Genomic DNA, 72089 nt, shown 5'->3' with positions numbered 1-72089 from the left:
GAATGAGTAGCTCCTTGAAAATCCTGCAGAGGGCAATGATGCATATTCTGAGCACAACACAAGGCTGAAAATCGTCAGCATTACTCTCCATCTTAATCTGATTAATTTGTAGCTTGTCTTATGAGTAAGACAGATTTCCCAGAGCATTCCTTTTAAAATTAATAACAGACTGTGTGGCATGTGCCTCTATGATTTCATCCCCCCCCAAAAAAATATCCCAGAGTGGAAATCAGGAACTTACCTTGGCAAGTTCACACAGAAACAAAAACAAAAATGGAACTATTACTGAGGATTGAGGACATTGTAAATACTAGATTTGATGGTACAATTGTAGAGCACCAAAAATTACTTTGGTCAGCTCATAGAGAAAAAAATGATCAGAGGAGGAGAATTAGAATATATCGAAAATATTAAGTCACCTGATCGGTATGAAGACCAGTCTAATAGACAGAAGACACACTTCAGCTTATTACTAATCTTCTTGGCCCTGGCTCTTATATGAGCATCAGCGTATTCCACTGGATAAAAGAATCAAAGACTATTTCATGAAATGTCTCAACCAAAAATGTGTGTGTGCTTGTGTGCGTGTACCTTCGAATCAATATTGCTCTCTGGGGGCTGCCTGGATTACTTCCTGCAGTTTTCTTGGCAAGATTTCAGAAGTTTTCCATTGTCTTCTTCCTAGGGTTAAGAGAGAGCGACTGGCATACGGTTACTCAGCTGGCTTCATTTCTAAGGTGGAACCAGGATTCATAGTCTCCCAGTTTCTGGTCTAGTCTTAATTACTACACCAAACTGGATCTCAACTGAAAATATGCCTTGGGAATACTATTCATTTATACTATTATTTGTAAGGCAGTTACCTTCAAACCAACATTTTCCGTTCCAGCACAGATAATTTGCTGTACTATAAAGTGTTTCATAAACTCAGGAGATTTGTTCTTTATTTCAAAAGGAAACATCAAGCAAATTGGATCTTTTCTTAATTATTTGTCTTCTTATTGTGTTATTTGAAATTAAGGGAAGACTGAAGTTTTGTTTCTCCTGTTTAGCTTTATTTAAAAGAGAGAAAAATACTTTTATATGTTTTTTTTTATTATTGTTGTTTTTATAACACTCAGTACCCGTGGAATCTTAGAATCATGGAGTTGAAATGGAAGTCTTTTAGTCCGACCTCCTGCCTACAACAGGAATACTCAGACCATCTCAAACAAATGACTGACTAACCTTTGCATCGCAACTTCTAGTGATTTAGCTAGAGCGCAAATAGCTAGCACAATTGGATGGTGTTAGCACAACTCCAGAAGGCAGGCTGTTCCACTGCTTAATAGTCAGAAAATTCCCTCTTCTTTTGAGTTTCCATCCTTCTCTGTAGTGCTTTCCATCCATTGGTTCTTGCCCTAGCCTCAGGCACTCTGAAGAGTAGACCACATCCTCTTCCCTGCAACAGCCTTTCAAGTCCTAGAGGATTCCCATCCTGTCTCCCATAAGCCCTCCAGTAATGTACAGCAGCAACCAAAAAAGCTAATACAATCCTGGGCTGCATAAACAGAGGCATAGAATCAAGATCATGTGAAGTACTAGTACTGTTTTACAAAGCCCTAGTAAGACCACACCTGGAGTACTGCAGCCAATTTTGGTCACCATATCACAAAAAAGATGTTGAGAGTTTGGAAACAATTCAGAGACGAGCAACTAAGATGATTAAAGGCTGTGGGACTTGGGATTGGCTAGTCTAAAGAAAAGAAGAAATAGGGGAGACATGATAGCAGTGTTCCAAGATCTGAGGGGCTGCCACAAGGCAGAGGGGGCCAGGTTGTTCACCAGAACACCAGAGGGAAGGATGAGAAACAATTGTTGGAAACTGATCAAGGAGAGAAGCAAGGACAGTGAGGACAGTGAGGACAATCAACAGCTTGCCTCCAGAAATTATGGTGACTCCATCACTGGAAATTTTTAAGAAGAGACTAGACAATCACCTGTCTGAGATGGTATAGGTTTTCCTGCTTGAGCAGGGGCCTGGACTAGAAGACCTCCAAGGTCCCTTCCTGCTCTATTCTATTCTATTCTATTCTATTCTATTCTATTCTATTCTATTCTATTCTATTCTATTCTATTCTATTCTATTCTATTCTATTCTATTCTATTCTATAAAGGTAAAGGCTCCCCCGCACATGTGTGCTAGTCGTTTCCGACTCTAGGGGCCGGTGCTCATCTCCGTTTCAAAGCCGAAGAGCCAGCGCTTGTCCGAGGACGTCTCCGTGGTCATGTAGCCGGCATGACTAGACGCCAAAGGCGCATGGAACGCTATTCTTCCCTATTCCCTATTCTTCTACTTGCATTTTTTACGTGCTTTCGAACTACTAGGTTGGCAGAAGCTGGCACGAGTAACAGGCACTCACTCTGTTACGCGGCACTTGGGATTCGACCCGCCAAACTGCCAACCTTCTGATTGACAAGCTCAGTGTCCTAACCCACTGAGCCACCGCGTTCCTATATTCTATTCTATAGACTTCTTTCAATGATTCATTGTGTGTTTTAGTCTCTAAGCCCTTTGCCATCTTCGTTGATTTGCTGACCACCCTTTTTCAATTCCTCAATATCTTTTTTGTATTGTGCTAACCAAAACTAGATGCAGGGGGTGGTCTGACTGATGTAGTCTAAAGTCAAATTATTTTTCCCTGTGAAATCAACGTTATAACTCTGTTGGTGAGTCCAAGATTCATTGGGTTTTTTTGGCAGTTTGAAAGGAAGCTGTGAACATTGTTCAGTGTGTTTGTTGTTTGGGATGAAGTCTGAAATTGCATGAAATTTTGACAGAAGTCAGATCCAAAAGCTTTTATTCATTAAATCCAAAATCCGTAAACCTATATTTATTAAATTAAGAGATTACAGGAATGTCTTCATCCTTTGTAATAAAACATTACAGCTAGTCCTCATCGTATGACTGCAACTGAACCCAAAATTTCCATTACTAAGCAAGACAGTTGTTCTGCCCCATTTTGTGATTTTTCTTGTCACAGTTGTGAAGAGAATCATTTCGGTTGTTAAGTTAGTAACACGGTTGTTAAGTGAATTTGGCTTCCCCATTGCCTTTGCTTGTCAGAAAATGATCACATGACCCAGGGACACTGTAACTGTCGTAAGTAGATGCCAGTTGCCAAGACCCGAATTTTGATCACGTGATCATGGGGATGCTGCAATGGTCATAAGTGTGAAAAATGCTAAAAAAATTTTAGTGCCGTTGTAACTTCAAAAGGCCACTAAATGAATGATGTAAGTTTAGGACTACTTGTAACAAAGCGGCAGTTTTTCTTTTCAAGCCCTTTCCCAATTTCTGCCTCCTGTCATCCTCCTGCCATAGGCTTGCTGATATTTTTCTTTTCATTAAGAATCACTCAACATTAGATTGGTTCAACATCAGCGTATATGACATTGAAAGAAATAAAAAAATATAGGCATGTTTATATCACTGCATTTCATTTTTTTTTAATCCCATTTTATATCCCGCCCTTCTCCGAAGACTCAGGGCGGCTTACAATCAAAGAAGCACAAATCAATGTGCTTAGCAATAGCCTTCATTCTATGTATATGCCTGCTTATTAGGGTTTTCGGGGGGGGCAAGCGGCATTTTTACAAAGTCAGCTTAATTGCCCCCAACAATCTGGGTCCTCATTTTACCTACCTCGGAAGGATGGAAGGCTGAGTCAACCTTGAGCCTGGTGGGACTCGAACCTGTACTAATTGCAGGCAGCTGGTGTTACTTAAGGAGGCATTAGCCCACTGCTCCACGAAGGCTCCATTTGACATGTCATTGGCCAGTCATACAGTTTGCAGCAAACTTTTTTTAGTTGAGCAAGAAATACAGGTTGTCCTCAACTTACAATCACAATTAAGACCAGAACCTCTATCACTAAGCAAGTTGGTCATTGAGTTATGCCTGATTTTACAAACCCTTCATATCCACATTTTGTCCAAATTTTGATCACATGATCACAGAGATGCTGCAACAATTGTAAGTGCAAGGACTAATTGTTAGTCATGGTTTTCAGTGCCACAGTAACTTCAAATGGTCACTTAATGAATGCTTATAAGTCAAGGACTACCTACATGCAAAATATCAAAACAGTTAAAGTTGCAGCATCTGGTTCCAATCCTGCCAAATGTGTTTCAATCTCAAAACAGGAAGTTCTACTCCTTAAACAGAGGTTAGGACAGCCTGCTTTGAGGACGGGGATATTTTGCTCAACAGATCAATTTTTGATTATCAACAACCCAGTTCACCTCCTACAATATCTAAATGAGCCTAAACAGTTTTAGAATTATCAGAAGGGCAAATTACATAACATTTCTATTTGCATTTTAGGAAATTAGTGTTGCAAGCATCCATTCATTAGTCTGACAATGGCAGTGAAGGGTTCTGTAACTGGAATAAAAAGAAATTGTTTAGCCTAACTATTGCTATCTCGCTTTTGTAATTTGCATCAGGGACAAATTTCATGCAAGCGTGGGAAACATGTAGATGGATGGGATGTACTGAAGGAGGGAATAAGAGAGTGTACAGGAATGATTGATATCTTCCTTATGATGTAATGGCTCTGTTGTCTGATTTTCATTGGCTAGCAAAGTTTATAAAGCAATGCTACTAACTTTCTAAGGGGTGGCACTTCTGAACGCAACTCTGCAGTGTTCAGATTGTGTTCCCACCCAGGACTTATTTCGATCGTAAATGAAGTGCTGTTTCCTCAAAAAACCTCTGTTTGAGTTGCCCGATTAGACTTTCAATGGTATCTCAAGTTTAAGTAAGGGCCAGTGACCTTACAGCAGGGAAAAGTCTAAAATGCTGTTATGATAACTTAAAGATAATGAGACATCCACAATTGACAGAAGAGGAGAAACCACAAATATTTGTGGGCTGACCTATTGTAAAACAGAGGACTGCAATTTTTAGCCTGGCAAAGGTGCAACTTTTGCTTTATTTTACCTCCAATTGCAAAGGTCTTATAGTAGAGTCTAAATGATGCAGGGATGTCTGGTTTAGGCAGGGTTTAAATGTCCAGATCTAGATTTTTATGGTTGGTGGGAAGGTGTGTCAGTATCTTACCTCTGAGAGTACATTGGGCTGCTTGACTTGGTCAGTGACATTTAATTTAATAAGTAAACAAACAAATAAGGTTGCTAAAGATCAGCCATTTTACCACCACCTGGCATGATGTGGGAGCCACGAAAATAAGTTTGGGCACTAAAATATCTAGTAGTAGGAGCATTATGCCTGAAAATTTGGAATTTCAGCCAAATGTATGTATCTTTGGACTTTAAACATAGACAACTATTCCCAGTTCATTCTGGCACTATAAATCATATTATAGAATGTTTCAAGAGACATTTCTTAAATGTATGTATTTGTTCCATACACAGGGAACTTCTCCAAGCAGAAGGTGGCTCTGTTTAATCTGGATTGCATCAGAGCAGGGAATGACTGAAGAAGAAGAGAAATGTTGTTATGGAGAAAAATATGAAAAGAGTTCCTGAATAAAAGATGGAACATAAATCAAAGAAACAAATATTTCATTACAGCTTTGTCAGGTTAAGAAAAATGTAGTGTTCTTCCCATTTCCATATTCAAATAGCATATGAGTCTCCTCTCTGAGCACAAGGAATTGGTTCTTCTCCAAATGTGGTGAAGGACATTTGATTAGAGCAGTGTTTCTCAACCTCAACAACTTAAAGATGTGTGGACATCTACTCAAAAAATTCCCTAACAAACTCTGGCTGGGGAATTCTGGGAATAGATGTCCACATATCTTAAAGTTGCTGAGGTTAAGAAACAAAGAGAGTGCCGGACAGATTAGAGGCCTCTGTTCTCCTCTGTTATGGTTGCTTCTCTCCATATTTCACATCTGCTGCCTGAAGTAAGAACCATCAAAATATAAATTCCCAAGATGAAGCCCGCATCAGTGTGAAATGACCTCTGCCACATCCAGAATGGGGTGATCCAAGAATTGCAGTGGCTTCCAAAATGGTGCCTGCTTCTCGGATGGCACTATGCGGCATTTATATAGGAAGGCCACACAGCCGATTTGCTGGTTCACCTTTTCTGAGGCAATCTTCAGGAAAGGTAAGTAAAGAGAGATTTGACAGAGGCAGAAGTAAGCCCAAGGATGTGGGACTCAGTGGGGCAGGAAGGAAAAAGTATGGTGAGGACCAGGCCAGGTATTAGATAGGCCAAAGGGGCCCAGTGGAGTAGATGGGGGGGGATGATAAGCAGGAGGGGACAGCTGCAGTGTCCCTGCAGTCGGCCATAAGTGAGACATGCATTGCCAAGTGCCCAAATTTTGTTCACGTGACTGTAGAGATGCTGCAGCAGCCATAATTTTGGGTACAAGTTTTAAATCCCTAAGGGACGCGGTGGCTCAGTGGGTTAGGATGCTGAGCTTGTTGATCAGAAGGTTGGCAGTTTGGTGGGTCGAATCCCGAGTGCCGCGTAGCAGAGTGAGCGCCTGTTATTCATCCCAGCTTCTGCCAACCTAGCAGTTTGAAAGCATGTAAAAATGCAAGTAGAAAAATAGGGACCACTACGGTGGGAAGGTAACAGCGTTCCGTGCGCCTTTGGAATCTAGTCATGCCAGCCACATGACCATGGAGACGTCCTCGGACAAGCGCTGGCTCTTTGGCTTTGAAACGGAGATGAGCACCAGCCTCTAGAGGTCGAAACGACTAGCACGCCAGGGCGGGGGAACCTTTACCTTTTACCTTTAAATCCCTTCATTCATCATTATAATTTCAAAAGGTCGCTGAACAAATGGTTGTAAGTAGAGAACTACCTGTACACTACAATGTGTCTGGATGGTTGATCAATATAGCATTATTGGAAATAAAAACAGAAAGTTGATGGAAGCTGCCTGCATAAATTATAGTAGAGGTGCTTTCTAGCCAACAAGAGGACCAAGCTGGAGAACTGATGACATTCTGGCATTTAGGAGTTCTTCTTGCCACCACTTTCTTCATCTGGATTGAGGGAAGAGGCTAAGTCTTCTGTACCATCCTGCTCCCCCCCCCCCAATTGTGATGGGAATAATTTATGGAAGTTTTAACCTTCCCTATCAATGACCTTAATGAAGATTGCTGCTATGTGGTTTTGTAGAGAAATTTTAGAAGAAACTCTCCTCTCCACTATTGTGATTTACTGTTTCCTTGACCTGAGATTTTCGCCCCTTACTATTTGTTAAATTGTTGCTTCAGTTTGCATGTCTAGCAACAACAAGATGCAGAATCTGGGGAGTTAAACTTCATTGTGCTGAAATTACTTTGCAATTTCTCAGAAGCCTCCTCCTTTTGTTCCTTCTCCTTTTTTATAATATTTATGAATTTCTTTCGGTTGTATTTCTGAGCTTGCATTATCATTGGAAAAGGCAGGATGCTAAGCACATTGTTTTGTTCCCTTTTGCACATCAGTCACATCTTGAAAAAATGGACAATGAGCCATAATGACAGTCTCAAACTTCCTAAATCCATGACTACCTTACATTATAAATGATTTTTTACAACCCCTCTCCTACATAAATTAATAAAGCTAAAAGTTAGCATGTAAACTGAAATGAGAGTCACAATGTATGCTAATATCCAGAATCACCTCAGAGCCTCTTTCATCAATCAGCAGCCTATAGCCCGGCATAGCAGTTGTGTCAGAAGCACCAAAGTGCTTCCGGGTTGAAAGGATTATCCAGTGACATCTCCGTTGCCCGGGGAGACACCGAATAGTGGAGCTCCTTTAATATCCCCGACAGGAGCTGGAGCAAAGGACAGGAGCTCAACCTTACCCCACATTTGGGTCTCAAACACAGGCTTGCTAACCTCCAACCTAATGTATTAATCACACAAGCCACCACGCTCTTTAGCAGCCTATAATAACATACATAATAACACTAACAACAAGAAAGAATTGAGCCCTATGAAAAGTCATTAAAGCTCATCCCTATAAGGAATTCTTTACTCTTCCTGAGCAACTTATTATTAAAAAGGTTTTGGCTTACTACAAGTGTTGGCTAAATACAGTAAAAAGCAGAAAACAGAATTGCAAGAAAAGAATGGCATTGCAACACTTTAAGGAATAGACCACAGCCCACCAATTTCTTCACAACTGGCAGATGTCACAGGTCTTTGAAGCCAATATGAAATAATGAATACATTCATTATTTCTCAATTTCCTCTCACAGACTTTGTGAATGAAAGCTAGTCATGGTCATTAAAAAAAAACAACTAAAAACCACATCTCCAAATGGAATAAATTTAGTAAGTCACAGAAATATTTTCATCTTCATCCTTCTTTCCACATTCTTGCATGCTGCTTCCTGTTCTTATCTTTATCTCATGCTCTTGCATTTTACTTCCTTTTTTTACAATGTTATTTTATCTGTATGTTTAAAAATGCATCTACCTATTTTTCAAAGTCTCAAGGCCATGGGCTTTTTGGAATCCATTTAAAACAAAATGACGAAAACATTTCACCATATTTCATAGGTCAGAACTTTGACAAAAGTCGAAGGGAAAAAAATTTCAACACTGATTAATTTATGCCCTATTTTTTTTTCAGCAACCCAATACTTAAAACTCTACCTTCCACTACAAAAATCAGAGAATTTAGCTGAGCTGAAAACTAGTGTCTGGCTTAATGTCATCTTGAACTTGAGTTGAACTCTATTAGTAGCAAATGTCGCTATTAAACTAATAGTTGAATTCTATTAGTAGCAAAAGAAAATACAGGTAGTCCTTGACTTACAACCACAACTAAGACCAAAATTTCTGTTGCTAAATGAAACAGTTAAGTGAGTTTTGCCCCATTTTACAACCTTTCTTGACACAGTTGTTAAGTGAATCACTGCAGCTGGTAGTTTAGTAACACGGTTGTTAAATACATCTGGCTTCCCCCTTGACTTTGCTTGCCAGAAGGTCGCAAAAGGGGATGACATGACCCTAGGATACTGCAACAGTCATAAATATGAGTCAATTGCCAAGCATCTGAATTTTGAACTCATGACCATGGGAATGCTGCAATGGTCATAAGTGCGAGAAACCGTCTTAAGTCACTTTTTTCAGTGCCTGTGTAACTTCAAACGGTCACTAAAGCACCTGTTGTAAGTCAAGGACTACCTTTATTTGTGATTGGGTTTGCATATCATGCTAATCTGCACCCAGTTTTATGATTTAGCATGTCAGGGGAACCCTTCTTATCGAGATGCCTTTAAGAAAGAATGATTAAATAAACCATGGTTAATCACCAGGCATAGATCCAATCTATTTGTAACCTTGCTGTCTTGCTTTGGCCAATTCAGCAGGAGGGCTGCTCCTAAGCAGGGGTGAAGAATCAATGGTTACATAGAGATGGTTGAATTGAGCCTCAGGATCTCTCACCTTAGGATATCATAGGGCAGGAGGTAATTATTAAGGGGTGTTTTCCAGAAATTTGGGATTATAGTTCCCACAATTCTTTGCTAGTGGCCAAGATGGCTGAAGCTGATTGTGCTGAAACCTGTACTATCTGGATAGTCCCATGTTGCTTAGTAAAATATTCAATGAAACCAAGTAAGATGGATTCACAAGGTAAAATGAGGGGAAGAAATCCAAAAACTTTCCAAGTAACTATGATAAATTGGAGATGCAATTAGATAGTGCATTTAGGAAGAACCCAAATGTTTAAGTAATCTGATTATTTTCTTGGATTATTCTGGTGTTCATTAAGAAATAGGAAAAAATGAACCTAACAAAAAAGATCCCACTACCAGGAGATAACACTATTATTGCTAATTTTATAATGACAGAAAGGTTTTTCTCTACATGAAACCAGCTGATCTTAATTTAGATTTCTTCCACTTCTGCAGATATGCTTAATGTGCCTCTAAAGTCACAGGGAGAGAAAGCCCAAGTGGTTATGTTGGCATTGAGAATAAGAAAGGGGATTACCTGAGTCAAATCTAGGACTCTAGACAAAATTGTACAGTAGTCACCAGGTTTATTTATGAATCATTTTACATGAATTGTACATATGAGTCACCTTAGGTCAGGGGTGTCAAACTCAATTTCATTGAGGGCCGCATCAGCATTCCAGTTACCCTTGAGGGGCTGGGTGGGTGTGTCCAGGGTGGGCGTGGCCTACTGGTTGGGCGTGGCTGGAGTGTGTGTGACCTACTGGGTGGGCATGGCCAGCTCTACATTGTTCACGTCAATGGTGCTTATGGGGGCCTGAGCAGGAGTGGGACAAATCTGAGGGTCTCTGGCAGAAGGAGATGGGACTGGGGCAAGTGCCGAGGCATGGTCCACTGGAGGAGCCTCACTGTTCCTCTCAGGCCATGCGGGGGGGGGGGGAGGCTGGAAGGTGATGCGGAGGTCAAATGCCCAGCCTAGCCCTCAAGCACCCACAGCACTAAGCCCACCCCCACTTCCCCAAGGGGGTGCCCAGCTGCTGTGCTTGCTCTCCTTAGCCAGGTTGCTCATGATGGGTATGAGGGCAATGTCAAGAGGGAGGCCCACTTCCTCTCCATGTGAGGAGACCTGGCTTTGTTTCCAAAGCTTCCTTAGCAATAGGATGGGAGACCACCCAGGTTAGGCCAGGAGGAGGGGGCAAGGGGATGTTGAAAGGGCAGCAGGGAAGGACTAAGGCAGGACTTCCCTCAGACCCTCCCTCTCCTTTCTTCCTTCCTTCCTTCCTCCCTTCCTAAGAACAGAGTGATGGGAAAATATTTGAGATGAGGGAGGGAGAAAAACAGGCAAGAAACGCAGCTGGGGAAGTGTCATCCTTCATGAGGAATGAAGAAATGTACCATCGCCTGGAAGTGGCCAGCACATGGCCCTCTCCTCACAGCGCTGAGGCTGAGCCAGATGGCACAAATCTGAAGAAAAGCACAACGCTGCCCAGCCCCTAGCCTGTCCGAAGTAGGCAGGGCCATGTGCTGGCCACTTCCAGGCAATGGTGCATTTCTTCATTCCTCACAAAGGGTGATACCTCCCCAAGCGTGTGCCCAGGGGGCGGGGCCAATGCGGCAGGGGCCGGTCCCTCACTGTTTCCAGATGGCCTTGCGGAGCTAAGACTGAATGTATTTCAGCATAGATGACCACCACAAAATTGTACATTGGCTCCTGGCCAGCCTGGGTCAGAGCCAAGGCAGCGGGGGCCATTCCCTCACTGTTTCCGGGCCACATGAAACCACTTCACGGGCCGGATCTGGCTCCCGGGCCTTGTGTTTGACATGTCTGCCTTAGGTGAATGTGGTGGCCTGTGCAACCACCAATTTTAGAGTTCCAGTGGCACAATTTGAAGAGTAGGAACCATCTATCAGATTGTACACTGCATAGCATTGAGATAGATCAAATATCATCTTGTCAAAACTGTATCTGCCTGTGCAGTTTCAAATAATTTTATCCTTCTTCCTTCTTGCATTCCTTAAGGCAATAAAAATAGCTTTATTTTATCTTTCCTTTGGCTCAGCTGAATGACCATATGTAATGTCCATGGAGATACGCGGTCATCCAGGTCATGGTTATCTCAAAGGTGCTTTTTTAAAAGGCAGTTGGACTGGTGTTTTTTTTCCCCTTCAGAGAGAAGAAGACATTTCGCTTCTCATCCAAGAAGCTTCATCAGTTCTGGCTGGATGGTGAGGTAGGGTGGGGGCAGTGGTGGAATTCAAATATGTGAACAACTGGTTCTCTGCGTGGATGCTGCTTCTGGAAGTCCATTCTGGGCCTGGGCAACAAAAAATTTAGCTACCGGTTCTGCCGAAGTGATGCGAACTGGCTGAATCCCACCATTGGGTGGGGGAAATGGAGCGATTACGGTAGTTCTGATTCGTTCACACACATACACACAGACAGACACACACACACACACCAGTCAACCAGAACCGATGAAGCTTCTTGAATGAGAAGCGAAAAGTCTTCTTTTCTCTCAAGGGAGAAAACATACTCCAGTTGCTTTTTTAAAAAGATCCATTGAGAAAAACACGTGTAATGGTAAATGGGAATGACCTTGGGAGATCAAGTGAAGAGATGCTTCCTCTGGTCAGATAAGAGAGATCGCCAGATAAGAGATAACATAGCCCCTCAGCTTCATAGTGGGCATAATAAATGGTCAGGAGGGACTCTCGCTTAGTTATCAGGCTGTAAAGGAGACAGCAGGAAGTTGGTTTTTTCAGACTTGCAAGATTCTACAAATGTAGCTTTGCAATAAAGTAGAATTAGCTTATCTGATCATGTTTCCTGTCTGGTCTACCTGGTAAGGCTGACACCATGCACACTCAGGTGGAGCATTTCTGATTAGTTTATTGCTGTTTTATTGTTTGTTCTTGCTTTGCTGCACCCAAAACGAAATCATTGTTTGAAGCAGGTTGAAAATCAATGATTCATAATAATTTACATATACACACACAAACATTCTCTTTTGCAGAAGGATAGCTGTCAAAGAAGCCTTTTAATACAATTGTCTCATCATGTTGTTCATAAAGGGGACATTGTTCATAAAGGTTTGTGGCCAATGATTGGTCATTTTCTTCATCTGCTTCCCTGTAAAAAAAGAAAGAAAAGTTAGTACAGGTTGAAGCAGATTTTAGAAGGACAACAAAAAAAAGACCAATAATGGAAAAGAGTTCTAAAGGCTATGTGCATGTTAGAAATCATTAACACTTACCGGTATGTATGTATATTAATGAAGATATTTCAGGAAGCCACATCAGAATAGTTGGACAGCTCAACTTTAGAAGAAAAAGCAGGCATTGAATTTAGGTGAAAAAGAAAAAGAAAAAAATCACTCCAAATCTGAAACTGCAAAAAGTGTTGAAGCAGAAATCATTGTTAAATAATATACTTTATATTGAATTTGAAAGTGATTATTAAATGGAGAATGGAGAATTGGGGGGGGGAAGAGAGAGAGAGAGAGGCAGTTGTGTTAAAGGGTTGTTTTTCTTTAATTAATTTTATTCCAGTCCACTATTTTTCAACGTTAGCAACTTTTAAGTTGGGTAGACAACAATACTCTGAATTCCCTAGCCAGCAAGCTAATTCTCCTTATATTCAAGATTCCCCTGTATTGTGACACAACACATGGTTATTTTCTGTTCTTCACAGAGACCAGGTATGTCTATGTTGTTGTTGTTAGCTGCGAAGTCGTGTCCGACCCATCGCGACCCTATGGACAACGTTCCTCCAGGCCTTCCTGTCCTCTACCATCTTTTGGAGTCCATTTAAGCTCACGCCTACTGCTTCAGTGACTCCATCCAGCCACCTCATTCTCTGTCGTCCCCTTCTTCTATTGCCCTCGATCTTTCCCAGCATTAGGCTCTTCTCCAGTGAGTCCTTCCTTCTCATTAGGTGGCCAAAGTATTTGAGTTTTAGCTTCAGGATCTGGCCTTCTAAAGAGCAGTCAGGATTGATCTCCTCTAGGACTGACCGGTTTGATCGCCTTGCAGTCCAAGGGACTCGCAGGAGTCTTCTCCAGCACCATAGTTCAAAGACCTCAATTCTTTGGCGCTCAGCCTTTCTTATGGTCCAACTTTCACTGCCATACATTGCAACTGGGAAGACCATAGCCTTGACTATACGCACTTTTGTTGACAGGGTGATGTCTCTGCTTTTTAGTGTGCTGTCTAGATTTGCCATGGCTTTCCTCCCAAGGAGCAAGCGTCTTTTAATTTCTTGGCTACAGTCCCCATCTGCAGTGATCTTGGAGCCCAGGAAAATAAAATCTGTCACTACTTCCATTTCTTCCCCATCTATTTGCCAGGAATTGAGAGGGCCAGATGCCATGATCTTGGTTTTCTTAATGTTAAGTTTCAACCCAAGTTTTGCACTCTCCTTCTTCACCCGCAACAAGAGGCTCTTTAGTTCTTCTTCACTTTCTGCCATTAGAGTGGTATCTAATCTTAATTCCAACTTTTGATTCATCTAGCCCTGCCTTTCTCATGATGTGCTCTGCATATAAGTAAAATAGGCAGGGCGACAGTATACAGCCTTGCCGGACTCCTTTCCCAATTTTGAACCAATCAGTGGTTCCGTGTCCAGTTCTCACTGTTGCTTCTTGACCCGCATATAGGTTTCTCAAGAGACAAATAAGATGGTCTGGTACTCCCATCTCTTTAAGAACTTGCCACAGTTTGTTATGATCCACACAATCAAAGGCTTTAGCATAGTCAATGAAGCAGAAGTAGATGTTTTTCTGGAACTCCCTAGCTTTCTCCATGATCCAGCGTATGTTGGCAATTTGATCTCTAGTTCCTCTGCCTCTTCGAAATCCTGCCTGTACTTCTGGTAGTTCTCGATCCACATACTGCTGAAGTCTAGCTTGTAGGATTTTAAGCATGACTTTACTAGCATGAGAAATGAGTGCAATGGTGCGATAGTTTGAACATTCTTTGGCACTGCCTTTCTTTGGAATTGGAATGTAAACTGATCTTTTCCAATCCTGTGGCCACTGTTGAGTTTTCCAAATTTGCTGGCAAATTGAGTGTAGCACTTTTACTGCACTGTCTTTTAAGATTTTGAATAGCTCAGCTGGAATACTGTCACCTCCACTAGCTTTGTTGTTGCTCAGCTTTTCTAAGGCCCACTTCACTTCACATTCTAGGATGTCTGGCTCGAGGTCAGTGACCACCTCATTGTGATTATCAGGGACGTTAAGCTCATTCTTGTATAGTTGTGTAATTTTGCCACCTCTTCTTAATCTCTTCTGCCTCTGTTAGGTCCCTGCCATTTTGGTCCTTTATCATGCCCATTTTTGCATTAAACGTTCCCTTCATCTCTCCAATTTTCTTGAAAAGATCTCTGGTCCTCCCTATTCTATTGTTTTCTTCTATTTCTTTGCACTGTTCATTTAAGAAGGCATTCTTATCTCTTCTAGCTATTCTCTGGAATTCTGCATTCAATTGGGCATATCTATGTTTTTCTCCTTTGCCTTTCGCTTCCCTCCTTTCCTCAGCTATTTGCAAAGCTTCCTCAGACAGCCATTTTGCTTTCTTGCATTTCTTTTTCTTTGGGATGGTTTTGGTTGCTACCTGTTGTACAATGTCACGAACCTCTGTCCATAGTTCTTCAGGAACTCTGTCTATCAGATCTAATTCCTTAAATCTATTTGTCACCTCTACTGTATATTCAACAGGGATATGATTTAATTCATACCTGAGTGGCCTAGTGCTTTTCCCTACTTTCTTCAGTTTAAGCCTAAACTTTGCAAGGAGAAGCTCATGGTCTGAGCCACAGTCAGCTCCTGGTCTTGTTTTTACTGACTGTATAGAGCTTCTCCATCTTTGGCTGCAGAGCATATAGTCAATCTGATTTCTGTGTTGACCGTCTGGTGATGTCCATGTGTAGAGCCGTCTCTTGGGTTGTTGGAAAAGAGTGTTTGCTATGACCATCGTATTCTCTTGACAAAATTCTATCAGCCTGTGCCCTGCTTCATTTTGTACTCCAAGGCCAAACTTGCCTGTTATTCCAGTTATCTTTTGGCTTCCTACTTTAGCATTCCAATCCCCCATGATGATAAGGACATCATTTTTTGGTGTTAGTTCTATAAGGTGCTGTAGGGCTTCGTAGAACCGGTCAATTTCATCCTCTTCAGCACTGGTGGTTGGGGCATAGACTTGGACTACTGTGATATTGAATGGTTTGCCTTGGATTCGAACTGAGATCATTCTGTCATTTTGAGGATTGTATCCCAGTATTGCTTTTCCTACTCTTTTATTGACTATGAAGGCTACTCCATTTCTTCTGAGGGATTCTTGTCCGCAGTAGTATACCTGATGGTCATCTGAATTAAATTCACCCATTCCTGTCCATTTTAGTTCGCTGATACCTAAGATGTCGATGTTCAGTCTTGTCATCTCTTGTTTGACCACGTCCAGCTTTCCTTGATTCATGGATCTTACATTCCAGGTTCCTATGGAGAAAAAATCTTTACAGCATCGGACTTTCCTTTCACCACCAGACACATCCACAGCTGAGCGTCCTTTCGGCTTTGGCCCAGTCGCTTCATTCTTTCTGGCGCTACTAGTACTAGCCCTCTGCTCTTCCCCAGTAGCATATTGGACGCCTTCCAACCTGAGGGGCTCATCTTCCAGCGTCATATCGTTTTGCCTTTTGGAACTGTCCATAGGGTTTTCATGGCAAAGATACTGGAGTGGTTTGCCATTTCCTTCTCCAGTGGGTCACGTTTTGTCAGAACTCTCGGCTATGACCTGTCCGTCTTGGGTGGCCCTGCACGGCATAGCTCATAGCTTCATTGAATTACGCAAGCCCCTTCGCCACAACAAGGCAGTAATCCATGAAGGGGAGGTATGTCTATAGGTTAGTGTTTAATTATTAGCTCATAGAAATTAAAACAAGGCATGTTTTTCTTTCTATAGTGCTTTTTTTCCTACTCAGATAGAACACATTTTTTTCCTAGTCTACACATAAAACTTATAGGACAAAAATGTGCCCTTGTTTGTTGTCTTTTTTGATCAAATAATTGCATCACATTTACACAGGTGTGTAAACCAAAGAATAAATAGATTCCAGTTTGAGATTTTAATTTGGGATTTGTGAGTGAAATTGTTTCCCATCAAAATACAAAGCAATACTTTTCCCCTCCACCATATCCTTAGTCAAAAGGTGACTTGAAAAAGCTTCTATGCAATCCAAATTGAATAAAAATGCGAATTAGAAAAAAAGAACAGTGGCAGGTTTATTTTGAGAGAGACAACAGATTCTGCTGATTTCTTGCTGCTTTCTTAAATACTGACCAGCATAGGGGGGGGGACTTGTTTCTAATGCTGCTGTTTTGTTTAACATGCATGCTTCATGTTTTGTACTTTATATCTGACAGGGAAGATAAAAATATATTTATTTAGTTACATATTTGATATTTTAATAGAGAACAAATATTAATAAAGACTAGGGACAGCTTATCAAAGCTTTTTTCACCTTGTTTGAACAGAATCTGTGCATATGTTGATTATTGAAGACAAAACTCAGTTAAGACTGATACATGATACCTAATGTGAAAATAAGACGTTGTGCTCTGACAGCTACGATTGTTATAAGAATTGACATATTTTGAAGCCAATCAGAAAGAAAGAAATTTCAATTTATATACATCTCGGTTGCACAGGGCATTGAAGAGCAACTCTACCAAATGAAACCCACTTTGTTTCTATCTGTAACAATGATTTCTGTGCATAAATCATCCAGATGCAGCCATTCCTAGCCTTAGCTAAAAGTCAACAATTAACTTCAGGCTTATTTTATTTATTTTCCAAATTTACATAGCCGTCTACCTCACAAAACAAGTGACTATGGTCTAATGTTTTTCTCTAGTATCAGTGGCTGTATTGCAGACTTGCAACAGGTTGCCTTGGAATTCTTCTTGGAAGCTTGGAATATCAGGCTATTCCGATAAACAGGACTTCCAGGTTATCTATTTCTTCCTGTAACGCAAACTGCCTGGATGATCAGATTCTACCATAAGAAAATGCCAAGAATTCTGGCATTAACTGGGTCATTTATTTGCTCAGATTAGCTCTTCCCCACACTCCAGGTAATCCTCTCCTAGCAGTGCTTAACAGATCTCCATTCTTGAGTTTTCCATCTTTCATCTCTTGATTGGCACTACCTCGTCTACACAGGGTGGAAATGAGCCAGAGGACTACTCTCTGGGGCAAAACAGAGGGGGTTTTTTTTGCTCAGAAATGATATAACGTTTTCTAAGATTATATGGAGCACGAGTAAGTACAACTCCAGTAGAGGTAGTCCTGGACCTACAACAGGTCAAAGTTACAACAGCGCTGAAAAAGTGACTTATGACTGTTTTTCACACTTACGACTGTTGCGGCATCCCCATGGTCACATGATCAAAGTTCAGATGCTCGGCAACCAATTCATGCAGCGTCCCAGGATCATGGGGTCCCCTTTGGCGACCTTCTGACAAGCAAAGTCAATGGGGAAGCCAGATTCACTTAACAACCAAATCTCAAACTTAACAACTGCAGTGATTCACTTAGCAACTGCGGTGAGGAAGGTCATAAAATGGGGCAAAACTCACTTAAGCAATGTCTCACTTAGCAACATAAATTCTGGGCTCAATTGCAGTCATAGGTCGAGGACTACCTGTCGACCGCTCAAATCTACCACCAAACAATAAACTTTGTAGCTCTTATACCTAAGAAATTTCTTTTTTTTAACCAATAGGTGGACCCAAAGCACAAAAGAGGTAAAAGAAATTAAGATTAAGAGAGGAATTAATTAGACTGAACCCGAAGTATCGAGGAGAGGCATCCTCCCTTTTTCTCTCATTTATTCAGCTTAGCTCTCTTTTTCAACAATTCAAATAGTACTGTAGGAGCAGATGACGTGAGATGCTTTCATTTAGTGGAGCTGAGCTACTTATTTATGGAATTACTGTCGACTACGTGGTTCACAGTTATACGTGGTTTTGTTTCTTTCAGGCCCTCTGAAATCTTTTTCCTTTCCTTTCCCCCCTTTTACTCTGTAAAGCTTATTAACTGCCTTTCTTCTCTTTCCCCACTCCAAGTTCTCCTAGCTTTCTATCCCCCGTTCCTTATTTATTTATTTATTTATTTATTTATTTATTTATTTATTTGTTTGTTTGTTTTATATACCGCCCTTCTCCCGGAGGACTCAGGGCGGTGTACAGAGCAATAAAGTAAGAATACAATAAAGTAATATAGTGAAAAAAATTTAAAACCCAAATCCATCAGGCTAGGCCGGCTTGTTGGAATAGATAAGTTTTTAGATCGCGCCAGAAGGAGCGAAGGTCGGGGGCCATCCGGATTTCAGCTGGTAAGCGGTTCCAAAGGATTGGCGCACCCACCGAGAATGCTCTCCCCCTGGGGGTCACCAGCTGACATTCTCTGACCGGTGGCACCCTGAGGAGGCCCTCTCTATGGGAGCGCACAGGACGGAGGGATGTTGACGCTGGCAGTAGGTGCTCCCGTAGGTAATCCGGACCCATGTCATGTAGGGCTTTGTATGTCATCACTAGCACCTTGAATTTCACCCGGAAGGCAACTGGAAGTCAGTGCAGCTCACGGAGCAGAGTTGTAATATGGGAGTATCGGGAGACCCCCAAAAGCACTCGTGCAGCTGCACTCTGCACCAGCTGAAGCTTCCGAGTGGTTCTCAAGGGAAGCCCCCTTCAGTTACTTTAGTAAAATGCAAAGAATCTGCCACTTCACGACGTTGCTTGCAGAAAAAAAATATAGGAAGAAGGTGAGGGCTATCATTTACAGTATGACGGAAGGAGGAAGCCCAGGTGGGAGAAGAAAGGCCGCCATTTCAAGAATAAATTGAGGAAGGAATAAATGAAGGGAGGAAGCCTCCATCAAAAGGTACAGATAGCTCTCCATTACCAACAGTTCATTTAGTGACTGTTCAAAGTTACAACAGCACTGAAAAAAAGGGTCTTATGTCACTTGGAGGTCTTCTAGTCCAATCCCTCCCCAAGCAGGAAACCACGGTAGCATTCCCATGGTCGCACAATCAAAATTCAAATGCTTGACAATTGACTCATATTTATGACGGTTGCAGTGTCCCAGGATCACGTGATTACCTTTTTTTGACCTTCTGACAAGCGAAGGGGAATGGGGAGGCCAGATTCACTTAACAACCGTGTGACTAACTTAACAAGTGCAGTGATTCACTTAACAACTGCGCAAGTCGCAGAAGGGGCCAAACTCATTCAACAACTGCCTCACTTAGCAACAGAAATTTTGGGCTCAATTGTGGTTGTAAGTAGAGGATTACCTGTATGCCCAAAAATTACTGTCTTTAAATAAATGGGGGTGGGGGTCAGAATTCAGTAAAGATGTTGCAAAAAGCCTGAAAAAAAGGAAAGGGGATGTGAAGGACAGGAATGAAAAGTTAGGCAAATGAACTGAAGCAAGACTAAGCAACAATGGACAGAGTAAGAATGAAAAAGGGGAAGATGGTTGAGGAAACTGCTTGAGTGCAAAAGAGAGCAATGACACCCACAGAATCGTTCAAAAAGAATCTGGACAAAAGTGAGATATGGCAGCAGATCTAAAGGGTTACAAAAAGGGTAGCTTGATTGCAAGAGTTAACTCACAACTCCTCCCTCAGCTGGGTCGCTTTTCTGGAAAAGCAAATTAAAAAAAACCCATAACTTTCTGCTTGAGTTTGCACTTGAATTATGTTCTGTAGTAGACAGATCTCCATGGAGGTGAAGGCAGAGTTATCTTTTTTTTTCAGCTTTTCACTTTCACTTTTTTCAGCAAATCACTTCATTCTGAGGTTTCCTCTTTTGAACTCAAAATAGCTTGACTTCATACATTACACCAAAATAATATCACACAAATCTCAGAATTGTTGCTCTGTAGCTAGTTCTTTAACCATGTTCTGTGTTTGGCAGCTGAGTCTTATTTCCAGCTCAGCCACAGTTCAGCAGGATTTGCACTAGACCCAGTTTCGAAACATGTATCTTCAATGGAGAAGAGGTGTTTTTTTTCCCTTTGGTAGCTCCAAAGGCCAAATATCGTATCCATTAAGAATGTGGATAAAGAATGGGTGCTGGCTCTTGTGTCGACATATTGGTTAATTGAAGATTACACTAGAGTAGGGGTGTCAAACTGTTGGCCCGCGGACCAGATGCGTCTTGGCGAAACCATGCCTACCCTTTTGCCGGCAATGGAAAAAAAGTCATGATACATTGCGACATGTCATGTGACATTGCAAGTTTGACATCCTGCACTAGAGGATATATTCATGACCTCATTGGGTATTGAGATTCATGTCAATTAAGACAGTTGTGAGTCAGCCTCAAACTATTTCCAAAGGCATGAGGAGCAAGAACAGTGGAAGTGCCTGAAGCAAATGAGAGGGTTCTTTGATTTTGGCTTAGCATGTGCAGGAACCTACCCATTGTGGTTTATAAACCATTGTTTATGGTTTAGCTGTTGTATTTCTCCCTTGGGAATTCTGCAGAGGAGTTTGTTCCTCTCAAGTTTCCTAGTTCATCCATTGTACTTGATTGCTCAGTAAACATTCTGAATATTCCCTTCTCCCAATAATATTGTATACTTAGTATTAAACTAGAGCGGGGATCTTCAAACTTGGCCCTTTTATGACTTGTGGTCTTCAAATCCCAGAATTCCTCAGCCAGGCATGCTGGCTGAGGAATTCTGGGAGTTGAAGACCACAAGTCATAAAAGGGCCAAGTTTGAAAAGCACTGGACTACCGAGATGCCAAATAGATTAGCCTTGTACTTTAGGTTCTAGGAAAAATGTTGCAAGTCATAAATTCTATGGTTATAAAGTTATATTAGTTTTGCCATGGATGACTCTTAGTTCTATAATACAGAAGACATGGGTGAGAAGAGTAAGCTGTGTAGAGAGAATTTAAATACATTCTATTTTTTAAAGAAAAAAAGATATAAAAGGAGAATTGAAGTCTTGAAATTGAATATTTAGTTAAAAAGCAATATAACAAATTCAGGTAGTTCTTTCCACCTGAAATAATTATAGAATTTTTTTTACATCTAACTTTTAAAAAAAACAGTAAACCACCCATGGAGGAAATGAACCTGTAATAATTATAAAAATAATAATCTAGCCAGATGAACTCGTCTATGCTGTGTGCACCATGGAAATCTGTATTTAAATGAATCAGCATTTTGGGTTTCAGAATTCCTAGAAAAGTATTATCTGAGAGTAAATGACAGAGTCTACAAATTGAATGTTTATTTGATTACATTAATGAAGTGAGGTCATAAATATAACTTCCCTCTGGTCCCCTGCAAAGAAACCCTCTTCATCTAAATAATGTTACAATAAACATTACTTTTTATAAACACATCTTAAGTTCTCTCTGTATTTAGAAAAAGGACACTAAACAACAAAGTACTTTAAAATATCTTGGACTTTGCAATAAAACTTTTATTTCATTTCAACCTTTATGAGAGAATTTGGATGCTGAAAAGAGAAAGGAAGAAAGAAAAAGTCTTTTCATTGTAAAATAAATATAATTAATGAAAGAGCAAAGTCCCCTAAAAGTTTAGCATTTCTCTTTGGCCATGGGAAAAAGTTAAGTGCGCCCATAACTTTTCCATTTACTTAATGGGATTTAAAGGTGTTACTTCTGGCTAGAATGTATCTGTAGCTAAACACAAGGTAAACAAATTGCTTAAAGATCTCCCCTCAGAGTATTTATCCAAAAGCTCAAACTCCCTAGGAATGTTTCAGAAGCTGTTGATTTAAGAGTTTTTTGTGAATTAACAGTGCTGTTTATAAAGGACACGAATTCCATGCTGTTTCAACCATGCACTTTCAGGCCCTTCCCAGATGTTTTGAAAACAAACCTGGTTTTTCCTTTAAGCGTTATTTGGATTGGCATCCTCTGTTGGCACAGCTCATATGGCTTTTAGAAGCTGCCGTGCAGAAATTAAATAAGTTCTGCTTTCCAAACTGCTTTTTCCCCCAGCCCAGGAAAAGCTTCTTTCACTTAATTCTTGCGTGGCAAGTTACCTTGAAAAGCACTGAATAAACAACCATTTTTGACGTTTCCTTTTTTTAAGAAAATAATTTTAAACACTGCATGAGTATTAAGTAGATAATACTGCAGGATCAGTCGAAGGGAAGAAATGCTTTATTTTGAAAAACAGCATTTTGTTTTTTTAAGAAATAGGAGGGGAAGTATTTTCTCATTCATAAGCAGCCTTGGTGGAGCAGTGGGCTAATGCCTCCTTAAGTAACACCAGCTGCCTGCAATTAGTGCAGGTTCGAGTCCCACCAGGCTCAAGGTTGACTCAGCCTTCCATCCTTCCGAGGTAGGTAAAATGAGGACCCAGATTGTTGGGGGCAATAAGCTGACTTTGTAAAAATGCCGCTTGGGGGGGGGGGCGAAAGCCCTAATAAGCAGGCATATACATAGAATGAAGGCTATTGCTAAGCACATTGGTTTGTGCTTTAGATTGTAAGCCGCCCTGAGTCTTCGGAGAAGGGTGGGATATAAATGGGATTAATATATATATATATATATATATCTACTCAGAACTCTCACTCACTGAGTTCAATAGGAGTTACCACTAAACAGGCATGCATAGGGATTCTCAGTAGAGGATAATGGTGGACTTCTAGATAGCACTACTGCAACTTTCACCATGTGTCATCTTTGGCATACTGCCCCACCCCAGCCCACTCTGGAAATCAGGGCTACATTTCACTGACCTTGGAAGGATGGAAGGCTGAGTCAACCTCAAGCCCCCTGAGGATCAAACTCCAGGCTGCGGGCAGAGTTAGCCTGCAATACTGCATTCTACCCACTACACCACTAGGCTCCTATATATACAGCTCTACAGGGCTAGAGACCAATATGATTTTGAGCACCACCTTGTCCTTCACCTATAGGAACTGAAAAGATTGAGAAGATCAGTCAATCCAGAAAAGCTGGCAAATCCAAATCAGTCCTAAAACAGAACATTCAATCCTACCTAGCTGTTTTCTTTGCAGTAATTCATCTTTGTAACTGTGAATTATTCCCCTCTCTTGGTTATGTGGGTGGATGAAGGGGTGCAAAAATAGAGGAAGCAATTCCTAAAGTGGCACCCTCCAAATATGGTGGCATTTCAGATCCAAAAGGGGTTGTATTCCCAAGCCACCTGAATGGCAAGAGATTGGGGAAGGTTGAGACTAGCAACAAAAGGTTGAGACTAGCAACAAAAGGTTGAGACTAGCAACAAAAGAAAACCAGGTGAAAATAGTTTGCTAAAAATTAGGATTAGCCAGATGTGTAAATGGACTCCAGAAGATGGTAGAGGACAGGAAGGCCTGGAGGAATGATGTCCATAGGGTCGCGATGGGTCGGACACGACTTCGCAACTAACAACAACAACATATTGTCCGTTCGTTAGTTAGTTGTCCTGAATGATGAAACAGACTGTTGATGAATGATGAAACAGATTGGATTGCTTGATGGCTATCTGTGGGATAAAGATATTATTTATCAAAAGACAAAGGAGCAATATTTAGTAAACAAATAATAGAAAAACCTACATTTCCTTGCAGCAGTGGAAAACAAAGGTCCAGTTAAATGAGAAATGAGGCGGCAGGAATGCCATTCTTTCTCTTAATAAAAATGCTTTTCCAACCAGAGTAGTGGCAACTGGGGTAGGGAAAATGATAGGCAAGTAACAGAGAAAAAATGTGCCCTGTCAGTTGTTTCAACCTGGATTTGCTCCTTGACAGCTTCTATTTACAAAAACAAAGGGAAAGAATTCACAAAACAGTAAGACTGAAAATACAGATTTTAAAACTTGCACCAGTCCAGGAATACAAGGACAGGCTAAGCCATCAAGGAGCTTTGGACCAGGAGAATTTTTTTACTGAGAAATGTTCTTGGTAAAACCCAGACATCAAATCTTACCACCACCTTGAATATGCATTTGGATTATCTTGGGCTCATGTTTAGATGTTGAAAAACTCCATTTTCTTTCACAGTTTTATAGAATATGCTGTGTAATTAAAAGCCCTTTTGGGAAGCTAATTTGCCCAATCGAGGAGGTTCTCTATCACTTGTAATCCTCAGGTCTAGCCTGCTAGTCACAGATTATCTTGTGGCCAGATCTACCTTCCTTACCACCATAATAGCAGTTAAAAACTCCCATCCAGTTATGCCATTATGTCAATGGGATTATCCTGAAATTTTGAGGGGGTACAGTACTTGGATTCAAGTCCCTAAGCTTAATAGTCAATTTACTGGATGCTAAGCAATCTCCAGGGAATGTATTTCACAGCCTGGAGTGAGTTTCTCCTGCAGATCATCAGGTACAGACTTGAATCTTTAACCATGCTCCCCCCTCACTCCAAAACTAGCAACTAGCACAAGCCATTGCATCCAGTTATATAAAGGATGAATTTCGAATTACTGCTTCATTTTACATCAAATGGGCAAGTTCCATCTCAGGGACACACAGAGGCACAGACAAACTGTATGCCATCTCTCAAATGTTGGCTCCCGGGATCTGCACCCTGGCCCTAGCTGCACTTCTCCAGATAGTCCTCGGTGACAAAATCACCCACAATAGCCTTCCATTCTATTGCTGGGGGACCGTCAGTTTCTGTAATGGTTAAGGCCTCAGGCTAGAAACCAGGAGATCCTGAGTTCTAGTCCGACCTTTGGCACAAAACCAGCTGGGTGACCTTGAACTACTAGTCATTTTCTCTCAGCCCTAGGAAGCGGGCAACGCAAGCAAGCCACTTCCCAAACCTTGCCAAGAAAATTGCAGGGACCCATCCAGCCAGTCAACGCTGACGCGAACACACCGCCTATTTCCCCCTAAAACAGTGTTTCCCAACCTTAGGAACTTGAAGAAGTGTGGACTTCAACTCCCAGAATTCCCCAGCCAGCATAGCTGGCTGGGGAATTCTGGGAGTTGAAGTCCACGCATCTTCAAGTTCCTAAGGTTGGGAAACGCTGCCCTAAAACTCCACACACTCCTATTTTGATCAGTTGACTTCGACTTGACTCTCTCTCGAGTCAACTGCTCCGCGGGCACCTTAAAGCTCTACTTTCCCACAGGTCAGACTAAAACGCTAAGAGCACCGTCCTAGTTTTGCCTTCTTAGCAACCCAACAACCTTCCTACGGGAGGTCAGCTCCCCGAAAGGTTCGGAGCTGCAGACCAACTCAAACTCCCGTCGATAAGGCGGCACGGAAAAAAAAAAAGGACATCTAAGGGCAGCAGCGTCACTGCGCCTTCACTGAGCTTTAGGGAGCATGCGTCAGGGCCACGCACATGCTCCTCGCTCCAGCGTCCTGGTTAGCGTCTGTGCGGCTGGACCAGGAAGGGTAAAAAAAAAAAAAAAAAAAAAAAAAAGGGTGGGTGGGTGGGTTGGAAATGAATGCCTCGCGGGCGGAGTGGAGTGGGGTGGGGGGGGGAGAAAGAGAGAGTTGAGCTTGGACCAGCGGTGGCGCGCGCGCGCACGCGCGCGAGGATGCGTTCGCTGCGGGCCCGCTGGATGCCATTGGCTCCTCGGCTGGTGCGTCAAGCTTTGCCTCCCGGGAGCCGAAGTCCCTTCCGCGGGACAAACTTGCCAGCCGCCTTCCCGGGCCGCTCTTCCCTAGGGGGGCTCCGAGCGGCGGCCGCCCCGGGGCCGTGCGAGACGAGAGGGCGGGCGGGCGGGCAGCGAAAGGCTGTGCCCCAGTTTGTGTCCAATCAGAGAATGAATGGTGTGCACCGAGCAGGGCAAGCAATGCGTAAACAACAAGCTCTGGGAAAGTCCTCCTCCCCCCCTCCCCCCACTGCACCGCTCCCTCCGCTCCGCGGCGCGAGCCTTCCTCCTCGCAGACTCTCGACGTCCTCCTCCTCCTCCTCCCTCCCTCCCTCCCTCGCTCGCTCCTTCCCCCTCCCCGGCGGAACTCCTGTCAGCTGAACGGCAGCTTCCAGCGCACCTCTCGCTCCCCGGCACCATCCAGGACTCGGGCGCTGCGTCTGCGGGCTCCGCTCTCGGGGCGTTCCGGGGGGAAGAAGGTAAGGGCCGTCTGCCCCGGCTCTTCTCCCGCGCCCCCTTTCAACTCTCTTCCGACAACCCCGGAGGAAAGTTGAGGGAAGGGGAGGAGGGGGGGGTGAGGAACGAAGGCGTCGGGCGAAGGGCCGGCGGCTGAGGCGAAGTGGGGAACGGCTTCCCCCTGTCAGAACAAGTTGAGGGAAGCGGCGCCTCTGCTCCGGCCGCTTCGCGCCTGGAAGCAGCCCGGGGAGCCGCGGACACTCGCCCGCCGCGGTTCCCAAGGACCGGCAAAGAGAGTTTTAACTTCTTTCTTGTTTGCCTCAAAAAAAAAACCCCGCTTCTTCTCCCCTCCCCCCCGCCCCAAACCCCGCTTAATTCGGAGCCGCTCCCAAGCGCGCGCGGGCTGAGAGAAGCGGCTCGGCCAGGCTGACATTTCCCAACGGTCTCTCTCTCTGTGTGTGGGGTGTGTGTGTGTGTGTGTGGTGGCTGCTGGGGGGGGAAAACCCGAAAGGTTTGGCTTGAACCTCGGCCAAGGGGAACCGAGGGCGGCCAAGCAAAGCCCACCCCGGCCGCGCGGGCGAGGGCGGCCTGGGGCTGCTGCGTCGCTTCTTCCATTCCGGATTTTTCTAGCCCAACCGGCGTCTCTCGGGTTTGTTTGTTTTTTCCACCCCACCTCCCCCCCCCCCAAAAAAAGAGCGAAGGGTGGCTGGTCCGGAGGAGCATCTGCTCCTCTCGGTGCCCGAAGGCGGCTCTGCTTGCTGGCTGGTTGGCTTCTTCTTTTGATTTGCTTGGGAGCCCGTATTATGTAAGGTGTCACAAGAGGAGGAACGGTGCAAGTTGTGACTGGGGCGAAGAGAGAGCCGGATACACCTCTACCCCCCCTCTCCCTCTCCCTCTCTCTCTCTCTCTCTCGGGTGCGATGTTTCTGGCCCTGCTCAAGCCGGAGGAAAGCTTCTTGCACACGCGCAGTCAAAATCTCAAAAGTGAAACCGATCGTGCACCTGACCAGGCAGGTGCCTGAGTCCAAAGGGACGTGGGGTGGTTTTTTTTTTTGTTTGTTTTTTTTAAAGAGTTTTTCGGGATGGAAACGTCACCTATTGACTGAGGTGTGTTACCCTATCTTGTCGGGCACGTGTTGGGTTTTCTCCCGGGGTGCGGTGGGGGTTGCTTTCGTCATGGGAGGAAAAGAGGGGTAATCGATATTTGGAGCCGTGGGTGGAGTTGAAAGAACTCGGGGGCGTATCGAATCCCGCCGATTCTGGGTAAAAAAGGATTTGGGGATTAGAAACCTACCACGTGTGTTTTGCTTGTTAATTTGGCCTGAAAAAGGATGACTGAATGGATGATTCATCAGTTCCCTGGAATAGTGACTCACTTCTGCTTACACGCGCGCCCGCGAGCGTGCATGCTTTAGATTAAGGGTGGTGCTTTTGCGATCTCGGATCGAAGTAGACAGGGCTGGTATCGTAGTGCAGTAGGAGAAACAAAAATTAAAAAGGGGTGGTGGTGGGCTACTTTTCGGTGTCCATTCCAACAAATTTCATTTGGAGCCGAACTGAACTTTTGGGCTTTTGTATTTAGTCTTAAAATAAAATAAATCTTAAAATAAAATAAAATAAAATAAATAAATGTTAAATTATCTTAAATATATGACTAAATGAGGAGTAATCTTGTGTCAAGATGACATTCGTCTAGTTTGCAATTAGTAGAAGCTTTGAATTTGATTCAAGAACATGGGGGTGGGGGTTGTGCCTTAGGGAAAAGGAGAGAGATATGAAATGTAAATTTATTTCTCTTAACGTATTACATACTCCCTTTGGTTTCCTTTACAGAAGTTAACTTTGCTATGAAGAATTTTAAGACATTTTTGGCATTTCAGCTTGTTGAAATTATGTAATATACATTTAATTTAAATACAAAGCAATGGCTAGCAGTGCCCCTTCATTAAGTTCTGTTGTCTTGCTTTTTTAGAAGAGTTTCTCAATAAAAAAAAAATTAGTATGGAGATGCCACCATACTAAGCATAGTAGTATGGACCACAGCAGAACATGATAAAATAGCCAGTTTTTATGGTAGATTATTGGGGGTTTGAAACATTTATTGTCCGAGGATATGCAATCATTTAACGTTGTATTAAAACAGGTTTCTTGATTTGCATAACTGCAGTGTACTTCCATCCAAGTAAAACAAACAGATCATTTCTTCATTTATTGTTTTGTTCAGAGCCTTAATGTTGAAATCATTGGCAATAAACCAGTGTGGCGGACAGAAGTTTGAACTAAGCCCATCAGCTGTGTTGATGGACTCATCTCAATTAAATTTAAGTTACAATTACAATCCTAAACCTAGTGCTATTGGAGTAAATCACCCTGAATTCAGTGAAATTTAGCTGCACAGCCATTTCCATATTATTGTTTTATAGTATCTCATAGCATTATCTAGTTATTGCTGCAGGAATCTAAAGCCTGCCTTTATTTATAATATATCACCACAGCATTGGCCCACTATAGAACAATATAAATCATTGGTGTGGAAATAGCCTAAATAAACATACACTGAATCACATGTTAAACCCCACTGAGATTTCTGAGGAAAGTTAGTCAGAAATAGCTAACTCAGCACTAATTTTAGTAGAGTACTAAATTTAATTTGCATTAGATTGCTGCTCAGAGTATAGCTACTAGGAAATATGAGCTACACAACTTAGTGGGGTTTATTTTTTGCATACTGGTGTAGGTCTGCTGTGATGTAGTTCAAATTTTGATAAACATTTGATGGCCAAGCCACAATTAATACTATAGGGCTGAGAACTACAAAATAAGCATGAACATTTATATAGTTACAGCAACATTTTGAGTGGGGATTTTTGGGTACATTCCTTTTAAATTATGATAGAATGTTTCCCACTTCAAAATAGCAGAAAACAGTGCAATTGGTTTTCAGCAAAGATCCGGGAGCTGCAGAATGGCTAAAAAGATGAACAATATGTATATGTATCCAGCATGTCTTTCCCTTTCATTGAACAAAGTAAGAAAGAGTAAGGAGTAGTGGGCAAAATAAGCTGAAAGCAAAAGATCAGTAGAAATTTAACTTGAATTTAATTTCTACCGGTACAATTTATTAAACTTTACCATGACTTTCTAACCTTACAAATTATCCTTGCTTCAACAGTATTCATATATTGTATCATATGTTGCCTTTTCTCTTTAACTTTCTTGCCTATCTTTATGAGGAGACCTGAAAACTTCATCCTTGTACAAGCTGGTTAAAGTATCAGCTCTGTCTAATAGATTCAGATCTTGCTCAGATCCTATAAGAACATCTGAGATACAATATTTAATGAGTTTTGTGATTTAGAAAGCATTTATGCAACATAAATACTGATTTTTTTGTAATTACGACAATGTCTTTTTTATCCATGCTTATCCTCACTAGAGACTAAAGTGTGGGTAGATGTTTATAGACTCAGTGTTACTGTGACTTTGAACTACACTAGCTAATTTGCATATTCGTAGCTTTCTTAGCTTCTGATCAGGATGTTACTTTCTGTCATTTGCAGAGGAAGTTGTAGCCCAGAAGTTCACAGAAATATAAGTAGCAGTAGTTGGTTCTAATAGGCTTAGCTACAAATTCATCATGTGAAAATATATTACTAAATATGAAAAACTTTGAAGACTTCCATCTGAGTTACATATTGGGGGGGGGGTTGGTCTTTTTAATTAAATATATGTATTATTGCAATTTATATTCCATTAATTCTGAAAACTCTAAATGGCTTATAAACAATACAAATAATACAAAATAAAATAGCTAGATAAAAATTCACCAACCAATAATATTAAATCTTCCTATCCATTAAGACAGCAAGGAAAATAGTCATGATAACAGTTTGCCTACTGGAAGAAGAGAACATAGTATATTTATCAATCCTCAGAAGCTTTCCTGAATACCAGCAATTGGTGGGATTTTTCATTATCCTATGAGAGTGAGAATGCCTAGAGGGTTACCCTTATGGGGAAAAAGAAACAGGAATATTATTCAAAGTATTTGGTTATACGAACCAGAAAAGCATTAATCAAGAACTTTCTGTTCTTAGATCATCAAAATTTCAATCCTGATGTTATGTTTTATATTTCATGCAATTTTAAATTATTGTATGCCATAATAATTTAGTGCTTATGAAAGAAAAATAGAATAGATCATCATTTTAGCCACTGTCTATCCACTGCAGGATGAAGGCCTCTTCTGTATGTTTCCAACCTCTATGATCCTGAGCTTTCTTTTGCCAATTGGGCCCACAATACTTGCTGATGTCTTTCGTAGAGACTTTTTATCAAGTGGGGTCCATTCTATGACTGCCTTGATCCACCTGCCATCAGTTCTTCTTGCTACATGACCAGCCCATTTCCATTTCAATTCTTTTACTCTCTTGATGATATCCTATACTTTTGTTTGTTCTCTAATCCATGTGCAGGTCTTTCTATCTTGTCTAGTGATGCCAAGCATGTATCTTTCCATGGCTCTTTGCACCACTCATAGCTTTTGTATCGAAGTTGGTGTCCATGTTTCACTGGCATATGTTAGAGAAGGTAACACACACTGACCAAAAACATTTCAGGCATACGGAGAGGTTGTTCTTGAAAATTATGCTTAGCTTGCTGATTACCTGCCAATCACTTTTAACACGCCATTCAATTTCCATTATTTTATCACCTTCCATTGAGATCCATCGGCCAAGGTATACTGGTTTACTACATCTTGTTTTTCTCCAAACATAACTTTTTTTCTTTCTTTACTGAATTTGTTAAACATAACCTGGCTCTTTTTCAGGTTTATTTATAAGCCAAATGGTTCTCCTGCTCTATGCAGGTCTTTGTAACTCTTCTGGGTCTTGTGAGAACATCGTAAGTCTCTCTCTCTCTGTGTGTGTGTGTATTTATATATGTATGTATTGTGCGTTTATATCGCAATATATATCTATTGCAAAGAACTCACTGCTCACTCCAGGAGTTCAATTCTGAACGGCTCAAGCACTCTATTCTTCTGATGTTGGTAAAATGAGGACCCAAATTGTTGGGGGCAATATGCTAACATTGTAAACAACTTAGAGAGGGTAAAGTACATAATGTAAAGCACTATGAAGCGGTATATAACAGTTGCAAGCTACTCAGAGAAATCCCACTGCGAGATGGGTGGTAGGTTTAACAGACAAATAAACAATGATAGTGGTGGCACTATGCTATTTTTTCATTAGTTTTCAAACTGCTATAGATACAAATCCATGCATAAAAGTTGAAGTGTTTTATCTAGAATATTCTTCATTTATAAATGGTTTGCATATGAAAAACTTGGTCAAATCATTATTATTCTTTTTAAAGTACAACTTCATGATATTTCTTTATCAGGTGTTACTTTTAACACAATCATGTCTCTGGTTGCTAAATGAGGCAATAAGTGAGGTCTACCTTAAAAGAGACTATGTGAATCAACCAAAATATCTTACAAAGATGTTAAAATTTCTCAAAAAGAGCTCAGAAAAGCTCTTTTTTTTAACTTTTCCCGAAACTAATGTGAGAGACAGAAAAACCTCCTGTGGAAGGCTGTTTCAGACGGCCAGCACCATTACAGAAAAACAGTGCTTCTGGGCTTTTGCCCACCCAAATCCTCAATAATTATACTTGGCCAATGTTTCTCGTGGCAGAAAGCGATGGAGCCAATTCTAGTGGAAAAATATCATCCTGCAGATAATTTAGTACCAAGTCATAAAAGGCTTTATATATGAATTCAAGTCTCTGAAAAACTATCTTGTGTGTTACTGCAGTTATGCATACGGTAGTTAGAACTTCTAACAAAAGGATTGTCTAAGTAAAATGTGGTAAGGATGGACAAATTTCATATGCCATATGATAAAAGTACTAGTCATGTAATAAACCCTATTTATTTACAATAGATTAGCATTGCTGATAATTCCAGAGAATTCCATAGGTATTAGTTTAGCAGATTAGCATGTATACCACCTAAAATGTGCATGCTGACGTGAATTTTGTAAATAAAATGTTGCAGAACAGCATTATTGATATTGATATCTTTTGCTGTGCTGGTCACAGCAAATATGTTAACTTTTATAATATCAATTTGCATACATATATGCAGTCTTTGGTATTATAAAGACCTTCTCATTGATAATACCCATATCAAATATACCTGTCTTCATAATCTAGTTCTAATGTAAGTGAACCAGATACAACATATAACAACTTGCACAAGACTATAATTGCAATATGCATGTGAAAGGACAATCAATTGTGTCATGTCAGTGCTCTGAATTGTGCCAGTATTTAGGATATGCATCTGAATGTGGATTTATTTACAGGTAGTCCTCAGGACCACAATTCAGCCCAAAATTTCTGATGCTAAGTGAAACAGTTCTTAAGTGAATTTTGCCCCATTTTACAATCTTTCTTGCCACAGTTGTTAAGTTAGTAACACAGTTGTTAAGTGAGTTTGGCTTTCCTATTCACTTTGTTCGTCAGAAGGGTCACAAAAGGAGATCACATGACCCTGGAACACCAACTGTCATAAATATGAGTCAGTTGCCAAGCGTTTGAATTTTGATCACATGATCCTGGGCATGCTGCATTGGTTTCCTGCTTGAGCACAGGGTTGGACTAGAAGATCTCCCAAGGTCCCTTCCAACTCTGTTATTCTGTTAAAAACCTCGTTAACTTCAAATAGTCATTAAATGAACTTATAAAAGTCAAGGACTATCTGCATTCATTCATTCATACATTTATATAGGCATTCATCTTATATTAAACTCTGGGTGGCTCCCAATCAACAATATCCAATTTATATTGTAGTTCTTAACCTGAAATAAGGAATTGTCCAAAAGCTTGCTTTCCTATAAGTTTCTTAAACTGGGTTATAGTAATTTCATCAGTAAATAATTTTCAGAAGTAGATGAAGGAAATTTCCACCTATGAACATGCAGATGTTATGATTCTTCACCTATCTATTTTAAAAATGTAAAGGCAGATCTTTTTTAAGAGTGGCATTGTTTTAATTTTTTATTAAAATTTATCACAAAAGTTAGTCAAAAGTGGCAAGGAAAAAGATATAAGAAGAAATGTAATTAATCATTCCAAATAATCCACATCCAGCCTTTTATTCTCACAATGATCATCCAGATCCTACAGAAATCCTATAAGCAGATCACAAATGTAGCGTCTTCTGTAACTGACATCATGAGGCCTGTTGCCTCCAATATTATTATCCACTAATAACCTTAACCTCCATGAATTTACTTTAACCTCTCTTAAGCAATTTAAATTTGTGGTTTGATTTATTCTGATAGTACCAAAAATAAATTATGCCGTGTGAAGATTTTTTTAAAATTTGAATTTCTACAATTTCAACTCAGTGGATGACCCAAGATTCTTATTTTTCTGTATGATACTTCTTTATACATATATGTACTGTGCATATCTTAATCATACAACACTTATTGTCTTTTTTTCTTCAAAGTTAAAGCTTCCCAATTATTGTAGCCTTTATATGAGTCCTTTGGGAATAGGGCGGTATATAAATTCAACTAATAAATAAATATCAGAGTCGCTGAAGCTGTATGATCACTTTGAATGATTTTTTTCTGCCTTTTTTTTAGCTCTTCAATGTTTTTAAGATATAATGATCAGAACTGTTAACAGTTTTAAAAGTACAGCTATAATCACTCCATAAAGTGTATTTTCTTGTCTCTAAGATATTATTCCACTGTGTCTTTACATCGTTGGATACATCATACTACAAAATAAAAGAATATAGTTATTTCAGTGTTCTTCAGAGCATACTGGATTATATAGGAGAAAATACAAGTCTTAAATATATGAGTGTGTTTAAAATGCATGGGGTATGACAGCTTTTATAAAATTTCTGTGCTGAACCAAAACATGTTTGAATTATAAATGGGTCCCATTTTAGGAGAAGCAAAAAAGTTGGAAATCAGTGTGCTAGTCCTGTTGACTTACATATTTGTATACCATTGTCACTTTTGCTGTAATAAACATGTCATTCCAAATTTCCCCCTGCCCCTGCAGTCACCCCAAAAGTTGACTGAAGTATGTCATTTTTCAAGAAAAGAGTGTGTCTCTTTTCCGTTACAACTGCTGGTCATTAATATATATGAACTGATTTCTTAAATTGAGAAGTACTTGCTCTTTCTGCATCACATTTCTCTTAAAACATTTTACCATTACCTTGCAAAGGATTAGTTTCAATTCCTGCTGTACTCTATAACTGTACAGAAAAAAAATCACAAAAGAGCTGCACATATAATAAACTCAAGAACATTTTCTAGGTACCATCATAAGACAAACCAAAGAATGAAATGGAAATGGAAAAGATACAGTAGAGAATGGAATCAGTCAGGATTAGGCAGAGGTAACGATTCTAGTAACTCCAGGTTGCTGACCAGCAACTGCTTCCATCCAGGTTCCTTCAGTTTTACTCCAGCAGATTAACCCTATAGCAGGTCTCAAAAAGGGACGCGGTGGCTCAGTGGGTTAGGACGCTGAGCTTGTCGATCAGAAGATCGCCAGTTTGGTGGGTCGAATCCCGAATGCTGCGTAACAGAGTGAGCGCCTGTTACTCGTCCCAGCTTCTGCCAACCTAACAGTTCGAAAGCACGTAAAAATGCAAGTAGAAAAATAGGGACCACTACAGTGGGAAGGTAACAGCGTTCCGTGCGCCTTTGGCGTCTAGTCATGCCGGCCACATAACCACGGAGACGTCCTCAGACAAGTGCTGGCTCTTCGGCTTTGAAACGGAGATGAGCACCGGCCCCTAGAGTCGGCAACGACTAGCATGCATGTGTGGGGGAACCTTTACCTTTACCTTAGGTCTCAAATGGTACCATTTAAAAAATGTATTTAAAATAGAACTATACATAGCAATGTCATTTATTAGTGAAAAACATTTTAAAAATAAGAGAAGCTATCTCTTTTTTATACTTAAGGGGATGGTAATGAAAACATTTTGTGGGGAGAAGTTTCTTAACAATTGCTGGATTTGTGGCAAGAAAATATTCAGGATGTAATAAAAAAAACAAATACAGCTTGTGTTTGTTCTAGGATCTGGATGGATAGAAATTCAATATTTTATTGTGAAAGTGGTCTGCAATCTTGAGATCCAGAGTGCAACTAACATCTTAATTAAAATTGCATCTAGATTGTAAAAATTTCTAAAGATATCTATAACATGAAACTTTTCATTATTTCAGTCAGGAAAATAGCTTTGATTCTTTTGTCATTATATCTATTTTAATTGCCATACTTAGTTTAATTAATAAGTTTTTGGATTGGCATAGATTTTCAGTGCAATTAATAAACATGTACAGGAATCTCCAGGACTAGGACAATAAGTTACTGTTTCTTGTAGAGAGGAGATGAGAAAAGGATTTTGCAGATTTACTGCAAAACATTTTATTGTCTTTAATGTTCCCAGAATCAGAATTAATCTGAAGTGATACCCATAGATTTGCTAATTCCATGTTAATTTTTACATCAGATAATAAAATTGTATCACCAGTCAAGGTCAAAAGAAATCACTCGGCAAAAGGCAAATTCCACAATCAGGGCTAAATTGAAATAAAAATAACATATTGTAGACTGGCCAGGGTGTGTATGTGGAAGGTGTATAATTAGTAAGTATGAAGAAAATACTATAAATGTTTAGCAAAAAATACAATGAATAGTAGTGTCTGGTTTCTGCCTTAAGTGTGCATTCTGGTCTAAATAAAATACAATGCACAGGTTTCTGTCTTTGCAATTTTTATTGATTTTCAAAGATGTTTTTTTCTGGGAGAAAAATAGGTTAAATAGGTTTTCTTTGATTAAAGATGCATACACTGTGCTATTTGTGCTAACTACAAGCAGCTTCAAATACCTGAGACAGGAAGGCTGAGAACTATTAGTCATTAATGGTCAAAAGTACAGTACTGTGGATTCCACCCATTTTCTTTATTTTGAAACAAGGGAGGCATCATTGTTTGAAGCACATCTTGAACCTTTTTATACTGTGTGAAATGAAACCTGGTACATTTTCACATGTTTGAGCAAGCAGAACTTTCCCAAGCTGCCTTTTGCTTTAGGTATGAGATGCAACCTACGTTGTCAATTGTATGCCAAAACCATGCCTAGTAATTCAGGAATAATAATTCATACCAGGAACAGTTCACAGAAGGAGTTCAGATTCCATTTTGAATCTGTACACGTGTGATTAAAAAATTAGTATGTTTTTGAAAAGTGAGCTGCGTTAGAAAATAAAACTATGTGGGGGGGGGGGGGAATTACAACTACTATACCAGGGGTCAGCAACCTGAAACAGTGAAAGAGCCACTCGGAACCAGTTCCCTCACAAAAGGAAAAACTGGGAGCTGCAAAAAATGTGTGCGCATGTGCGTACATGCGCGCATGTGCAGAAAAGGGTTTGAAGAGTGGAGCCAAGGCGAGATATGCACCTACCCTGCATATTTGAATTGATTGCACTTTTTTAGTCCCACTTTTTTTTGGGGGGGACTGCACATGGCAGAGGACTGGGAGCCGCAGGAGATGGCTGAAAGAGCCGCATGCGGCTCCGGAGCCGTATGCTGCAGACCTGTATACTATACAGTAACAGTTTGAACTGGATTTGTTCAAAGCATGCTTGCAGTCATACTCTGCAGGATGTATCAATCATACTGGGATGATGAAGTTAAGATGATCTAGTACCGGGGTGGGGAACCTTGGCTGTTTTATGATTTGTGGACTTCAACTCCCAGAATTCCTGAGCCAGCCATGCCAGCCACCCCTGATCTAGTATAAGTTCAGTGGGTTTCCTGTGTAATGCAACTGGTATTAGGTTATTCTAAGCAGATCAAGAGAACCAGTTTGGTGGTTAAGGCATCATTCTGGAAACTGGAAGACAGTGAGTTCTAGTCCCGCCTGAAGCACAAAACCCACTGGATGGCTTTGGGCCAATCACTTTCTCTCAGCCCTAAAAAGGAGGCAAAGGCAAATCACTTATGAAAAACCTTACCAAGAAAACCGGAGGGACTTTTCCAGGAAGTCTCTGGGAATTAGACAGGTTTGAACGGAAGGGGAGAAAAACACACTATACCTAATCAGAATAATAGTTGGTTATATATGGATGAGTTCAACATTTATTCAAGAGATTCTAATAAAGTAGTGGCCAAAGTTGTGGAAACCTTTTGGGAAAAGTGTAAAGTAGAAATGCCACCTTTGGTTAAGTTTCCACCAATTTTCTTCTAACTTCTTTACAACTGTAGCCTTTTCAGTTAATAATACTATTTTACATTGCTTTCTGGGCGACCAGTGAACTCTTTGCACCATTACTTTAATTATATTACGTTTTACAAGCTCACTAAATGAAAAAAAAACCAACCAACTTGATAGTGATCACATAACACACTGACAAACGTCCTCCTCTCAGCTTCAATACATGACATCAATAACTGAATCCTACTGTGATCTGATTGGCTCATTGCCTAAACAAGATGACACCTGATTGGCTCTCTAAACACTCGTGCTCATTGGCTACAATCAGAAGAAGGAAAGCTACCTGATATCAACCTAAGCAAGTTGTGCTTCCTTTTTCTGGTTATTTGGCTATAACTTTTCATAGAATACAGTACAGATAATTGAACAGGCTATGTTGCATTACAATCTTGATTAAATTATCTTTCCATTGATATATAATTTTATGGCACAAAAAAGTGGTGTTATTAGCCATCAAACCTCAAAAATACACTTTTCCACAATTTTGGCCACTACTGTATTTAAAGCACCAGAGATGTGCTGATAATGATGGGATATGAGTGTGCACTTAGTACATTTAAACAACTTTACCAAAGACTTGGAAGACTAGCAAGATAAGTCTGCTTTTCCTAAGAACATTTTCTTTGAGCAGTCAAACTCCTCTTTTCAAAGCAGTGAGATACCTACATGATATAACTCCCCAAACTCCGAAGGGCACTAATTTTAGCACGCTGCAGTGCACTTCTCACACCAATTTTAGAGGGCTAGTATAACAAAATTCTATATGAGTTGAGCCTACGCTCCTATGGACAAGGAGCTATTGAAACTACAGCTCATGTCCTACTGTGCTGTGACTTCTATAACGACTCTGATAAAACACCCAGGAAACACTGATATTTTTTTATACATACAATTGCTATTATCAGAGCATTATAACTAGTGTCTTTGAATGTAGCTAAATTTTGTTATATTGTTTACAAAATTAGGCAGATTTTGATTGCTCACAAATAATCCACCACTAATTGTAACTTTTATTATTATTGTTGCTGTTATTTGTAATGCTGGTCTGTGACCATAATTAAAAAAATTATTAAGCATTTTTAAAAATGTAGGATACTGTTTCTAAATCCATGAACTGCTATTTGCAGCTATCTGAAATACCCTATTATATTTGGAAACAATGTTGCTTTAGTGGAAATGTATTTATTTTACATTTTCCAGCTGAGCTATTCAAAATCTTAAAAGATGATGCAGTAAAAGTGCTACACTCAATTTGCCAGCAAACTTGGAAAACTCAACAGTGGCCACAGGATTGGAAAAGATCAGTTTACATTCCAATTCCAAAGAAAGGCAGTGCCAAAGAATGTTCAAACTATCGCACCATTGCACTCATTTCTCATGCTAGTAAAGTTATGCTTAAAATCCTACAAGCTAGACTCCAGCAGTATGTGGATCGAGAACTACCAGAAGTACAGGCAGGTTTTCAAAGAGGCAGAGGAACTAGAGATCAAATTGCCAACATACGCTGGATCATGGAGAAAGCTAGAGAGTTCCAGAAAAACATCTACTTCTGCTTCATTGACTATGCTAAAGCCTTTGATTGTGTGGATCACAACAAACTGTGGCAAGTTCTTAAAGAGATGGGTGTACCAGACCATCTTATTTGTCTCTTGAGAAACCTATATGTGGGCCAAGAAGCAACACTGAGAACTGGACACGGAACCACTGATTGGTTCAAAATTGGGAAAGGAGTCCGTCAAGGCTGTATACTGTCGCCCTGCCTATTTAACTTATATGCAGAGTACATCATGAGAAAGGCAGGGCTAGATGAATGAAAAGTTGGAATTAAGATTGCCGGAAGAAATATCAACAACCTAAGATATGCAGATGATACCACTCTAATGGGAGAAAGTGAAGAAGAACTAAAGAGCCTCTTGTTGCGGGTGAAGAAGCAGAGTGCAAAACTTGGGTTGAAACGTAACATTAAGAAAACCAAGATCATGGCATCCGGCCCTCTCAATTCCTGGCAAATAGATGGGGAAGAAATGGAGGTAGTGACAGATTTTATTTTCCTGGGCTCCAAGATCACTGCAGATGGGGACTGTAGCCAAGAAATTAAAAGACACTTGCTCCTCGGGAGGAAAGCCATGGCAAATCTAGACAGCACACTAAAAAGCAGAGACATCACCCTGTCAACAAAAGTGTGTATAGTCAAGAATATGGTCTTCCCAGTTGCAATGTATGGCAGTGAAAGTTGGACCATAAAAAAGGCTGAGCGCCAAAGAATTGAAGCCTTTGAACTGTGGTGCTGGACTGCAAGGCGATCAAACCGGTCAGTCCTAGAGGAAATCAACCCTGACTGCTCTTTAGAAGGCCAGATCCTGAAGCTAAAACTCAAATACTTTGGCCACCTAATGAGAAGGAAGGACTCACTGGAGAAGAGCCTAATGCTGGGAAAGATTGAGGGCAATAGAAGAAGGGGACGACAGAGAATGAGGTGGCTGGATGGAGTTACTGAAGCAGTAGGTGTGAGCTTAAATGGGCTCCAGAAGATGGTAGAGGACAGTAAGGCCTGGAGGAACGTTGTCCATAGGGTCGCGATGGATCGGACACGACTTCGCAACTAACAACAACATTTTAATGAAGAGAAGGACTAGGGGTGACAGGATAGCAGTGTTCCAATATCTCAGGGGCTACCACAAAGAAGAGGGAATCAAGCTATTCTCCAAAGCACCTGAAGCCTAATGCTGGGTCGGATACAACTTCACAGCTAACAACAACATTTATTTTACTCCATTGTAGCATATATAATTCTTCAGATTCACCTACCCCACTGTATGAAAATAGTTACATAAAATGGCATTTGAATGTCATTATCAAATATTAAGGTATTGTCATTTGTCTTCCTTCTCCTGCATATTAGCATTTCATCCAGAGCTACAGGGTATTTTACGGTGTCAGATGCTATATCTCAGTGAAAATAACTATGGATTATCTAGTGAGAAAGACAAGGCATTGCAAGGCATCACTTTAACTGAAATGTTTGAACCAACTTCTAATTTCTGGATTTAGATAGGGTTAACAACATGGATGCAAAAATCGAGATCATTAGATAGCAGGAAAAAGTTTTTTGTATCTGCTGGCTGCTATTCATTTTGTTACCATCCAAATATGGGAGCACTACTTGAGAAGGAAAGAAAGAAACCGTACTTTCTAGAGTTGTAGAATGGTGGTACATTGATATTCCCACAATTACAAAAGCACCTTTTTGGGATTGAATCTGTAATGCCCTAAAAGAAAGATATTCAGACATGGAAACTAACTAGGACTTTGGACCAGTTACTGTCCCAGTCCAACCTATTTGTCAGGATTGTTGTGGTAGAGAAAAAATAGAGGAGGAATGCTATGTATGCCATCTTGATCTTCTAAATGAAAGGTGGATGTAAGTCTGATTATTAATAATTGTCAATAACAGTTTTGTTTTGATGTATTTTTGAACCACAGTTCAAATACAGTCAAACTCAAGACTGTTTTTCAAACTTGACAACTTTAAAATATATGGACTTCAATTCCCAGAATTCCCCAGCCATAATACATCTTAGAGTTGCCAAGTTTGAAAAAAACTGCTCTGGGAGCTTCTTGTAATTCGTATATCTTATATTGAGCACATTTCTAATTTTTTGTCAACTTGTGTACTGAGAAATTGTACTGTGGTGATGAAGTATTTTAACAACCCCTAAACCGTTGCCAGCTTTAGGCTGGTAGAACAGTAATGTGCAGTAGTAGTAGTGGTGGTAGTAGTAATAATATTATAGAAATACGGTAGTTGTGTTTCTCTCTCTTTTCTCTTTTCCCTTGAATCCAATGGGCTGAATATATTTAGCCATTAAAACATTATATAGACCTCCTGGTCACAGAGAAAGACATTCTTACTAGTGGAAGATTTATCAAAGTTGGGGGCTGGCATTGAACTTGTTTAGTTTTACACCAAATGAAAAGTATAATCGTAAGCCAAAATTTAGAACAGTGGGCATCTTAAAGTGTGATTACTAGATTCAGGGGGCAAAAATCTGGATAACCACTAGATGACAGCAAGGAGAGGCAGAAAACTAGCTCCTTTCTGCATCCCAACTTGATAGTTCTAAACTTGGTTCTTTAGCCTCTACTTGATCCTCAAAAAAAATGTTGAGGATCAAGTAGATCCTTTTAATGTTTTACTGGCCAAAGTAATATTCTGCTTTATTTTTACTTTCCATTTTTGTTTCTCTACAAAAACAGATTTCACTTGTATTTTCAGACCATAAAACTCAGTTGCTGCCACTATTGTAAATGTAGTAAAGTAGCTGCTTGTGTAAAATTTGCTTTTTATCTGTTTAGTTGTAATATATTCTGTGAAAAAAGAAAAGACCACAACAGTATTTCATTTATCTCAAACACACAGGGAAATGACTCAGCAATTTAGTTGAAAATACTGTAAAGCTTAAAAGTTGATGCTCAAACATAAGGAAGTCACCCAACTTTCAAAATTACCTTGAAACTGATATCACGTATGGAAAATCCTACACGTTGATCATTAGAAATACGTTTGAAATGTGAAATGTTGTTTCTTACATTTTGTGAGCTGCCCTTTAGCATCTCATTTTCTTTCAGGCAGTTGTATGATCATATGGTTATGAAATGTAGTAATCAAATCAAATATCCTCTAGTCTAGATCAGTGTTTCTCAAGATCTGTGACTTTAAGATGTGTACCCTTCAACGTCTAGAAGGCTGGCTGGGGAATTCTGGGAGTTCTGGGTGTTAAGGTCCAGGCTATCTTAAAAGTTATTGAGCTTGAGAAATACTATTGTAGATTTTTGGTATTTCAAGTCACATCATCTCAGCACAGAAAATAGGAATTATAAGGGATGTAGTAACTAGGCTATGATATAGGAAGTGGCTTTGTTCTGTTCAACTGTTTAGACACCTGCACTGCTAACCTTACAGTGGGCTTATTTCAGACTTCTGTATAAGTCTGGGGGAAAAAAAAGATAAGGTAAAGGTAAAGGTTCCCCCGCACATCGTGCTAGTCGTTTCCGACTCTAGGGGCCGGTGCTCATCTCCGTTTCAAAGCCGAAGAGCCAGCGCTTGTCCGAGGACGTCTCCGTGGTCATGTGGCCGGCATGACTATACGCCAAAGGTGCACGGAACGCTGTTACCTTCCCACCGTAGTGGTCCCTATTTTTCTACTTGCATTTTTATGTGCTTTCGAAGTGCTAGGTTGGCAGAAGCTGGGACGAGTAACAGGCGCTCACTCTGTTACGCGGCACTCGGGATTCAACCCGCCAAACTGCAGACCTTCTGATCAACAAGCTCAGCGTCCTAACCCACAGCCCTATTTAATCACAGGAAGAAAAAAAACTTTCCAAAGTTAATCTGTATGTCTCTAGTCATTAGGTGGATTATACACTAATAAAAAGTTTACCCTATACACTTATGTGTTGACCTGAATTCTATAAAGAAAGAAAGTCAGTATTCAAAAGTAATAAATATATGAAGAAAAATAACTTTTCAGTTATATATAGTTATGTTTACACTAGATTATGGAACTAAGTATCTGAATATATTTTGTTTTTTAACTGAAAGGAAATGTTTAGAAATCCTTATTAGGACAGTACAGAGTATTTTTAAAAAGGTCCTTTGCAATCTACCCGAGCATAAACAAAGCACCTTTCTTGGAATCATTAAAGCAGCCGTGTCTTTTGCCAGGCTCACACAGCTACTTCCGAAACTGCTTCCTCTGGTTTCTGAATGTTATGAAGCATTTCTTTCAGATATTTGTGTCAAAAGCATTACTACAAAATGACAATTTCCAGCCCAGAATTGAAAAACCTAAGAAAGTACTCCTCCAAAAGTCTGGTTTTTGTGCTACACAGCAACAGCTTGTGCAAAATACTCCAACAGATGTTTTAATTTTTATTGCCAGAAAAAAATAACATTATAAATAAAACTATGGAAATATAAACAATAGATAATGTTGTTGAATGACTGCACCTATGATTCCTACCGAACAAAATATTCTACGGAGATTCTCAGTCATCCAGGTCATGGTTGTCCCAAAGGTGCTTTTTCAAGAGGCAACTGGACTTCAAAGACTAACAAGAAAGTCCAGTTGCCTCTTGAAAAAGCACCTTTGCGACTACTGAACAAAATGTTTTTCATGTTACAGTTGTGTTAAAACCAGATATTTTGATCAGAAATGGCATAATTTCATCTTTGATTTGTCTGTTGTGAGCTGCTAGTAATTCAGCTCCCATTCTTCAGATCCTGCTATATTTATCATTGTCACCCATCTTAATGAGAGCATGATGAAAATAAAATTAATCTTACGAGAAGTTTCAGTATTCCTGGTGGCACTTTCTATGTATCTAAAATCCTACTTACGTTTTGATGTGCATTTTTGTTGACCTCTACCAACTCCTTGCCAGATCAACTTTTCAAGAACGTTGCATTTAATTGACCCATCGTTCCCAATTAGGTGGTCTTCCCATACATTAGAGCAACTCGCATCAGGGGATGGGAACAGGCCTCGTCTGCTGAGGCTTGGTTTAGGTGGGCTGCCTCTCTACCAAAGAAGAGGGTGGGAGGGTGCATGTCCTTTTTCCCCCCTGCTGAGGCTGGTGATAACCGCCAGGTAGGAGCCAGGGAGCAGTAGTCACATTCCTGGTTCAGAGTCTTGGGCCATAAGTGATTGTGGAAGATGCAAGCTCCCCCAGATGAAGGGCCACCTATGGATGGCTCAAGAAGGGAACGTACAACTTCCCCGTCCAGGTTCCCTTGCAAACTCCTCCCTTTTTGCTGCTGTGGTTTTCAGCAGTGTGGGGTAGGAAAGAGGTAAGCAAGACTGCAATGTGGGCTTGCCTCTACGTTCTTTTTTCTGTTCCTCCTCCACCTTTCCCTACAAACTCTTGCAGGCAGTGGTCTTCCTGTTTTAATGAGCAGGAAAAGGGAGGGGGGAAGCATAACTAATTCCTCCCTGGTATGTGTCTCCCATTTCCTGGAATTTATTTGTTTCCTTGGTTTGTTTGTTTCAGGGCTGAAAGATGTCTAACTCTAAAAAGAAAATGGGGTTCAGCATTGTCACCTCTTGAGAATCCAGATCCTGCTCCAATGCTGGGAGAAGCCCAGCTGCAGCCAGCAGCACCTCAGCTCCTGTGATCCCAAATCTTTTGCCTTCCAAATCCACGGTCTCAAGTCTGATCACTTTATTCTGCCTGCTAGTACCACAAATGGCTACACAGAGAAAGCACTTTGTGAAAGATTTCAACCCGCATATCACCTGCTGCATCTGTAAAGGGTATTTGATCAAGCCAACTACCGTCACCGAGTGCCTCCATACTTGTAAGTAGGGATTTGTGAGGCATCCTTTTTTTCCCCTGCTGCAATTAGTGCTCATTAATCAATCAATGCTTTGGCACTTGTGAGATTAAGGCTGGTGATTTAGAAGCCATCAGTGATTAATATTTACTAGAATGTATTTCAGTATACATTGTCACTTACAAGATGTGTTCGAATTATTAATTAATAGTAAGAAGTTGGAAACCGCGAAGGAAGTTTTAATACTAGGATCAAAGTTTTATTTATATTTTTATCCTACATTTATTTATTTTGTTGTTTATTATAGTTTTATCCCTATCTTTATTACTATATAAGTAACTCAAAGTGAACATACATAACGCTTTTTGTTTTCCCCACACAACAGTGCTGTGGATTGGGCTGAGAAGGACTGGTTGGCCCAAAGTCACCCAGCTGGCTGTCATACTCGGTTTTCTTTAACCAGTAGACCAAACATATATGACAGCAAGAAACATCTGCCTAGATCAGGGTGTCAAACTGCCAGTCTGTGAGCCAGATGCATCATGGCGCACACCCCATTGCCGGCAATGGAAAAAAAGTCACGATACGTCGTGACACATCACGTGATAGTAGATCCAGATGTTCTAGGAATCAGTACTTTCAGCAGAGTGGGAGACATACTATAAATGAAAAGGGTACATTTGTAAGTGTTTAGAAAAATATCTCTCCCTTACCATATGTTAACAACAGCCACTGTAACACATACAGGTGTTCAGGGTATCTCCTCCTCCAAGGTTATTGGCTGAAAGCATGAGGTACAATATTTAACTCTATAAAAAATAGACGTAATAATCACATAAACTGTACAGTGCTAAATCAGGCATAATTCTTTGTAGCTTTCATAACTTGATTTGACAATCTTCGATATCTTAAAACTTCATTGCAAGAATGGTCTTGAATCTTCAAGCTCAAGCATTTGGGTTTTCAAATAACATGTGGAAAATCAGGATATATTTCTAGTAGATCTTGGGCTATTAGATTTCCTTAAAAAATCAGTAATTTGCGGTTAGTATTTACATATTTTCCTAAAACACATCTTATCTGATTTTGCAGTCTGCAAGAGTTGTATTGTGCAACACTTTGAAGACAGCAATGATTGTCCCAGATGTGGCAATCAAGTACATGAGACCAATCCATTAGAAATGTTACGGTAAGAGGTTATTTAATAAATTATTTTAAAGGAAAACAGTTTAGCAACAATGTTATGAAATAAGAAACAAATATATATAGTGCTGGAATTCCAAATTACCAACATTTTAGATAATTGAGAATAATAAAATAGTTCTTTGTCACCTTAACTAAATGTTAGTCATGGAATCTTGTTAAAATCAATTATTATTAAAATTTGCCACACATTTTAAATTAGTTTCAAATATAACAAAAGGATCTGCCTTGTTTCAATCAAACTCAGTTTCAGTTTTACAGATCACAAATCATTAATTTACCAGGTTTAAATATTGCCAACCAATTTTCAATTATACTGGAGAAATTTCTTTCTTTACACCATCTAAATACTTTTGCACATCTGCTTTGCAACTATAGTAAGATACTGTTCCATGATATGATATGTACTCAACTTTTTTACCTTCTCTTCTTGCTCAACTCCGAAGCTACTTTGACATGATTTATTTTAGAAAAAAACTCTTCCCCTGGTACAAATCCCACCTCTCTAGTTTTTGGATGGCTTATTTTTTTTTATGAACTTAAACATTACTGGGTATCAGCACATATAATAAATGGCTTTCGCTTTCTTCCCATCAACCATCCAAATGTCATGAGCAGCAGGAAAGCAAACATCTTCACTAACAGTCTACTGCAGAGGTCCCCAATCTTTTGTGCACCAGGGACCAGTTCCATGGAGAAAGGTTTTTCCACGGACTGGAGAGTGCGTGGTTTTGTGTGCTGCCTGCATCTCACGGATGGGGCTTTGCTTGTTTGTGCAGACCAGTTGTTTGTGTGGACCGGCGGGGGGGGGGGGGGTTGGGGACCTCTGGTCTACTGAACAACTAACTAACATGGATCACACTGCAGGGTTCCCCAGAAATATGGTACACTGACAGGGAACTACAGCACCTGGAACAGACATGCTCTTTTTTTAGGCAAATAAAATTGAGTGGTAGGAAGCATCATGGACAACAAATATGAAGGTTCTGAACAATATGCTCATTATGGAAGAGAATGAAGTTTCTAGGAAGAGAGTAGATAATGATGAGGAATGATGGGAAACTACAGTAACATGGTAATAGCCGCTGCTCTGTGTTTTACCTTGGTTGAAGGGGTTAAAGAAAAAAGAAGTGATGTTTGTTTTTAGAAAAACAATGACTTTTAATCTCCCAAAATAGCAAATACAATGCAAGGAAACATTAAGTATAAAACCAGTTGGCAAAACAATAATGCATTAAACTTTTGCTGTACACTTTGTGCCCCATTGCTGCTAGCTGAATAAATGCAGGGGCCAGAAGGAGGCAGGAAAAGACTGGCATATAGCCCTCCCATCTTCCCTTACATCACATAACCTACAGATTTCTGGGAAGTGTAGTCAGAAGGAGCAGTGGAGCTGAAGTGGTCACAACTTTCCCAAATTTCATTCCCACAAGAGTCATGGGTCACAGCACTCTGTAAGTTAATCCATTTGAATTATCTTGGTTCAATAATTGTTGTCCTATACCTTCCAATTTCACTCGATTGAAGGTTAGACAAGGGAGCTCCAGTAGAGAGAGAGTGTGTGTGTGTGTGTGTATGTGTATGTATGTATGTATGTATGTATGTATGTATAATTGTAGCTAATTTTTAATTAGACTAAGAGTTGTATCTTTTGAGATCTTTTGGATTTCCAAAAATACGAATGAATGTTTTCTTGTTGAAGAAGTATGCTAGTCTAAGATACAAGGAAGTGTGTGTGTGTGTGTCTGTGTCTGTGTGTGCATGTGTATAATTTTATTCAGAAAATCTAAGTATTAAAAATGGAAAAGTACATATAAAATTAAATAGGTTTTGCAATTACATACTACCTCAAAGCATCACTGCAACTGACCTTTTCCTTTGTTTGTATATTCATGTCCTACTGTTACTATTTTCGTTCTGCCTGGGAAAAAATAATAACTTATGCAAGGCTATCTATGCAAAATAGCCATGGAGTCAGCTATATGAATGTCTTCTCAAAATCTCTAAAGTATCTTGTTATTTTAAATCTCTGTTATCTTATTATTTTTCTAGTCCAAGGTGATGGCGGTAGCAGCAACAAAGAAAGAAGTGTTAGAGTATAAACTGATGGCTTGAATCAGGGATTAATTCATTAAGAACCTGTTTATGAATTCATTTATAAGCTTGTTCTGAACACAGCTGACATGTATGTTGTATCCTATTTTTACATTATGACCCCCATTTGTTCTTCAGTAATTTTAAGAATATACTCTTTGCATTAAAATAGTGATCAAAAATTACAATATACATACACCAAGATGTCTGCTCATCCCACTTCTAAGCATATTGATAAATAGCTAATATCATTACCCAATTATGGATACACTTTAGTGTCACTATAATAAATGGGCAATTCAAACAATTTAATGGGCTTCAGATTCTGACAATATCTTGAAGCAAGTCTATTGGCTCTAACCTAGTAAGATAGTAAGACAGATATGTTTCTGGATGGGGTCATTATGCATGTGTATATGAGTTGGTAGACTACTTCTCTTCAGAAGAACCTTTGAGTTCTTTCCAAATCTACTTTTTAGCCAAAAGAATATCTCCCAGATCAATTTCATAATCCTCAAAAGAGCAAGGATTAACTCAGAATTCATTTAAAGTTGTTGCCACTCAGAATTACAGAGGAAACAATAGAGCCCCATTAGTTTTATGGAATCAAAAGTCAAATTACACATATTGCTACAGTATCTTTGGGAGTACATCTCTTCCCTACAGAACAGTCATGGAGTTTGTTATCACTTTCAGAACATTTGCTCAAAAAGAAATTGAAAATATATTCAGAATAGCTCTGTTATTTCCCTTTGAATTTCTCTAATGTATGCCTGTAATGTCTATTAATATATGCATATATACATATTAAGCATTTTGAGTCGTTGATTTTTCTTTTCTTTTCAAGGCTGGATAATACTTTAGAAGAAATTATATTTAAGCTGGTTCCAGGACTTCGAGAGAGTATGTTTTTGCTCCTCTTAACAAGATTATTCATTTTTGTAATCCTGTTGCATTATTAATTTGAGTTACAAATTTGTTTTTTGTTACTAAAAACTAGAAGAATTGCACCGTGAAGCTGAATTCTGGAAGAAAAACAAACCTATAGAAAATGGAGAAGGTATTTACATTTATTTCACAATGTAACATTTTAACTTCCAACTTATTAAAATTTCAGAAACTGCAGTCTTATTTTTCACTTGCATTTGTTAATAAATGGAGATATGTACATCTTAACTGAAGGAACAAGCCATCCACCATCAGTGCCTTTATTTTATATGACTTCAACTTTAAATAATTAGATGTCATAAACTGCATTACTGATTTCAAGTACTTCTTCAGAACATTTTCTGCCTCACCTAAGTTTGAAAAGCAGAAGTAACACCTCCCAGTTCCCTCTCAGAGAAGTTTCTTGTAGAAGTTGCACAGCAAGAGCAAACAGAATGGAACTCTCTTGGCACTGCTTCAGTAAGATACATGACATTGGTTTCAAGAAAACTTGGCCTAGATTGCAATCTTAGCTTGTTACTTTCTACATAGCTATCTGTGTACTTTTTTTGGTTTCAGAAGAAAATGCAAATTCTGAAAATCCTAAAGATGGTGAAAATGGAGATGAAAACCAAGACGATAAAGACTATCACAGGAGCGACCCACAGATTGCTATTTGCCTGGATTGTTTACGTAACAATGGGCAGTCTGGTGATAATGTAGTAAAAGTGAGTTTTGAACTCTTTATACAGTATTAATTAGTTGAATGATGCAGAGTAAATAGGTATGATATAAAGAAGGTTTGTTACTTAAATGCTGATTTTCTATAATTAAAGGAAATCTGAACTAATTTCTTAAAAAAAAATTCTGCAGTTCCCCTATCTGGGTCTTCATTCCACTGTCTAAGTGAGCTAATTTTAAAGTTTTAAATATAATTAAAAGTTAAGAAACTCTGATTCTCTGTCCCTGTAGCCAGTGCTTTTGAAAGTTATAGTACAATAATATTTGTGGGACCTCAAATTCTGCACATATGGATTAAAAGAAAAATATCTTTTGTTAACAGAGGAAGTATCAACATCTTGCCCCCAACTTGTTTTTCTTTGTTACTTAAGAGATTAATAGGATGTATATTTTGTCATCCCCTTCATGGTTCGCAACATTGTACAAGAAGTAGCAACTAAAACCATCCCAAAGAAAGAGAAATGCAAGAAAGCAAAATGGCTGTCTGAGGAAGCTTTGCAAATAGCCGAGGAAAGGAGGGAAGCGAAAGGCAAGGGAGAAAAAGAAAGTTACACCCAACTGAATGCAGAATTCCAGAGAATAGCTAGAAGAGATAAGAACGCCTTCTTAAATGAACAGTGCAAAGAAATAGAAGAAAACAATAGAATAGGGAGGACCAGAGATCTCTTCAAGAAAATTGGAGAGATATAGGGAACGTTTCATGCAAAAATGGGCATGATAAGGGACCAAAATGGCAGGGACCTAACAGAGGCAGAAGAGATTAAGAACAGGTGGCAAAATTACACAGAAGAACTATACAACAATGAGCTTAACGTCCCTGATAACCACGATGAGATGGTCACTGACCTCGAGCCAGACATCCTAGAATGTGAAGTGAAATGGGCCTTAGGAAAGCTGAGCAACAACAAAGCTAGTGGAGGTGACAGTATTCCAGTTGAGCTATTCAAAATCTTAAAACACGATGCAGTAAAAGTGCTACACTCAATTTGCCAGCAAATTTGGAAAACTCAGCAGTGGCCACAGGATTGGAAAAGATCAGTTTACATTCCAATTCCAAAGAAAGGCAGTGCCAAAGAATGTTCAAACTATCGCACGATTGCGCTCGTTTCACGTGCTAGTAAAGTTATGCTTAAAATCCTACAAGCTAGACTTCAGCAGTATGTGGATCGAGAACTACCAGAAGTACAGGCAGGATTTCAAAGAGGCAGAGGAACTAGAGATCAAATTGCCAACATATGCTAGATCATGGAGAAAGCTAGGGAGTTCCAGAAAAACATCTACTTCTGCTTTATTGACTATGCGAAAGCATTTGATTGTGTGGATCACAACAAACTGTGGCAAGTTCTTAAAGAGATGGAAGTACCAGACCATCTTATTTGTCTCCTGAGAAACCTATATGCGGGTCAAGAAGCAACAGTGAGAACTGGACACGGAACCACTGATTGGTTCAAAATTGGGAAAGGAGTCCAGCAAGGCTGTATACTGTCGCCCTGCCTGTTTAACTTATATGCAGAGCACATCATGAGAAAGGCAGGGCTAGATGAATCAAAAGTTGGAATTAAGATTGCCGGGAGAAATATCAACAACCTAAGGTATGCAGATGATACCACTCTAATGGCAGAAAGTGAAGAGGAACTAAAGAGCCTCTTGTTGCAAGTGAAGAAGGAGAGTGCAAAAGTTGAAACTAAACATTAAGAAAACCAAAATCATGGCATCCGGCCCTCTCAATTCCTGGCAAATAGATGGGGAAGAAATGGAGGTAGTGACAGATTTTATTTTCCTGGGCTCCAAGATCACTGCAGATGGGGACTGTAGCCAAGAAATTAAAAGATGCTTGCTCCTGGGGAGGAAAGCCATGGCAAATCTAGACAGCACACTAAAAAGCAGAGACATCACCCTGTAAACAAAAGTGCGTATAGTCAGGGCTATGGTCTTCCCAGTTGCAATGTATGGCAGTGAAGGTTGGACCATAAGAAAGGCTGAGCGCCAAAGAATTGAGGCCTTTGAACTATGGTGCTGGAGAAGACTCCTGCAAGTCCCTTGGACTGCAAGGCGATCAAACCGGTCAGTCCTAGAGGAGATCAACCCTGACTGCTCTTTAGAAGGCCAGATCCTGAAGTTGAAACTCAAATACTTTGGCCACCTAATGAGAAGGAAGGACTCACTAGAGAAGAGCCTAATGCTGGGAAAGATTGAGGGCAATAGAAGAAGGGGACGACAGAGAATGAGATGGCTGGATGGAGTCACTGAAGCAGTAGGCGTGAACCTAAATGGACTCCAGAAGATGGTAGAGGACAGTAAGGCCTGGAGGAACGTTGTCCATGGGGTCGCGATGGGTCGGACACAACTTCGCAACTAACAACAACAACAATATTTTGTCATATCACAAATATCAAATAGTTTTCTTTAGAAATTAAATAATAATGTATCAAAGAAGTCATTTCATTTAGTGAATTTAATCTGTATAAAATCATTCTTGGATGTCATATATTGTAGCATTGGCTCGAATTCAAGCCAGTTTAGTCTAATGATTAAGGCACCAGGCTAGAAGATGGGAGACCCTGAGTTCTAGTCCCGCTTTAGTCATGAAAACTGGCTGGGTAGTAGTCCACTCATCCTCTTTCAGCCCAACCCACCTCACAGGTTTGTTGTGAGGAAAATAAGTGGAGGAAGGTGTTGGATATTTCAGTCTTGAGATGTTTGTACAAAATAATTGAGACAAGGTACGTATAAGTAAATAAAATTGGTAGGTTATCAGATTACGTAGTTAGTATTTGGAGTGTAAGCAATTCAGATTTTAATATCTAAGTTTTCAGTTTTTGTCTCTCTTTTTTTAGGGGTTGATGAAGAAATTCATACGGTGTTCTACACGAGTAACTGTAGGAACTATCAAGAAATTTCTGAGTTTAAAATTAAAGCTTCCAAGTTCTTATGAGGTATGATGTTCTATCACCCAAAGTAGTAGGTGCTGTCCTTTGACTAAGTGAATTTAAACGATCACAACTTTAGCTACCTAAACCATTTTTCCTTGCATTGCAAATATGGAATGTCATATAGTGCATTAATAATCTTTTTCCTTAGTGAAGTGTTCATTAGACCTATTCCAATGTAAATTAGCGTTCAATTGCACTTTAAATGTCATAATCCAATTTAAAGTCTCTATTTTATTGAAGGTGGTCAATCACCAAGAAAGAAAAAGAGTAGACTATTAGAAGAACATTTTATAAATGGCTTCCATCTGAAAACTTTTCATCTGAAAAATTGTTTGTAGTATTACAATCCAAACAGAATACAAAATCATGTAACTCTGAAATTGGATGTAGATTTGTTTTAAAACAAATGTGTATAGCAATTTTCTTATGTTGTATATATATCAGTATTTATGACTGTATTATTTGGATCACAATTTACTTTAGTATATGCTTTGTGTGCTAATGGCCTTAGATCCTGTCCTTGAAAAGAAAAAGTTTTAAAAAATAATTTTGCAGGTGATATTAAAGGCCATGCTTGAACCCCTGGATATTTATTGCCACAGTGCTGAATTGGATGGCTAAAATAGTATAACATCAGTTTTTTTAAATTTTCTTATGCCAAATAAAACTTTAGTTTTTCTCCTTCTCTCATATTGAAGATATACTGCATATAAAACAGCATAAGATAATTTCCTAATTTGCATATTCATGTTGCCATAAAAAATACGACTATGTAACTTCTATCCTTTTAAAAACATCCAATGATTTAGAATAAAGACCAAATGAATCCCAAAATAAATATTTGGGGGGTGGGAGGTGGGGAGACAGGTAAGTGTATTTAACAGCTGTAATGGATGTTCTGTGTTCTAAACACTTTAGATGGGAGATACAGTTTGTGTTTGGGAATAATAATTAAAATCAACATAAGTAGCTAAGAAGTCATTTTGTTTGCATTCTTGTTCATTAAGTAACTATCTTGCATAAGAGTAATCATGCTATGGTAGGTTTCTAATCTCTTTTCTCTTACATATTAATGATTCTCTTCTAGGAAAGATGAAAATAACTGAAATGTTTTTAAAATACTTCAAGTAACTGTTTTGTTTTAAAGCTGGATGTACTATGCAATGGGGAAATCATGGGGAAGGATCATACTATGGAATTCATCTACATGACAAGATGGAGACTACGAGGCGAAAATGTAAATGAAATAAGTTTTTATTGCTTTTACATATATATATATATATATATATATATATATATATATATGTGTGTGTGTGTGTGTGTGTGTGTGTGTGTGTGTGTGTGTGTGTGTGTGTGTGTGTGTGTGTGTGTGTGTCATATGTTAACTCTTAGATTACCTTGCTAGGCCCCAAACATGGGGCAAATCTTTATTTCCTGTTTTCAGCCTTATCTCAAAGGCCATCGAACAGGCTGTAGTCACATCGGACAGTTCATATATTTGTTTAAATTCCCTAAATTCTATATATATATATATATATTATAGGGCTTTTAGCTATATATTATATTAATTATATTCCTTTTAAAGCTTATTTAATGTGTGTGTATGAGAGAGAGAGAGAAACCCCACCATCATGGGTGGTCTATTGTATGTCTTCCTCAAACATGGGTCCTCTAACAGAGGCCTGGGAGTTTGAGGGTTCTACTTTATACAGTATCTTCACTGTTTCTAGCACCACAGTCTTCTGGACAAAGCTCTGATGCTACTGGGCTCTGCTGGAGCCACTCTCCCAGCTTAGAAATCACAGCCTGAATGCTGCTTCCATGACTGGGACCAATTTGGCCTTTACTTTTCCAGACCCTCTCCAGTTCCTCCTTTTGGCCCTGGTATTTACCTAGTTTCTAACATACCTTCTTCCTGATGTTGCTGTCATTTGGCACATCTAAAAACAGGGCTTCCTGCCCTTTTTAAAGTATTTGCACTTAACAAAGTATGTCTTGTAACAAGTGATGAGCTCCTTCTTCTGTTGGTCCTTCCTGTGATGTAGGAGTGTGGCCTGGGATTTAAAGGAGATAAACTGCTATTTAATCATCTTGAGATAAGGGTTAGGCCAACCTATTTCAACTTCTCTCCATCTTCAGTACTGCTATTTAAATGGGCCTTTCTAAGCCATATCGGCATGTGGAACTAATGATTGTTTATAGGCAAAATAAATCTTTACCAGTTTGTGAGTCCACTGCTAGAATTCATTGGAAGAATGCCAAAAAGACAATTGGTAGAAAGGTGTGCAAAAAAACAAATAAAATAGTATAGCAGATATACTGGAGTCATTAATGCCCTGATTCAACAGCATCTAGATTTATTCAGTGAATTATCCAGGAAAATTATTCAGGAAAAAGGGAAATCTAACAGGAATATCAGCAATAACCAGAAATAGACCCCCAAAAAGCACAGTTTGGCCAGATTTTTTGCTTTTCAAGACTTTGCCGAGTAACTGTTCTTCCTGTTATCAGTGGCCAACAGTTCAGATAAATAGACAAAGTGGAATCAGTAATTGCCAGATTTTTCCTAGGGTGGTGAGAATTAATCTTTTTGTCAAACAACTTAAGTCTATTTTCATAAAGGGAAATAGGCTGATACATAAGTAAAATTAGGTAGAAAATGGCGCAACTATTCCACCAAGGCTAGAATTTATTGTGCCTCTGTTATTTGAATTCAGGGAAATCTTGACTTTAAACAGGTGGGTAAAGTATATAATATTCTTAGAAATTTTAATATAAATATAAATATAAAAGGACTTTGAGGAAGGGCACTGACCTTAGTGACATCTTCAATTAAAGGTCAGAGAACAACTCTGACTGAGACTCAGGAGAGTTGATAGAATAGGCAATGCCAGTCTAGCTGGCCAGTAGTTTAACTTTGTTAGTAGAGACAGGGCACATCTCTACTAAATAACATTTATTTTTTGCAAAAAACTAGTTATTTAGATAGCATCAAAGTGCATGAAATTCACAAATGTACAGTTTCAAAAATATGAATTGGAGATAGCACATCAGCATGTACTATGAAGAAACTCATTTTGGAAAATGATCCAGATAAATTGGAAAAAAAATAAATAACAAGAATCCAATTAACTTTGGGGTACAAAAAGCAACTTCTCAGATTTCTGAAAATGTCATCTTAAAACAGTATTATAGTTATAGATACAGATGTCAAAACAATTGTGACTGGGAAAATAAAATACTCAGATCTAAAAAAATTTATTGTCTGGTCTAGTGTTTCATGAGAGCAGTTCTGTTGTATGGATATATGTAGGACTGCTCCATATTTCTTTATCTGCTAACTTATTTTCTCTTTTAGTTAAACCTATAGTTTAACACTCTTCAATACATTGGTATGCTTAATAAATATTGACATTTTATCCATTTTTTGAATATTTAATGAATCTAAGAAAGTTGAACTCTACAAAATTAATAATTCCCGTTATCTAACATGGAATAGGAGTAGTCTTTGGAACTCCCAATGTTATTACTGACAGCCTTTTAAAAAATACATCTCTCTAAAAGTTGCATAATTCTGCATTTTAATAATTGTTATAAATTGGCTAGAAATAGATGATTACCATTTTTATGAGACTTATTCTTTTACTGAATTCACAATTAGTGTAATTAATGTTAATTAAATTTGTTGCCATAGTTTTTTGCCTGCAAAATTCTTGGCAATATAGAGATTTGAATTTTTTGCAGATCTTATTGCCAACCTTTTTCTGTCTCCCTTTGCCTCACCGCTGCTCTTATTTTTTTATTATGTTGTGCTTTTTAATGACACATTGCTGCCTTTAAGCATTCATAAATGTCAGGGATACTTTAATTCAAATGGGGTGGGGGGGAATCCCAATATCCATCTTCCCATCCACTTCCAATTATATCTAAGATAATTGTTTTCTAGAACATCCATGGGGTTGTTTTGTAGCCAGTACTGGGAGAACAAGAAAGCAGCATTAAAAAATTCTGGCAGCCATATAGCTCATTTCTTACGGGTCAGAAAATTACATTCTTGAATATGAAACTATTTTGAAATGACTGATGATCAATGTTCAGTTGTGGATGCCTCTTATCTGATCAGAAAATCATCTCCTTTGCAGTTTCGGTGTCAGAACTGCTCCTCATCACAAGTCTGCTCACAGGATGGCTCTTTTTATCAGGTAAGAGGCACTCCCGACTGTACACATTGTAGTCATTAAGGCAATATTCTTTGAAATCCAGTTTAGGTGGGAGCTGAATGGGTCTTTCATTTTCTGCTAGATTAAGTTCTTTAGACTAAATTTGATTGTAAAGATTGAAGCCTTGGGTTTTTGTCTGAATGTTTACCTAGATTTAAAAAAAAAATTTGCACGGGGCAAGCTATCTTCATTAATTTATATCTTGTGTGGCATGCTATAGGGCAGGCTCTTCATGGGCTCCCAAATTATAAAAAAACAATTCTCTAAATCAGTTTGAAATAAAGATAAATATGTCGTAATATTACAATGATTTAGATCAGATTTCCTATGCTGTTGATTAATCGTAGCACTTATAGTAAGATATGATAGGATACAATGTGCATGAATATTAACCCATGGTTAATTGCAAGTTGACAGACTTATTTTTTGTAAACTAATCAGACTTAATGCCTTCTTTGAAGCTTTGCTGACTTTAGCAATATTCTATGTAACTCCATTTATATTATCATGACATAATAATGCAGCAATAGGATAATCTCTGAAATTATTTTGTGTCTACAAGCATGGGACATTAAGATTAATGAATAGTGCTATAAATATTTTGCGAAATGAATATAACAGAAAATTGGTAACCATTATGGCTACACTATCTTAGTTGAATGATTGGGTGTTATGAATATTTGGTTTCATAATTAGGGGCTTCAAGGGATAGGAAGTTGAGGATTTTAAAGCTATTTTTATGAAATATTAGAGATATATTGCAGAAATATTATCTTTTATATAGTGACCATACTTTCAAAGAAGGAGAGTTAGTCCAGAATGCCATAGAACAATAACCTTTGTCATAATAGACTTCTAATCTGAAGCATTCATTGTATGTTTCAATTTTACTCTGCTCCCCAATTTTATATAACCAGGTATATATAGTAAGTCACTCTGCTAGGGGAGAAATTGAAAAAGCATTATGATCTCTTTATGTTGAGACCGTAAAATGCAATGTTATATCCAATATTAGAATAAATTTGCTTGTGCGAGGTCTATTACACATTGTCATCTGAGCTAGTCCTTTGCAGTTAGGTGCAGAAAGTACAGCCATAATTTATGTAAATGGACAGTAGCCTTGGGGAAAATGCATATCACTGCTTTGACATGTCCCTGTATTTTCAGATTACAGTTGCAAGAAAAAGAATGTGAACCCTTTGGGATTACGTAGAGTTTTGCATGAATTGGCCATAAAATGCGCTCTAAATGTCATGTAAGTCACAACAATAGAAAAACAGTCTGCTTAAAATAATACTACACAAACATTAGCTGTTGTCATGTTTTAATTGAACATAAGATGGAAACATTCACAGTGAAGGCTGGAAAAAGTATGTGAACCCCTAGCCTAATGACTTCTCCAAGAGCTAATTGGAGCCAGGAGTGAGCCAACCTTGACTCCAACCAGTGTGATGATATTGGATGTGTTGCTGACAGCTGTCCTGCCCTTTAAAAACACACACCTGTTTTGGGTTTACTGGTCTCAAGAAGCACTGTCTGATGTGAACCATGCCTCGCAGAAAAGAGCTCTCAGAAGACCTACGATCAAGAATTGTTGACTTGCATGAAGCTGGAAAGGGTTACAAAAGTATCTCCAAAAGCCTTGATGTTCATTTGTCCATGGTAAGACAGACTGTCTACAAAATGGAGAAAGTTTAGCACTGTTGCTACTCTCCCTAGGCGTGGTCGTCCTGTAAAAATGACTGCAAGAGCACAGCGCATAATGCTTAATGAGGTAAAGAAGAATCCTAGAGTGTCAGCTAAAGACCTACAGAAATCTCTGGCACATGCTAACATTTTTGTTGACACATCTACAATAAGGAAAACATTAAACAAGAATGGAGTACATGGGAGGACACCACGGAGGAAGCCATTGCTGTCCAAAAAAAATATTGCAGCACGTTTGAAGTTTGCAAAAGAGCACCTGGATGTTCCACAGCACTACTGGCAAAATATACTGTGGACAGATGAAACCAAAATTGAGTTGTTTGGGAAAAACACACAACACTATGTGTGGAGAAAAAAAGGCACAGCACACCAACATCAAAACCTCATCCCCACTGTAAAACATGGCGGAGGGAGCATCATGGTTTGGGGCTGCTTTGCTGCCTCAGGGCCTGGACGGATTGTTGTCATTGATGGGAAAATGAATTCCAGAGTTTATCAGGACATTTTGCAGGAAAACGTACGACCATCTGTCCGCCAACTGAAGCTCCGCAGAGGATGGGTGATGCAACAGGACAATGACCCAAAGCATACAAGTAATTCAACAAAACAATAGCTTCAACAGAACAGAATACGCCTTCTGGAGTGGCCCAGTCAGAGTCCTGACCTCAACCCGATTGAAATGCTGTGGCATGACCTTAAGAGAGCGATTCACACCAGACATCCCAAGAATATTGCTACACTGAAACAGTTTTGTGAAGAGGAGTGGTCCAAAATTACTCCAGATCGTTGTGCAGGTCTGATCTGCAACTACAGGAAACGTTTGGTTGAGGTTATTGCTGCCAAAGGAGGGTCAAACAGTTATTAAGTCCAAAGGTTCACATACTTTTTCCACCCTGCACTGTGAATGTTTCCATCTTATGTTCAATTAAAACATGACAACAGCTAATGTTTGTGTAGTATTATTTTAAGCAGACTGTGTTTTTCTATTGTTGTGACTTACTTACATGACGTTAAAGCGCATTTTATGGCCAATTCATGCAAAACTCCACGTAATCCCAAAGGGTTCACATACTTTTTCTTGCAACTGTATATCCCTAAGAGATTGGGGTGGAGATTGTCATAACAATATGCAAATATTGTTACAGAACATTTCTCATCATCCCTTAACATTGTCAACAGTGGCTGGATATGATGAGAATTGGACTTTAACAAATATTGGAATGAAAAAGATCACGTCCTAGTACATGGTTAACAAACACTGTTCAGGAATTAATTTTCTAAGGGAGTGTTTCTCAACCTTGGCCGCTTGAAGATGTGTGGACTTCAACTCCCAGAATTCCACAGTCAGTATGCTGGCTGTGGAATTCTGGGAGTTGAAATCCACACATCTTCAAGCGGCCAAGGTAGAAAAACACTGTAATCTAAACTATTTTTAAATTTCCTTTGTTTTCTGGGATGTGGCCTATTTGCAGCTGTGACATAGGCATCTGCCAGGGAAGGTAAAACAATGAAATGTCACACGGCTACATACTTTACATGTTGGTGTCTGATGCTGAGATGAAAGACTGGGATTTATATCATGATGGTTCCTGTTATTATCTTTGTATCATCACAGTTTATATCAGGTGATTATGAATTATGGACTGCTTTGGAATTTTAAAGAGAGCATCCTTAAATGATGATTAAGCCCAATCAGAACAGCTGGTGAAAATTGCTTGTTTTGTTTTGTTTTTATGCAATGGAGTACAAAGCTAACCTCAGTGCTCAGCATAGTGTTACTGTGAGGACCATCACAACTATTAGCAGCAGTCCTGGAAATCACTTCTTGGCTACCTTGTATATATTCTTTTAATTTTAAAAATTGCTAGTTTCTTGGTATTTAATGATGGTACTCTGTGTATCCAGAGAGAGAATTAAAATTATTTCAATACTGAAAACAACCGGTTTGGGGACAACTCCCCCCCACACACACCCCATTCCTTATAAAGTGTGATTGCTTTCTTTAGCCTCTCAAGCAATCCTTTTGTAGATAGTGAGGAATAGCTTAGGAAGAAAAGTGCTAGTGAATTCAGATTGTTGAGAACATGGCCAATTTATTTTTCATTTTGAGAATGTTTATTGGTTTATTGATGAGTCAGGTGGACATGAGAGTTTAACTTATACCACCCTTACCCTTGTATTATTTTGTTCCTTTTAACGTTGATTTGGAAGGACTTACTAAATTCTGTTAAATAAACAAGCAGTGTAATGACTTAATGATTCATGTTCACCTGCTATTATTGTCTCTGTTCTGTTTTCATTGTGGTTTTAGTCTTATCCCATGGTACTCCAGTATCGACCCAGAATTGACTTCAGTTAAACCAAAGGGCCAGATTCCACTGAGATTAAACCTGCACTATGTTGTTTACCCATCGACAGATTGCACAATGAATGGATGTGCCTGGATTGGGGTGGGAGGGGGGAAACCACTCGAATTTCAACCTGCAAATATGGACTTCTCTTCAGTTGATCAATTACTTTGTCCCTACTGTTAGAGTAAACCAAGTGCCATTCTACAACTGAAACATTCATGATATATTTGTGGCATCAAAGACTGTAAATTATAGCCAAATCATTAAATGTATAGTCAAGAATCAGAATCTCTTGAATACTTGCTTTGCCTGATACAAAACTTCCATAACATCAATTGCAATTAGAAAAAGTAGCTGTCTTCTATTTCTCTTGTGGTATTATTGTTTTTTCACATGTACTGTTTTACTGAAGAAAAAGTTGTTTAAAAGTACTGTATAAAAGGTTAAAACTATACCTTTAAATATTTGTATATAATACATGTTTCAGAAAAGTGGTTATTTTACCACTACTTTTTCTTGTTCAGCTTCTCATAGAATCTGATGTAGTTCACTCATTGATATGCAGTGATCATTTAGCAGTATCTGAACAGTTAGAATTTGTATCAAAGGAGTTGAAAACATCCAGACTGAATTGAACTTGACTGGTATAATATCATATGATCTCCTTTCAATAATACACAAGACTTTTATTTAAAGTTTTGATTTGGAGTAATAAGCACATTGGTACATGTGCAGCAGGTAAAATAAGAGTTTTTAAAATAAGAGATATTTTAAATTTTATTATAATTCAACTAAAAAGAAAAACAAACTGTTGTGAAAACTTTATTCTCAAAGTGTGGGTTATATTTTTAATTGTTGCCTTCCCTTTGAAATTTGGTAATGACACTAGAAAGTTGTGGGTTGAAATTGTGGTCTTAAATGTGTTGGATTACAGCCACTGGAATGGCACATGCTTCTGTATACTTTGAACATATTCAGTAATATGCATCAGTACGCTTATAAAATGAGCCAGTTTAATTGTATCACAGGCACAGTCTAGGGTTACCAGGAATCTTACTGTGGTTATAAAATGGGTTGTGAAGTGTGAAACTCAAGTAAATTTAAATGGTTACAAAGCTATGTGACCAAAATTACTGGCTGTTCAGGGTGTTTGCGTTTTTTTCATAACAGTAGTGTTCAAAAATGTTAATGGTTGCCTTAGGTATTACATGTGACTTCTTTCTTGTTCAATAATGTTGTGTTATGGATATTGCTACAGAAATCACAATGTATTGTATACTGTTTTTTCTTGTCTTCCATTACCTTTTTGCAGTTAAAAACCAAGATAACAGTCAAGTTTAGTGATTTGTACAATTTTTAATAAACATCATTCTTTATATAGTAAATTACATACCATAAGTCAAGTAATTCAGTCTAGAAAACTATTGAGTTTTGGAAACAAAGCTCGAATACTGTATGCCTTCCTTGTAATACAGGGGTCTTGTAAGTAAAAGCATATAAAGTAGATCATTATTTCTAAAGGAAAAATGTGCTATTTGCACCAGGTCAAATCCCAGACTAATAGACTCGGTTCTAAGGTTCTAGTCCAGAATAATCAGCTATAGATTAAAATACTGTGCAATGCTTGTTATGCTTTGGGCCAGCACTTTCTGACAAATATAGAGAATTCTCAGTTAAATGTTAAATCATCTGTTAAATGTTCTCAGCTCATTGAAAAAGTATCATTTGTACATGTTTCTTTTGTTAGATGCAATAGGTTGGATCCAAATAATAGTTTTAGCTAGGGTTTGTTTTTCTTTTTTGAATAGTTAAATGCACCTCATGGCATACTAAAAAAAATAATTTTGCCATTCCCTTCCGTTTTCAAAACAGCTGATACATTGCTTTTGAAGCTACTTTTAAATATACAAAACTTTGGGCCCTTAGAACTCTTTGTGTGTATCTTAGTCAGAATTTTGTATATTCTGATTGGGTTTACACATTGTGCTTTGTTATCATAAAGTTTGTTTGGTTTTGGCTTAGCTGATGCTATGAACCCATATGGTTTGTAAACTATGATTGATGGCTTAGATGACATATTAATTCAGCTAGTCAATCATGCTATAACACTGAAAAAGTCAGATATAGTTGGGGACCTGATTACATAAAGTTGTTCATAAAGCTCTTTCAGTCTTCAGTTTAACATGTATATAATGACAACAGATTTCTTAATGCATCCAGTGTCTTAAGAGTGGCTTTGAATATTCCCTTCAAGCAAGGGGGTAAAAGATATGAGCGATTTGTGGGTTTCATTCCATAATTCTGGATAACCCCCAAAACTGCAATTCCCATAATTTCTGGGATAAATGACTATGAACCTAGAAGTATGTATGTCTCCCCATGGAGAGGATACATAGGACATTACTTTTTCTTTTATCCCAAACCCTAGGAAATCGATGCATAGTTCTAATTTTCAGGGCTTTTGGCCTGCTCCTAAGACATCTATCAATACAGATAGGTACTACATAATGCCTTTATTACTTTTTCAAGTATTTTTGCAATTAATTGAAAAATCTTCCACAACTGCTGAGGAAACATGGCTAACTCATTAGCAGTGAGACTTATCTGTCCCTATATACCAGGAGTCTTCAAACTTGGCCCTTTTATGTCTTGTGGACTTCAACTCCCAGAATTCCTCAGCCAGCGTGCCTGGCTAAGGAATTCTGGGAGTTGAAGTCCACAAGTCATAAAAGGGCCAAGTTTGAAGACCCCTGCTATATACTAAATAGAGTACTGACATGAGAAAAAGACTAGATGCTCCCTGTCAGGCTCAGCATTGTTAAGATTAAACATCCATGCAACTGTATAAGCATTCTTGATTTTACAATTAAGTATGTGCACAATTTTTGTTTCAGGTTTCCTCTGCGGAGTGAGTAATTATTGCTTTATCTTGTCTCATTACAAGAAATGTAATATACCATAGGTTAATTCCAACTGATCTGTGTTACATTTTCAATCTCCTATTTCTTATTATATTGCAGAAGAGCATTTTGTCCAAATGCTCCAGAATATTTTCCACTGTACCTAGCAGGGATTTTGCCTTTTGCAATACATAAAGGATCATATGAAAACAAATGTTTGGGCTCTGAGTAAAAAGACTTTTAACAACAATTCAATGAATTTCCAGATTTCAGACCAGTTTATTTCATTTTTGTCATATGATTTAACCGTGATTAGTAAGATTTTTTTCCAAATGAGTTGGGAAAAAAGAGTGTAAAAGTCCAAGATGTGACTTCTCAGCTGTGAAAGTAAAAGCCTTAAAATATTTCTTGCACATCTAGCCTCCTTGTGGCCTGCAAATTTGCATTTCTGATACAGGTGCATTGTACCTCTACATTGTAGATGCTTTTTGTCAAAATTCACAACATATTAATATAGTGTTAAAGAATCTGAGCATTTCCTTGTAAAACATGAAGAGAAGCTTTTATTTAGCCACTGAACCAAAAATTCTATACGCTTTTACTCTACAATAATTTTCCACAAAGCGGCACAAAGGAAATGGAATTATCCATTAAAAGCAATAAAACAAAATTTAGTTGGGGACTAGGTTCCCTTTTCATCAGTATCCTGTTCACTTTAGATGCTTGTGTACGTGACACATGTGCTCAGGCTTATTTCAAAATATGTCCTATTCTCTGAACAAGAGGAAACTCCAGGAGGGGCTGGACGGGGTTCCCACGGCTTGTGCGCCATGACATGATCATGTAGTGACTTTACGTACTTGCATCATATGCCATGTGGCCATTGACACAAGTTGTATGATCACATTTGTCCAGTGAGGTTTAGGTGTAACTCATAATGTACACTGCTGCTAGGAAGTACTGTAGTTCAGGGAGGGGCTAAATCTTTTTAGGTAGAAAAGTAATTGGCATCTTCAGCTAAAAAACAAGTTCTATGTAGAAGTATAGATAATTCCTTGCAGTATGTGGAGATAGTACTGAGTTGATAGAAAGCACTACTGTAAAACATTTTAATATACTGTACTTTGAAGGAGAATGTGCTTGCTATACTGAAGCAAATGTCTTTATTTAAATGTTACAATTGAGATTGTCTGCACAAACACAAAGGTAAAGCTTTTTTTTTTTGCTTTTGTTAATGGTATTTTAGCTAGCTAGCTGTAATACACTTTCCAGTTACCTTCATGACAAGCGATCAGCCATTTTTAATGGAAGCTCATCTCAAGTTCCTACATGATTCAATTATTTTAAATAAATTATGGAAATATATAGACTATTAAAATATTCAGTTATCCAAGAGAGAAAGCTGATGCTTGCCATTATTTACATGGAAAGTACTATGAAAGCTGTGCAGGAAGAATAAGATTCTGAATATTTTTGAGTTACTAAAAGTAGATTGAATATGCAGTGGGATCTACTGATTTTCTATATGTGATAAGCAGATTATAATAATATAAAAGAAAAAAATGAAAAATGTCTAACATTCTTTTAAAAAATGACCAAACTCACTTGCTTCAAAAATATTTTTCCTTCCTTCTTTCTTCCTTGTTTCTTTTTTTCTTGTTCTTTTTCTTTCTTTCTCTCTTATTCTCGCTCTTTCTCTATTTCTTTCTCTCTTTTTTTTCTTTTGCATTTTTACTTCCTGAATTGTTGTTTTGAAATTTGAGTTTCCTTAGAATTGATCTTGCTGGTCTTTTTTTAAGGCCTAACTTTACAAAAATAACTTATATTTTTATTAAAATATTTATATGAATTGAAAGTAAATACTCTGTTCGAATCTTCCTAAGAGGCAAAGCATGCTAGTTGTAAATTCTGGAGTTATAACCCATATTATCATGAAAACACCAGATTGGAGAAGGTTGGTTATTAGTCACCTCTGCTTCTCAGTGATGTTTTCTAGCTGGGGGAGAATGGGGGAATGTAGAGAAGCAATTTTCAAAGTAGTCCTGAGTAACACAGCCCTCTCCCCCCACCCCCCCGGCTCAGGAAACAGGACGTGGACATTTCAGATTTCTATTTTTTATTGCTGTTGGCTGTAATTTATTTAGCCACTGAACCAAAAATCCAATACGCTCTTACTCGATAAAGCACAAAACTGAACAGATTGTTACCCTTTTAAAATAATTATGGTTTCACAATTACCTATTTAACATAAGTGATAAAATATTAGCATTTGCTTGGTAAATACTATATTTTACCTTAAAACTGATATCAGTAACACCTGTCCTACAGATTTACAGGTAAGGCAATGTTGGGTACTAATTTTTTCCCAAAGTATTTCTTAATTTAATGGAAAACCTTCAAGAACTCTGTTTTTTAATATTTTCTTCTAAAAATATCTAACAGATTCTTTGCTGGAATTGAGAATCATAATATTTCCATAGGCCTTCTCGGTTTTTAACAATCAGCCATTTAAAATGAAGATATGATGCAATTCTTTTAAAAAACATATTCCACATAACTACTGGAAAATAAAATTGGAAATAAAACATGCATAACTTCGTGGAGCTAAAAAGCATACCTAAGATTGTCTTTATAAGTTCCAAAAATGACAAAAAGTATAACACGTGTAGTTATTCTCTTGTACTTCTTTCTGATGATTCTCACTTGCAATCTGTACACCTTAATGCACAATATTTCATTGTTATCTCTCTTTTTTAAGTTGGAAATATTTTACAGAGTTTTTTGTCAAAATTAGTAATACCTTAAGAAATCTTTTTGTGGTTGTAAACGATTATGAATATTCAAATTGAAGTGAAAAGGGGTCATTATTAATGACAGTCTCTTCTACTTGTTAAAATATATGTATTTTTGTAAAAGAAATGCACTTGTAAATATTCTATCAACCTGTTTTGTTTTGGGAAAAAATGTTGCTGCTTAGGGAATTACCTAGAAATGGTATTGCTTTGTATTCATGACAAATTCATTCTGTTCATGTCTAAATAGTTACAGCTGAGCTAGATGCATTTTATATATGGACTTAACCCGAATATGTCTTGAGCATGCCACAAGAGTTTCTCATTAAATTCACCTGAAGGCAGAATATACATTGGTGCTGTGTTTTCATCTTCTGCATTAGTTTGCTGGTGTCTTATAATTTCTATTTTTGTCATTGTGACATAACAAGTTCATTATGAGAGCTGCAATCCAGAATAATTGCAGCAAAGGATTATTTTCAGTGTGCAGATTCTTAAAGAGCTGTCAAGATTTTGAAATGAAAAACACTAGCAGTGCCGGCACAGAAGAAGGACTTAGAACAACACAGTAAAAAGAGAAAATCAGGGAGATTGATCACCAAAATGTTATCACCAGTGCCCTGAATCCTATCGCCAATAGACAAGCCCTCTCTTGTGGGGTACTTGCACAATTGTAACACTAAGCAAATATAATGGGCCTTTACTAGAGCCCGATTTAATACCTTCCTATCAGCTCTACCGGAGGGAGTTTTCCATGGGATTCCTTATTCACAGAGACTTTGCCCTTGTAGATCCAGGCGGGCAGAAACTGTCACCCATCTCCTCTTACAGTGCTTTCTTTCCGTGATGCCCCAAGATATGCTTTGATTACCTCAGCCACCTCCAAATACGAACACCATACAGATAATTTTTATGTTTATTATTTTTTTAAGAGAAGCTTACTCTACACTCACGTATCAGGTGACCAGTTCATTTTCACCAAGTTACACAACTGTGCAAAAATTTTAATTTGGTATGCTGTTTTATTGTCCTATTTTTTTTCCTTCTCCAGTAACAATTATTGTATTAAACCATTTCTCTTTTTACCATACTCTTTTCTTGTAAAAGCTGGTCAGATATCGTAATAAAGCTGATTGATTTGACGTGATTGAGCAGAAGACAAGAAAAGGTAACTCATACTTATGAATGGGCAATCCATTGCTCAGCCATTCATAAGTCTGCTATTATGGATCATTGCACAGTCAACCAGATATTCAGACTCAATTTGCCATTCAAGTTTATTTATTTATTTATTTATTTATTTATTTATTTAATATTTCTATACCGCCCTTCTCCCGAAGGACTCAGGGCGGTGAACAGGGCAAGAATAAAAATACAAATTACAAAAGTTAAAAATAGATTAAATAAATGCCCACATACTAAAATACATCCATAAAACCTAGTAGAATAAAAATAGCAACCCCCCCCCCCCAATCCCCTCATCAGGCCAGGCCAGCTTGTTCAAAAAAGTATGTTTTTAGCTCGCGGCGAAAGGAGCGAAGGTCGGGCGCCGTCCGGAGCTCAACCGGAAGCTGGTTCCATAGCTCCGGGGTGCCCACAGAGAAGGATCTCCCCCTGGGGGCCACCAGTCGACATTCTCTGACCGGTGGCACCTTGAGGAGGCCCTCTCTGTGGGAACGCACAGGGCGGAGGGAAGTCGATGCCGGCAGCAGGTGTTCCCTCAGGTACTCCGGCCCCCTGCCATGTAGGGCTTTGAATACCATTACTAGTACCTTGAATCTCACCCGGAAGGCAACTGGTAACCAATGCAGCTCACGGAGCAGAGGTGTAACGTGGGAGTATCGGGAGACTCCCAACACAACTCTCGCGGCTGCATTCTGTACCAGTTGGAGCTTCCGGGTGGTCCTCAAGGGCAGCCCCATGTAGAGAGTGTTGCAGTAGTCTAGTCGAGAGGTCACGAGCGCATGAGTGACCGTGCATAGATCATCCCGGCTTAGATAGGGCCGCAACTGGCGCACCAGGCGAACCTGGGCGAAAGCCCCCCTAGTCACAGCTCCTATATGGTCTTCCAGGATGAGCCGTGAATCTAGGAGGACTCCCAAGTTGCGAGCCCTATCTACGGGGGGGTAATAGTTCCTAAGTTCTTCCCAAGGACCTGCTATTAATTATATGCATTATATAATGATCATAAACATGCTGTCCTTCAAACTGCACTGATTGCCAATATCAAGAATATCTATAGCATAAGCTGCTTGATAGAAACCCCAGCACGTACAACCTGTATGCTGCAACATGCTTCTAGCTCAGGGGTCTTCAAACTTGGCCCTTTTATGACTTGTGGACTTCAGCTCCCAGAATTCCTCAGCCAGGCAAGCTGTCTGAGAAATGCTGGGAGTTGAAGTCCACTAGTCATAAAAGGGCCAAGTTTGAAGACCCCTGATCTAGCTCATTGGATAAAACTTATAAAAATTAAGCCAGGCAAATTGTAAAAGTAATTTGCTGTTTAGCATCATACTGCCATTTTTTGAAAGCAAATATATGTGTTGTGCCACTAATCTGCAACCTATGATAAACATTTTTCTGGTCCTTTTGCTTTCTGTATAGTTTGTGCTATAAAAATTATATCATGTGAAAAAATACTGATTTGTATTTTTGCTTTAGAAGAATGTATATGTTGGGAATAGCTATACTAAGATATCTTCATATGAACCATAGAAACTCAAAACGTTCAGTCTCAGAATTATTTCTCATGCAACACCAATTATAATTTAATTCAACTTCATTTAATCTTTGCCCATTTTTATTTTTTCTGACGTTGAATATTTAGGTCTGAATACAAAAAACCACATGGGCTTTTCAGAACTTCCCACTGCGGAGCCCTGGAGGCTACACCTCTACTGAGGGTTAGAAACATGGCAAACAAGGAAACACAAATGCAAGAACTACCAAGCCAGGAAGTTATGTGTGATTATTTGATAAGTCTTCCTATCCTATTTAATATATGATGCATTTAATAAGTTGGTGATTTTTCCAGAGATGGAATTCTGTTATTTTAGAAATACATATGTTGAGGCTTAATTCTAAAAACAGAAAGGAGAAACAGAACAAGTTAAAGAATTGGCAAATGAGCCATTAGACAAAACACACTTTGATTTATTGATGCAAAAAGATGGATTTGTAAACATGATTATATGATTTAGCCAGTGAAGCTAATAGAAGTGACTATAGTTTATAGCCACTGAACTTAGTGTAGAATTCATTAAAAATGATTAGTACCTAAAAGTGACATTTATTGTTAATTAAGCTCAACACCTGGTGATGTTATTGACATTTCAAGGCAGCTTTTAAGGCTAAAATATAAAATACTGCAATTCACTGTAGCAGTGTACAGTTTAAGTACATGATTATATGAAGAACATTCAAACATTTATTGCTCTGATTCACAGATTACTATTTTGTTATCTGATTTACATCCTTCATCCAGGAACTCAAAATAGAGCTCAGGGTATTTTCCTGTTTTTCAAACAATAACCCTGTGAGTTTTGAAGGGCTGGGAGAGAGTGACATAAAGTCACCCAAGGATCTTCTGTGACCAAGGCTGGAGTAGAAGTTTGCTCTTTCCTTCTTAGTCTAACACCACACTGCTTCTCCAGCATTTTTTTAGTGAGCATTAATGGTTTCCCAAATTATGCCACAAAATCAGTTGTACAGTTTTGTTTTCTGCATTTTCATAAACCTTCTCCTTGATTTGTCCCGTTAGTTGATTGATCTTGGCTGTAAAATCTACCAAATAAGGTATGAAGAAACTAAGTCCTTTTAGGCAAAAGGCTCCATCTGCTGGCCAGTTTATTAATGCTTAACTCATTCTTCAGTTCTATTGTCAAGCAATAACATTCGAAGTTAGGAGAATTGTGTTTTAATATATTGTGCAAGGGGCGGAGATTTCAGATTCCAGCTTTCTTCGAGCAAGCATTTGCCAGTGTATTAGACTAATAAAGGACTTTTAAGGTAAAGAGTGCCTCAGAGTCACTTGAAAAGCCCATACATCGGAAACTTGACGTCTATCTTGATGTAATCTCTAAGGAAAGTTTTGTCTTCAATATTTTTTGAGACTGTACCATGGAGAAACTACTGCAGCCCACAGAGGTGTTCTGTTTTCTGCAGGGATAGTTTCTGACAACATCTGTCTTTTGATTCTTGAGCTCAGCTTCAGCATTTTAATTTATTCTGAAAGCAAGGCTTGTACAGTACCTGAAATTTACATGCACATATGGACATGCACAGGATTCAGGATTTAAACCTTCCCATTTTATGATGTATCCATTTACACAGATGATAGGCTTTCACCTTGTCCATCCATGCTACTTAGGATTCTGGATGTAAGATTACCCTCCTGTCAGCATGCTAGGACTACTGGAGAAGGATTTTGAGTGCATATTTACCCACAAGCCAATAGGATCCCAACTACTATGTGGGAAAGCTTTTGATTGAAGATTTACATTCCAGCATGTTCACAGCCATATCAACTCAAGTTTACTACATGTAAAAAAATAAATGTCATTAACTATCATATCCAGGGAAATCCACCAACATTTTTACACCATTCCAGGGGGACTGAGGGAAGAATGCTGTCAACTTTGAAAGGTAAGGATAAATCTGAAGAATTCCACATTCATTTAAATACGGTTTGAGTGTCAAAGATTGAAAATCTATGCTCTGATATGAACCCTATACATTTTTAATAAAGTTATGCAGAATATATATATACGTTTACAAGTCTAGTTTATGCAATAATTCTGTGTTCCACAACATTTTCACATTTCCTCTATTCTAACATTAATTCAAGACAGCTAGAAAAATGGCAATAAATTTACTCTAAGTCACCCAATTGTTAAGTCTGGCAAACAACACAGTGCCCTTCTTTTCCATGTGAAATGGAGCTTGCCTGTTTCTACTTGGCTTCCAGTTATAATTCAACAATGGGCAAAATGTATGAGAATCATAAGTTCTTTCTTAAACTCTTATGTCTGTTTGATACTTTGTAAGCTTCAATTGGGCAAAAT

At 38.9% G+C, this 72089-nt stretch overlaps 1 protein-coding gene across 3 annotated transcripts; it reads left to right on the top strand.

Moving 5' to 3' along the window:
* Positions 1–25949: 25949 nt before the first annotated feature.
* On the top strand, positions 25950–67377 carry PCGF5 (polycomb group ring finger 5). Of its 3 annotated transcripts, none has more exons than XM_083364141.1 (10): positions 25950–26518; positions 44876–45182; positions 46251–46347; positions 49303–49358; positions 49456–49515; positions 49962–50110; positions 52961–53059; positions 54204–54293; positions 57199–57258; positions 61295–67377. In XM_083364141.1, the coding sequence occupies exons 2-10, from the start codon at positions 45071–45073 to the stop codon at positions 61340–61342; spliced, it is 771 nt and encodes a 256-aa protein (XP_083220267.1). In that variant the 5' UTR covers positions 25950–26518; positions 44876–45070; the 3' UTR covers positions 61343–67377. The 3 variants fall into 3 exon arrangements, with proteins under 3 accessions (XP_083220267.1, XP_083220269.1, XP_083220268.1); XM_083364143.1 differs by lacking the exon at positions 61295–67377 and adding an exon at positions 58444–58890; XM_083364142.1 differs by lacking the exon at positions 25950–26518 and adding an exon at positions 27321–27601.
* Positions 67378–72089: the final 4712 nt, after the last annotated feature.

The sequence above is a fragment of the Vipera ursinii genome (genome assembly GCF_947247035.1).
Source record: "Vipera ursinii genome assembly, chromosome: 5".
Classification (NCBI taxonomy): domain Eukaryota; kingdom Metazoa; phylum Chordata; class Lepidosauria; order Squamata; family Viperidae; genus Vipera; species Vipera ursinii.
This window is presented reverse-complemented; position numbering and strand designations above follow the sequence as displayed.

Coding starts and splice junctions, on each gene's coding strand:
- PCGF5 (XM_083364141.1), top strand. CDS start 45,071: ATGGCTACACAGAGAAAGCACTTTGTGAAAGATTTCAACCCGCATATC. Junction 54,294..57,198: donor GGAGACTACGAGGCGAAAAT/GTAAATGAAATA, acceptor TCTCCTTTGCAG/TTTCGGTGTCAGAACTGCTC. Junction 57,259..61,294: donor AGGATGGCTCTTTTTATCAG/GTAAGAGGCACT, acceptor TTGTGGTTTTAG/TCTTATCCCATGGTACTCCA.